Raw genomic sequence first — 63335 nt, 5'->3', positions numbered from 1 at the left:
GTCATGATCTCATGGTTGTGAGACAGAGTCCTGCATCGGGCTCCATGCACAGCATGGAGCCTGTTTGGGATTCTCTCTTTCCCTCTCTCTGCTCCTCCCCTGTTCTGTCTCTCTTGCTCTCTCTCTCTCAAAATAAATAAGTAAACTTTTGAAAAAAGAAAACAACTATCAGAACATATAAGATCATTTCCTATTCTAGCCTGAAAACAAAGTGAACTGTTTACTTTTACCAAGCCTTAAGTCATTTGAAAAGTACAACATATTTTTTTTAATGTTTATTTATTTTGATAGAGAGACAGGGGTTGGGGGAAGGGCAGAAAGAAAGGGAGAATCTCAAGCAGGCTCTGCGCTGTCAACATAGCCCAATGTGGGGCTTGATCTCACAAACCATGAGATCATGACCTGAGCTGAAATCAAAGAGTTGGTTGCTCAACCGACTGAGCCACCCAAGCATCCTGCTACATATTTTCTTCTATATAAACATAACATAATCTTCTATATTTCATATTCATTGTAATAGATGATGATAATGAAATAAAGAGAAGATTAAATGGTCAGAAAGCTGCTTTGCCCTGGACTGTTGCATTCCAAGATGATACCATTGGGATCATTGGTGTAGGGAAAGCAATAGAGCTATTATTATAAAACCTATTTAGAAAAAAATCTTTAAGAGATTTAAAATCTTCTATTTAGAAACTTCCAGGATAGTACCATAATTGATCACCCGTATACTGATCAATAGGAATGGTAAGAGAAATAATAGGTCCAATGGGTTTTTTTTTTTGTTTTTGTTTTTGTTCAAGTTTATTTATTTATTTTGAGAGAGACAGAGCACGAGTGGGGTAGGGGCAGAGAGAGAGAGGGAAAATTCCAAGCAGGCTCTGTGTGATGCAGAGCCCGATGCAGGGCCTGAATTTACAAAATTGTGAGATCGTGATCTGAGCCAAAATCAAGAGTCAGATGCTTAACTGACTGAGCCACTCAGACACCCCACAGGCCCAACATCATTTTTGAGGACTCACCTCCTTAGTACCAGAATGACTCCTCGAGTAGTTGATTTGACTGATTCAGCAGAAAAGTGCCCATTGGTAACATTCTCTACATTTGGGTTCCTTCAGAATTATCTCTGAGATTGTGGGGTGATTGTGGAGGTGATCGTGGGGGTGGGAGGGTAGACCCAAGGTTGGAGAAGTGTGTTAAGAATACAAAAACTTGGGGGACCCCTGGGGGGCTCAGTCAATTAAGCATCTGATTCTTGACTTCAGCTCAGGTCATGATCTCAATGGTTTGTGGGTTTGAGGCCACATCAGGCTCTGTGCTAACAGTGCAGAGTCTGCTTGAGATTCTCGCTCTCCTTCTGCCCTTCCCCCACTGGCACGCATGCTCTCTCTCTCAAAATAAATAAACTTAAAAAAATAATAAAAGAATACAAATACTTGATAACTTATGATGAGATTGTCAGAAGTTCTCTGTCCTGTTGGATTGAGTAACCATGGTTATATTAGGCTTTTTGTTCTTTCCATTTTTTCTAGTGATATAAATTCCATGCCACCCATATTAGTTGCCTGAAGGCTCCATTTGCTAATAGTCACTGCCACAAATTTCACTGTGAATTCCTAGATCTTAACAGCCTATGTAATTTCTATTTCTCAGTGGCCACCCTGGGTGACTCTTAACAGCTCAGGTCATGATCTCACGGTCTGTGAGTTCAAGCCCCGCATCAGGCTCTGTGCTGACAGCTCAGAGCCTGGAGCCTGTTTCAGATTCTGTGTCTCCCTCTTTCTCTCTCCTCCCCTTCTCATGCTCTGTCTCTCTCTTCTTAAGAGTGAATAAATGTTAAAAAAAAATTTTTTTTAATATTAGCTATATTATAAAGTAGTAAGATAATTAATTGGGTCAAATACAGCACAGTTTTAAGCACAGGACTTGCTTAGTAGGGCTCTGTTGCTAGCGTTTTAAATAACTATTTAGTTTATTTTTTAATTTCTAATGTTTATTTATTTTTGAGAGAGAGAGAGGGAGAGAGAGCAGGAGAGTGGCAGAGAGAGAGGGACACACAGAACTCAAAGCAGGTTCCAGGCTCTGCATTGTCAGCACAGAGCCTGATGTGGGCTCGAACTCATGAATTGAGATTATCACCTGAGCCGAAGTTGGATGCTTAACCACCTGAGCCACCCAGGTACCCCAATAACTATTTACTTTTTAAATAACTATCTTAAATTTCCTCATCTTTAAAATTGGGATTCTGATAATTAAAAAAAAAAATTTTTTTTTAATGTTTATTTTTGAGACAGGGAGCACAAGCAGGGGAGGGGCAGAGAAAGAGGGAAACACAGAAACCGAAGCAGGCTTCCCAATGTGGGGCTGGAACTCAAAAACCACGAGATCATGGCCTGAGCCGTATTCAGGGGCCCCTGGGTGGCTCAGTCGGTTAAGTGCGCAACTCTTGATTTCAGCTCAGGTCATGATCTCATGGTTTGTGGTTTCAAGCCCTGCATCAGGCTCCGTGCTGACGGTGTGGAGTCTGCTTGGGATTCCGTCTCCCACTCTCTTTCAAAATAAATAAATAAAAACAAACATTAAAAAAAAAATTTTTAAGTACATTATTCAGTGATCTTTTAATAAATGTATCCCATTAAATAGAGGTGAAATTCAACAAATGAGTAAAAAGGGTACTGCCTCATGGGCATCTTGGGTATCAAACTGTCCCACAAGCCTGAACCATGTTCCTTGACCCACCGCCTGTTGCAGGAATGTCCACTGTGCTGCTGGAGCCCTTAGCACCCAGCCAGTGCCTTGGAAATGCAGATTACTATGGTGCCTATTTGCTGTCCCCAACTCTCCCAGACCCAGAGTCCCACTGATGCTATAGTTCCTCCAAGTGGACATGTAAGGGTGACTTTAGGGGATGTGCTAATCAACAGTGAGTAGCTGCAGCCAAATGCCAGTACCATTGCTAGGGAAACCACTTCTCATGCCACATTTAGGCCCTCTGGCTGAGCAGCAAGCAGCAGGGGAGGCTTATAGGCTCAAAACAGCACAGGTTCCCAGGGATGCCTATTCAGGAATCTCAGGGTCACGGGAGGCCCATGAGAGGCCTAGGTCAGTCCTCTTGGGTTCACAGCAACTAATGACAGTGGCAGTGTATAGAAGGCAGGAATTTGTGTGGTGAGAGAAGGGTATGTGGCGAGGGGGGTGGACACTTAACAATTAGAATGGATGTAAGACCAGGGTCTGAAGGTTTCCTGCTATGCCGAATATTAATAGTTTGTTAGATCATGGGGCAGTACTGGGTCAAAAATGGGTACACTTTGGGGCACCTGGGTGGCTCAGTCGATTAAGAATCCGACTTCAGCTCAGGTCATGATCTCAAGGTCCATGGCTCAGAGCCTGGAGCCTGCTTAGGATTCTGTGTCTCCCTCTCTATCTGTCCCTCCCCTGCTCATGCTCTGTCTCTCTGTCTCTCTCAAAAATACATAAACATTAAAAACAATTTAAAAAACATGGGAGTACACTTGGAGGAGGAAGGGCCTCGGGGTATTGGCTATTTACCTACTAGTAGGGAAGTACTTTCTTTCAAGATGTTTTTAACTAAGTAAAGCTGTTTTAGCCCTTAAAAGGACCTAAACGCAGAAATCCAGAAGGCCCTCAGGAAGGACCGGAAGTTAGAACCAACAAGCCACTGATCTACATAGCTCTCTCTCCATCTATCATCTCTGCCTTTCTTAGTAAGATCACACACTATCCTTAGTATGCTAGCTTTTCTGCTTCCAAGTTTACCTACAACAGCTTCAGCCACAAAAAAAGATGGGCTTTCTTTTCCTCAGCCCAATTTCAATTCTCCATCTGGGCCAGCTTGAGTCATATTCTGTGTACAGCCATCACAGGTAACACAGCAGCCAGAAACATGACACTATCAATGTGGGTTTCTGGCTGAGGAGTCATTACAAACTGAGAAAAAGCTAGAAAAGTAGACGAATGTGAAGGACCTTGTAGGTCTTGAAGTGGGGGATAAGGATATGTTGTTTTGCAAGAGACAGACAGCCATTTCACTAAATGACATGAAGAATACAAAAAGCAAATCTGAAGACAGGGACGAATATAATATTTGGATATATGAACAAGTTTAATTACCTGCTATACCATCCAGATAGAAATATGTGACAAATAGATGGAAACAAGGTTCATAAACTTAGGACACAGACAGGCATTTTTAGACCACGTTAGGTTTAGACATTCTCCAGACTGAACTATTTTTTAACATTTAAAATAAAACTTTTTTATCCAACAAAACAATGTATTAAAATTGACTTTCAGAAATGCCCAGATTATTTTTTAAACATGATTTAATTTTTTTTTTACGTTTCTTTAAATGTCAAGTTATCTTTGGAAAATTTATCCAAAATAAATTGATTAAAATAACCAAAATAAATTGCTCTAAATGGATATTCATCAAGATACCTTTCTCTAAGCCCTTATGTTTCTACCTTCCCTTTAAATTGAATGTATGAAGTATCTTTTAAGTGGGAATTCTCAAAAATATTCTGGAGAAAAAATTATGAATTAAACACCCATAAATTCTTCTTCATTTCTGTTATAGTGTAGCAATTTATCATCTAACCCACAGTGGTCTATCAACTGAGTCAGGCTGAGTTTCTTGTTCTCCTCGCACAGAGCCGACTGCAACTCGTAAAGCAATAGCTGGCTACAGCTTCTCCATTTCCGTATTAACAACTGCAACTGAGACAGGTCGTTCTGAAATAGGAAAAAAATAAAATAAATAAAGATATGTCAATAGCTAGATACTTCAACATTTTAACGTACTTTTTTAACATACTTAATGAAAGTTGTTAAATTAGTCGACTGAGTAGGTTTAAGGGGTAATATACTTGGTCAGGATTGGGACTTCTAACTCAAGCAAAAGTAGGATGGTTTTAAGTAGAATGGTTACAATGTCAACTCAGGTTGAGTTCCATTTTGCTTGGTCCAAGCTCTAGACCATCCTTACTTACCCTCAGGGACAAATCAAATCATGAAGTAGGACAAAACTATGTAGAGAAGCAACAATATAGGTTAACAAAACAAAACCTTTATTACAGCTGTACTTTAAAAAAAAATGAAAATATTCAACTTAATATAAATATAAATTAAAACCCAAGTAGTTATATTTAGTAAAACCCTAAAAATTCAAGACCGCAAATAAGACACACTATCCTACCACTTACTCCACATTGCCGGGAAGGAGGAGGAACTACGTACGTACCTATGAGTGATCCAGGTAAGTAAAGGTTATCTTCTTCCAAGTGCCCAACTTCTATGGAATTCAACCTATCTGGGCTGAAGTCTAAAATCTAATTTATATTTGTTGTTTTTAGCAAACAAAATACCTGGAGCATTTTAACAATTTGGAAGAACACAAGATTATTACTAAAAATATTTTTTATTGTACTCTGTGGCCCAATTTTAGCTTTTATAATCATTCACTGGCAGCTGTCACTTCTGTTGCCGTTGTACTTGCATCTATCTTTTGGTACTAATACTTCCTACAGGCTGGAAACTAGAGAGAAAAGCTTCTACTATGTATTAAATGAGAGCTGGCAATTTTTAGAGTTGCACCTGGTGTTGAGAGACCTACTCTCCTCTAAATCTATGACTAACATTTGGGTTACAGTTGTGGGAAGCCAGGTTTCTGGATATTTGGCTTACTGCTCATTGTGCTAAAATAAACTTATTTTCTCTTTGAAATTACTTATCATTTATCTAAAAATTAAAACAAAAAAGAAATGGTTCTGAAATTATTCTCACCTTTGATCTATACATTTTAACCAGTTTTAGCCTCCGAAGAAGGTCTTCTTTCTCCTCAATCTGCTTCACCAATTTTGCTCTTTCTTCACTTAATCCTTGTTTGGGAAGATCCTCATTCACAAAGCCACTTTGGAGATCACTTCGTGACTCAGTGTCAAGTGATTGAGATTCACTTGCACTGATATTTTTGAAGGTATTTTTCAAATATGTACTTTCTTCAAATTCATTGTCTGTGTGTTTAAAATTTTCCTGAAATTCCAAACAGTTTTCTTCTGTTGAAGATGCTGGTTTCTTGGAAAAAGTCTGATCATTCCCTTCATTCTCTACTTTAAGACGTTTTACCACACTATCACAGGAATTAAATGAAGATCTTGTTTTCCTTAATCGTTCTCTAAGTGTTGCACTCATAGGCTGGAAAAAAGCACAAAACCTTAATCAAGAGAAACATTCTCGTATAAGTAAATCAACTAGAAATAAATACCTTACAATAGGAGACACCACTAGATGGCTTTATATCTCCATATATCTAACCATCACAAAATGTCTTTAATTCCTGCAAGCCCCATTAATTTCATTCTTTTCATTTTAGCAAAGTCAGCACCCTTCTAAAATAGTGTTGAGACACTTATCCCGTTCTTCACAAACATTTGTTCAGCAACTAGCACGTGCCTGACACTAATGAGTGCTTCTTAAGGAAAAGACCTAGATCCTGCCGCCAAAGACCTTCAGAATACTGCAGATTCAAACTTCCTCAGTTTGGAATTTTGTAATAACCTGATCTGAAACTAAATGAAAATAACTGATTCAAGATGAAAATCGGGGGGTGGGGGGGCAGGGAGTCAAACCCATTAGCTAAGAATAAAAACCTGAAATTGTTTAATAGTTACTAAAATACCTACTTCTTGATCTACACATTATGTAAATTAACAACCTCCAGTAGAATTAAACCCACTACTGGCCCAATGCCTAGAAATAATGATTAGCTCCACTCAGAGAAGTAAGATACTCGTACTTGTTTTCTTGAACTACTTGTACAGGGAGAGGGTGCATTGGCACAGTCCCGTGGAGTGCTAGGTGAAATCACAGCCGAGTAGGATGGGCTTTCCATCTTGAAAATGAAATCTTGGTTTACCTCTAAAAAAAAAAAAAACAAAAACCAGAACGTAAATAAAATTAACCCACACCTTTATATACTCAGTTTTTGTAAAAGAACTTATTGTTGTACATATAACAGCCGCAAGTAGGCCAGCAACTATTTCACTTAGTTGTGATTCTTTCTTAGGCTTTCTACAGTTTTCCATTTACCTTCCTGAATAAGACTACTAGTTTTTTTCGGGGCAAATTAACAAGCATCTCGTGTAAACACTCTCCATCTTCAAATCTGCCGTGTGGGGGCTGGGGAGAACAACCACCTTGGAATTCTTCAGGAATTCTTTAATTTCTTACACCACCTTTACCATGAAAGGAAATAGAACTGAAATCTTGACTCGGAAAACATAATCAACCAGGTCACACTACCTTAAACCCTAAAAAACTCTGTGACCAGAAACCATGCCTGAGGAACAGCAACACAAACGCAGATAAATACACGTCTGTGTCAAGTAGCAATTAAACCCTGAAAGGGAGTTGGCCTAAGTTTGTTTCCTCAAACAAAGGCATCAATTTTACTGGGGGCTGGGGACAGGGAGGAGTTTCTTCCTTCCTCCCACCACAGCAGAAAACCCACACTAACCCTGGAAAGATCTCAGGTCAGAGGATGGGTTGAGGAGGGGTTGAGAGGTCCCCTGACCGCAGAAAGGGAGTTCTACTCGACTCCACAACCGACGCCCAAGCAGACCCGCTCTGAAACATTCGCTGCTGCCGGCACGCCACCTCCCTTCGCCTTCCCCAAGAGGAGAAAATGCGCGCCGCCGCGGCCGCAGCCTGTCCCGTCCCAGGGGCGGGGCCTCACGGGAGGCGGAAGAGACGCGCGATTGGCCAGATTGACCGACGCGTTCAGTTTTGCGCGGTCTAGCGTCCAAGAAGGGTGGGACTGCAGGCGTGCGCGCGCGCGGCCACGAGCGCCCGTGAAGGGGTGGTGACTGAGCTGGGCCTCGCGGAGCCGACAGAGGCGCGTGATTGGCCGGGTCGGAGGACGCTCGCAGCTCTGCTCCGCCCAACGCCAAAGAGCTGTGGCCTTGTGCGCGCGTGGCCGTGAGCCTCCGCAGGCGTCGGGGGTGGGCCCGGCTGAGCTTGGGAAGACTGACGGCTTCCGAGCGGGGCGGGAGGGGGCCCGTGCTTCTTTCCCGGGCGTCCTGTCCCTCCTCTTTCCTGGCCTCGCCTTCTTTTCCAGCTTCCTGGTTTTTTGGTGTTGTGAAGTACGTCTGAGCGTCCCCCCGACACCGCCCGCCCATTTTCCTGCTTCTCGATGGTGTCCGCCCTCGCTCACCACAGCAATGGTCCTTCCTCAGACGGGGCGGGAGGAAAAGCCGCAGAGCCGGCTGTGGGTTAAATTCAAGGCTGTAAGCCCTCCTGAGGCAGAGACCACAAAAGAGCAGCGCTGGGTGGTTACGCGGCCGGTTGAGAACCAAACATGTTAGAAATCTCTCCAAGAGGCCCGGCGGATGCAGTCGAGCTAATTTCCAGCCTTTGCTGCCGCCAACGGCGGTTCTGTCATAGGTTTTCTACTGAAAACCTCAATTTTTAAATTCTTTAGCTTGGCTTCCAGTCTGGTCAAATCTGTGAGAATGTAGCCCCTTTGGGCTATGCGGGAAGCAAACCAATCACTAAGTAAGTTTGTGTTGGTCCAGAATTCAGATGTTTTGAGGCAGGGATGGCCCTTGCTGAACACTGGGCAGCGCATTCCTCTAAAATAACCCTCAGGGGCGCCTGGGTGGCTGGGGTTGGTTAAGCATCCGGCTTTGGCTCAGGTCATGATTTCCCAGTTCGTGAGTTCGAGCCGCGTGTCCGGCTGTCAGCGTTTCCAATCTCTCTCTCAAGATAAATAAAAAATTAAAATAACCTTCCTGCAGGTGCCTGCCTGGCTCAGTGGGAAGAGCGCGGGACTCTCGGGACTCTTGATCTCGGGCTGGTGAGTTTGAGCCCCACGTTGGGCACAAAGGTTACTATTAAAAAATAAAACATTAAAAAAATAACCCTCACTTCCTGGTGGTGGTGTTCTGTTGCTGTGCAACAGCAAAGTTAAATAAATTGGGTGGAGCACTGGGTTTGGGGAAAGACAATTAGTAATTTCTGAGTCACATGGGAGTTGGGAACTTTTAAGGAGCTAGTGTTTTCAACCCTAATGAACGGCCATTGTGAATGTTGACACTGTCTCTCTTTACAAATGTCTCATAATGGCTTACAAGTAGCCAGGACCCCAAGGAATTAACTGAGTCCTAAGCGGTTAAATATAGAACCTGAAGACAACCCAGTGCAGTGATTAAGGATATAAACCTTGGAGGCAAATTGCCTAGGTTCAACTCCTGAGATTGTTTTATATGCTTGGTAAGGTAGTTGTCTCTGTGCCTTGGCTTCCTTATCTGTAAAATAGGCACAATAGCACCGCCCTCCTAGGGACTGGAGAATTAAATGAGAATTCATGACAGGGGAAGCACTCACTAGTTGTGATTTTATATATGCAACTGTAGTCACCATTCCCTCATATAAAGGTATGTGTCATAGGGGCGCCTGGGTGGCTCATTCGGTGAAGTGTCAGACTCTTGGTTTCTCACCCGGTTCATGAGTCCAGGCCCCAGATCAGGCTCTTGGCCGACAGCAGACTGCCTGCTTTTGAGTCTCTCTCTCTCTCTCTGTCTCTCTCTCTCCCTCCCTCCCTCCCTCCCTCCGTCGCTCTGTGCCCCTCCCCCACTCATTTTCTCTCGCTCTCACTCTCTTTCAAAATAAATACACTTAAAGGTATGCATCACATAATTCTTTCACCCTTTCACTTATCGCCCCCAAAAGGCCAGATTTATTTTATTTTATTTTATTTTTTTAATTTTTTTTTAACGTTTATTTATTTTTGAGGCAGAGAGCGACAGAGCATGAACGGGGGAGGGTCAGAGAGAGAGGGAAACACAGAATCTGAAACAGGCTCCCGGCTCTGAGCTGTCAGCACAGAGCCTGACGCGGGGCTTGAACTCACGGACCGGGAGATCATGACCTGAGCCGAAGTCAGACCTTAACCAACTGAGCCACCCAGGCGCCCCAAGGCCAGATTTTTTTTGAAGATGCTGTCATCTATAAGATCCTACGTAATTTAAGCCAAAAATAGCAGAAAATGTGGTGCCTCCGTATATAATTAATAATACATATTCCACTTCTTCTAAATTTTTCAAAAACTATGTAAATTAACCTCAAGGAAGTTACAAAATGAAAGGGAGAACTCATGATTTTCTGATACAGGTGTTATTCACCTCACCAAGCCACAGGTCTGTCTGTACATTTATTTCTCTCTTTACTCATCCATTGGCATCAGTTACACTGAAAAAAGCAGAATGATTTGTCCTGACACCAGAAGCACAATGCAGACTCTGCATATTCTTTATACCTTGGGGCATAAGGTTGGGTTGTTTTTATGATTCTCTAAAATCAGCTGCTCCAAAATCCTTTTATCATGACAGCCTAAGCTCAGAGCTGCGTTTTTCCTGGCTGCATAAAGGAAAACAACACCTTGCCTTGCAAATGTTCTGACTTGCTTATTATGTGAACTGGTATATTAAATGGGATTGTTTTGGCCAGATTTTCAAAGAACTTCAGAATAAGTGCTCAGGAAAACCTGTATTTCAGAAATGCGCATTTGTTGACCTACATCTCTGACTTCCATGTACTGTTAGAACTGAACGATCTTCCCAGGGTTAAGTTTGGTATTTTACTTAACTCTCGTGACATTCCCAAATAGAAACATACCTTCCATTTTCAACTTTGTGTAGAGGGTCTGGAATATAGCCCCTCATAGTTTTCATTATACCTTTACATAAGGCCTAGCAAACACTTCCGTGTCTTTAGGAGCCCGAAATCTATTGGCTCCTAAGGGGTTTGTTGTTTGTGACACAGGACATTGTATGTTACTTGAAACTTTTCAGGCTGGGAAAAATACAGCCCTAGAGAGCCAGAAGGCAAGGACTCCTGCCTGACTCTGCCATAGAGAATAATTTGAACAATAGAATTCAATGATAATAGTAATTAATACTAACCTAAGGCAGTATGTTTCTCTGTGTTTTTAAATTTCTCCAATACCCAAGGCTACTGTTAGCTACTTTGTTATTCACCAGGGAGTGGTAAAATGCTCCTTCCAGTTCTTGTCTGTGATTATTGTCAGTGGGATGATGACATAGGCCTAAAAATCTTTATGAGGGTTTTTTATTCATTTTTTAATAGCAAGAAAAAAATAGTCTCCCTTTCTCCATATAAACACACACGCACACACACGTACACACACATACACACACACGTTTAAGCCACAATTTAAAATTTCATTTTCTGGATTTATTTTTTAAATTCTTGGCTGTAGCATTATTTTAAAAATCTTAACAGGGTGACCTAAATTCCATTCCACTGACTTTTGTGTATTAACACAATTTTTTATATCATGCAGATATAGCTAGTGTCCATAGATATTTTTTTAACAATGAAAAATATACATTTTTAAAACCAGGATTAAAATCCATTTGGGTGAGATATTGTGTAAAATCCACACGATTAAATTGATTTATATTGTGTATTAGGGCAGGTTAAACAAAATTTAATATACATTTGTAACACTCAGATAAAGTCTACTAAATTCTCTTAACTAGCTTTCAGTATTTCTTCTGACATTTGTATATAAGTAGAAAATCTTCAAAAACTCTCCTGTATGTTTCTCTTGCCATGAATTTGATTCTCATAGATTTATCCATGGTAAAGATGTGTTTTAGTGCTCTGTTATCTTACAGATTTCCCTTTGCGTAACTGACAAACTATTTCTATTTCTTTTCTCTATTACTGAAAGATCTCATATGGAATTCTATAATATGTAATTGATGGACTTTTTAAAAAAAAATTTTTAACGTTCATTTATTTTGAGAGAGAGACAGAGTGTGATCAGGGGAGGGGCAGAGAGAGAGGGAGACAGAATCTGAAGCAGGTTCCAGGCTCTGAGCTGTCAGCACAGAGCCCAACGTGGGGCTCAAACTCACGAACCATGAGATCGTGACCTGAGCCGAAGTTGCGTGCTTAACCAACTGAGCCACCCAGGTGCCCCAAACCGATTTTTTTTTTCACCCTCAAGATGAAAGAGCCCTTGACTTAGCTAGCTATTAGGCATGCCTGAGAGGTTGCCTTACTGAGTAGGATGGCTACTTAGAGCAGGAAAATATGGGGAGGGGCAGTACCATTAGTGTGATAAAAACTTGTCCACTGCAAGACTAGAAAACTCATCTGGTAACTAATATTGAGGGTAGGATACTGAACAAGAACCTTACAGAGCTCCTTTCACCTGAAGTTCCTGTCTTATTTTATTAGATCTGGCATTTTGTCAAGTTCGTTAGAGACTAAAGAAGCAAAAGTGTCTGTGATTCACTGTTGTTACTGGGGTGTGTTCTCTTGGAGAAGAATAGAGTGATTCAGGTTAGATTAATAATGGTGAGGAAGGGGGTAGATAGTGTGTGGGTGGGAGGGTCGTGGCAGAGGAGTTAAGACTGTGGAAAGGTAATGGTAATAAAAGTATAGCTAAAGGCCACATTTTTTTCTCAGATCCTTTATTAACTCAAATGTTACTGCTGCATTCATTTCGAGGAAAGAAGGCATTAGATGTCAGCAAATCCTTAAGCAACAGAACATGTCTTATAATCATCCTTAACTACCTGAAGTTTGAGAGATAACAACTCCCAAGATAATTTCACAGTATTGAAATCTGTTTGAAGTGCTGGCAAAGAAGTCAATGCATTTTGCTATCCTTGCTTCTCGTTACTGTTTCAGTCTTTTTATATTAAAAGCTTTTATATTAAAAGCTTTCTTCTTGATGATATTTTTTAGATGGAGAAGCAAGACTGTCTAATTGTACCAGGAAAATAAGGAGTTAAGAGATCATTCTACCATGTTCTAGGATGCTATTGATTTTTTTTTTCATCTGCTCTTCTAACCCCTTGGCAAACTTTGATGATAGATATAGTAGTAGAGAAAATCTGTGAGTCAGCCTACAACCAGAAATGTTCTGGTCCAATTCATGATCTGAAAGCTAGTTTGAAACTTCATCCCTTTCCCACCATTCCCAAAGGCTACATAAAATGCCTTAGATTTTCATCATGGGCCTTATGAGCAGTACCAAACTCATTGAACGCAGAGCACCTGGCACAGAGTTCTAAATCCCCAGGGAGGATCCACTGGAAAGACATTATCAAAGATGGGGGAGGTGGCTTGAGCAAAGGCAACTCTTCCTTGATTCTCTCTCTTCCACCTCCAAGACATCCTCATGCCCATGTCCCCCACGCCATACCTAACTTGTCAGTGACCTCAGCATTACCCAGATCTCCACTCTGTCACACCTCTGTGGCCACCAAAAAATAATGCGTGAAACTTGATGATGATGCTGGTGACCCTCACCTGGCAAATGGTACCACCATTTTTTAATAGTGAAAATATGTGTTTCCCATGAATAGGATCTTGGAAAAGAAGCATCAAATATAGCTACATTAATCCTGACCTGATCCTCCAAGACTCCACCCATCTATTTAAACTTCATTAACCCAAAATTAAGACAATAGTTTTCCTTCAACAATGAGCACCTTTAACTCAAACTCTTGCCAAACCTCCCACCTCCCCAAGTTTTCCCCTTATGTGCCACTCTAGTTACTACTATCACAGCTTTCAAGTACCTACATCATCTCAGTTATTTTTCCCTTTTCAATGTAAGTGACTGGCTCTGAGTCAAATTATCCTTTTCTTAGAGCCATTTACAAACTTTTCCTTTATCTTTTTTTTTTTTTAATCAAGAGAATGTTACTCAACTGTTTTCCAGTAGTCCATAGTACATGGAAATGATGGCTTAGTTTGCACTGTTTACCCTCTTCCTTACACTGTGTTATAACTTGTGAATCTATGCCTTTCTGTGAGTGCTGGATATTGAAAACTCAACCTCTATGTTACCAAAGGTCTACTGTGAGTAGAATTCATACCAAATACACAGATAACACTGACCAGCAGACACGGTCTTCTTAGACTTTTGAAAGCCTGTCATTTGGCAGATAGCATATCATGATACCAAAGAACACAGGTTTGGGTTTTGGAAAGCAGGCAACTAATCACGTCCACATTTGTTAAGCAAATTCCTATGAGACTATGAATTATAAGCTGCCCGTAGGATTTTTAAAAACAAAAAAGCATTACTATAGGTTGCCATTTTCTGAAATGCTTTCCTAGCGTAACTCTGGGCCGTTGAAATAGGGCATTTTAAACCTGCACATACAAGTTTAAGATTTTTGTAAAACTGCCAAATCTTTAATATAACAATAATTAACATAAAGCTTGTGCAATTAAGCTGCCCCAAAAGGAATGAGTTTGAATCTTTGGCAAGATGTTCCTCTTTTTTAAAAAGCAGCTTTACCAGTACATATTATCTTCACTCAGAGCTGTTTCCCTTAGTTTTGTAGGTATGTGAAGCTGACTTTGTTTCATGCCAATAAGTGTCTATAGGGATAACAGTTTATTTTCAGTCACTATTTTTCGGAATGAATCAATCCTAACCAAACCAATTTTATCCCCCAATATAATCTGCTATGAATATTTTCATTTTTATAGTTTGAAAGAATCAGACTTGCTGATCCCCTTAACCTAAAGAGAATTCTTCTGTGCTGAAAATGTGATTAAGCTCCCAAAAGAAACTCTATGAAGAGCATTCATTTCAGAAAAAGAAATCCACAGATATCAAACAGTAGATGTGGTAGGCCCGTACCTGAAGTGACTTGATTTTAAGGAGTGAAAATGGCATATTATTACAGATTTGAAAGACTACATCTTAGGATTATGGGAAGTAATGGGAGTACAAATCTTCCTCTACTTAAAATGGAGTTATATTCTGATAAACTCATTGTAAAGTGAAAATATCGTTCAGTTGAAAATACATTTAATACACCTAACCTACTGAACATGCTAGCAGCCTAGCCTATTTTAAATGTGCCAAAACACTTACATTAGCTTACAGTTGGGCAAGATCATCTATTTCATAAGTATTGGATATCTCGTCTAATGTATTGAATACTGTACTGAATGAAAGGGAAAAACAGAATGGTTGTATGGGTACAGAATGGTCTTAAGTGTGTGGGTTGTTTCCCCTCGTGATCACATGGCTGACCGGGAGCTGTGGCTGCCTGCTGCTGCTTAGCATCAGGAGAGAGTAGGGATCACAATTCAAAATTCAAAGTACAGTTTCTATTGAATGCATATTACTTTTGCACCATCATAAAGTTGAGAAATCTTAAGTTGAACCATCCTAAGTCTGTACTTACAAAGCTAAAACTGAACATTTGCATACTAATTACAGCTCTGAAGGCAAACCTTATAAACCCATCAATAACTGCTCAAGCTAAGATTATAGGAAGCTTTCCCCAGTCACTATGTTCATAACTGAACTCGTGGTCAAGAGTTCAAAATTCAGTGCCAGGAATTCTGTAGGAGAAGAAAGAATGAGAGGGGAAAGGAGGAAGGGAGACATCTTTACTATATGTTTCTTGCTTTTAAGGAGAACAAAACCTGAGTTTTAAAACACTATTTTTTATAACATTACTGATTACTAGGCTTATGTATGCCATACTACAAGTTATTTTGCAGATTTAACCTGGGTTTTGAGGTCCACATAGCTCCAACACCACGAAAACTGGGCACACTAGTGAGGCTATATTCTGAGAAAATCATGATTTCTTCCTTAATGAGAAATGCGTACCTCACGTTCTTTAAGACCTTTGATACAATTGAATAAAAAGGATTATAGAAGTTCAAGACTCCATGATTAATGAAGATGTAAACATGCGTTATAGATATACCTACACTTTCTTACGATGGGTGCAATATCATAATAACAGGTTAGACCTGAGTATATCTTATAAATTAGATAAGCTGCATTTTATAGAAGGTAAAATTTTAACTGAATAAGGCTGTAAAGCCACAGACCTAACTTCATTTGTCTTTAGCATGCCAAACCTTCTCTTTGTTGAATTTTGTTGTTGTGTGCAGTGAATTGGGGATGAGATGGGCTGTGGTCACAAATTGGGAAGGTGAGGTTTCTTCAACATGGCATAATCATGGGTTGTCAGTTCAAATTGGAGAAAATGGGAAAGTCATTTGGGATTTTTGTGTGAATACAAGTTTCGGTAAGTACAATGATATACATTGACATTTACAATGGTTTTTCTCAGATTCATTCATCCTGCTGGAAACATGACGCAGCAGGAGATTCCATACAAATGGAATCAGAGCAGCAGAGTTCTTTACGGACCCCGCTACTAACAACGTACTATGTGACTTTGGCAGATTCAGTGAAATCTTAGGGTTTCAGTTTTCTCATCTATGAATTGTAGAGAGAAGAGTGATCTTTTCTAGCTCTGAGTTTTTCTAATTACAGTTTGGGCACATTTTGGTTCGCCTGAGATTACCAGTTTCGACCATTACTTAGTTCATAGACAGTTAAAGTTACATGTAGAATTCCCTGTAGAAACAACCATTAATATGGCGCTATGGAAGATGTGCTAGGTGCTAAAGATAGAAAAGTAAATACATTTTTTTTAGGAGTTAACAAAGAAAATTGGACATATCAGTATTTATCACATAGATTCAATCAGTATGAGCCCTGGGAAAATTTGTTACATGGAGGATTCTTTTTCTTCAATGACCTTTCCTTCCTCTCAGCAGCCTTCCCATGTCATTAAAATTCCAGTCTCCCAAGCCCTGCACTTCAGGCTAGCTCCCCCTACCTGCCACTTGCCACCACAGGACACACTCCTGGTTACTCTGCTTTTACTGTCATCTTCTGGAATTCATGCCCTTACTTTTATTAATGTTTGATGCTTACCAGAGGTGCTCAATAAATATGTTTTGAGTGGATAAATTTAATGATAAATGATTAATCAGTAGCTCAAAAGGTGAAAATCCCAAACAAAATAAAAAAAGAGAGTTATAGTGTGGCAATCTAATAGAGTAAGGGATGGGGATGGGAGAATATTAACAGCAGGCAGAACTGTCACTGTGCCCTTTAAATTACTGATGGGGGCTGGTTACCAGAAAGACCAAGCCATGATTAGAAGCTTGGAATTCTCAGGCACCTCCCTCTCCCCCAACGACTTCTCTTGAGGGGAGAGGGGCTAAAAGCTGAATTAATAATTGATCATGTCTATGTGAGGAAGCCTCCATAAAATCCCAACAGTATTGGGTTCGAAGAGCTTCCAGGTTGGTGAACACATCCACGTACCAGGAGGGTGATATACCCCAGTTCTACAGGGACAGAAGCTCCTGTGCTCAGGACCCTCCCAGACCTCACCCAATGCATCTCTTAGTCTGGCTGTTCATCTGCATCCCTTATCATGTCCTTTAATAAACTGGTAAACACAAGTAAGTGTTTCCCTGAGTTCTGAGAGCTGCTATAGCAAATAATTGAATCCAAGGGGTAGGAGGTCACAGGAACCTCTACTTTGTAGCCAAGTTGGACAGAGGTTTGGGTAACCTGGGAACCTACAACTTATGACTGGCATCTGTAGTAGGAAACAGTCTCATGAAATTGAGCCTTTCACTTGTGAGATCTGATGCTATTTCCAGGCAGATGGTGTCAGAATTGAGTTAAATTGTAGGACCCAGCTGGTGACACAGAGAATTGCTTAGTGTGGGAAACAAAACCTTGCATTTGGTGACCAGAGGTGTCAGAAGTGTTGCAAGCACAGTAAAGGAGACGCACAGGAGGCAAGATTGCATTTTTTTAACATCCATATTATCCAGCAATTCCACTTCTTGGTATATACCCCAAAGAATTGAAAGCAGAGACTCAAACAGATATTTATATACCAGCATATTTATATACCAACATTACTCATTACAACCAAAAGGTGGAAACAACCCAAACATCTATCAGCAGATGAATGGATAAGCAAAATGTGGTTTCCGCATACAAATGCAATACTATCCAACCTTAAAATACAATGCTAAAGAAATAAGCCAGGCAAAATCGGTCACAACTTCCCAGCTTCATCCTCAACCACTTTGCAGCACACACCCTGCACACAGGCCTTCTCTAATCATGTACTTGCAGTTGCCAAAACAGACCAGACTCCTCATCATCTTGCTTGGTCTTTCTGCCTGGAAGACACAGGCACAACATGTGCATGTGCATGTGCATCCGTACAAATACACTTTGAGCAGCCTAATTCCTCCTCCCACCTCAAGACTAGAATCAAGGGTCAAAATCCCCAGCCTCTCTCACTTCCTTCCCAGTGGCCCATGTTCTTTTATTCCCCTCCCCATCCTCACCTTCTAGCTGGTTAATTGCCCTTCCTTTTTCACGGCACCCTGTAGCTGTGAAATAATACATATTTTTACCATTAGTTATTTGATCTCTGTATCCCCGGCACCTGCATAAGACTGAGCAGATTTTTGGGGTTCAATTGGGAGATAAAGTGCTAAGGGCACAGGGAAAGTGCTAAGGGAATTCTGAGAAGGTTGAGTCAAGGAAGGCTTCATAGGGGGAAAAATGGTATTCGAGCTATATTTCATCTTCTTTACAAAAATCCTTAAAGAATCTTCCTTCTTGCTTTTCAGTCAACATTTTTTTTTACAACTAATTCTATAAAATACATTCTATAAGTATATAAACCTGATTACAGTGTACAGATAACACCTTGAGTAATAGAGTGATAGATTTATGATTGAGAAATTTTTTTGTTCTGTTTTGTTGTTTTTTGACAGGGGGGAGGAGGAGAGGGAGAGAGAAAGAATCTTAAGCAGGCTCCACGCCCAGTACAGAGCCTGATTCCGGGCTCTATCTCAGGACCATAAGATCATGACTGGAGCCAAAATCAAGAGTTGGATGCTTAACCAACTAAGGCATCCTAGCACCCCCAACTGAGTAGTTTTTAAACACCTTATTGACAGACTTAAAAAATGGGTTATTATTTTCTACTCGTTGCTGTATATTGGGTTATAAAAAACTAATCACAGTGTAGCGGTTAAAAGAATAGACAGTGGGGGCGCTGAGTGGCTTATTCAGTTAAGCATCCAATTTTGGTTCAAGTCACATCTCCCAGTTTGTGAGTTACAGCCCTGCTTTGGGTGCGCTCGAGCCCCATTTCCGGTGAGTGCGAGCCCCCTGTGAGGTAAGCCCCACTTCTCTCTCTCTTTCTCTCTCTGCCCCTCACTCACTTGTGCCCTCTCTTTCTCACACACACACACACACCAAAAAAAAAAAAAAAAAAAGAGGAAGAGGAGGAAGAGGAAGAAGAGGAAGGAGAGGGAGAGGAAGGAGAGGAAGGAGGAGGAAGGAGGAGGAAGAGGAGGAGAAGAGGAGACATTGGAGTCAGATATACCTGGATTTAAATCTCAACTCTGCCCTTATAAACTGATAGCAATGATAATCTCACCAAAAGTGTTTCTTTATATATCGAATGGGGTAATAATATCTACTCTATTAAATATGATGATACAGGTAAAGTTTAATATGGAACTTGCCAGATAGTAACTCTCTACATAATGGTGATGAAGGTGGTGGCACTGGTGGTAAATACCTTAAAGCTGAGGATGGAGAAAAGTGGCAGGGAGGTACAAGATTGCTGCTTGATCATAGAACTTTTCTCATCTCTCATTTAGACAAGTTTTTTCAGATTGTTCTCCAGTAAAACAGTGGTGTCCTATGAGCTGGTTCAAGGTGTTTTACAGGTAAGATCAAAATTAGGGTGATCTTTTCTAAATTTGCAGAAAAAAAAATAAAATAAGAAATAAGATGTTTCCAATTATAATTTTTTTCTGTATACACTTCTTAAAACTTTTGTGTCTGCTAATGGATAACAGATAACAAATGAATAGGTAGCAAATGAATATTAAGAAGAAACATCAGTAAACTGATTTAAGTTTATTCAACATTCACCAAATACTTGTTTTATAAAAGGTTTTTTTGTTTTTTTTGCGGGGGGGAGGGGGGAAGACTTTGGTCGTTTGTTAGTATTATAGCTCTTAGTTCGTATGACAAAATGAAATATGGCTTTATTTCATTCTGTTCCACAAAGAGCACCATGTCATCCGCATGCTTGACCACTTACAGAAGCACGTGGTCTGCTATTACCAGCATCCCATTGTCTGCAGCGTTAGTGTCCTGGGTTTTAAGGCACCCTTAAGACTTTACTGAAATATCCTTGGAGAACCTCACTGTTCATCTCCTAACCCCCTCTTATATTAGAGGAACACTGCCTTACAAATACAGAATTTTTAAAAAGCTGAAATCTTGGTTGCTGCATATTTCTGTTACTTGTGGCACATGCTATGAATGGATCAGTACTTCTGTATCTCCTAGAGTCACTCTATACGAAGATGCCCTAAAGAGTGAGTGAGAAGAAATGGGAAACAGAGGAAACATGTCCTGCTTTATCCCATGCTGTATGCTAGTCATCCCCAAGAAGAGAGAACCATGCTGTTCAGAGCTAATGATTGAACAAGGTGGCTGCTCAAACTTTGGGAAACACGAATGACTACATCTTGACTCATCTTTCCTGTCAGAAATCCTGAGGCTCAGAGTAACTTATCGATTGTTTGTTTTTGATAAGTAGGTAAGTCTAGCACATTTCTGCGTGTTGACTGGCATGACCAGTTTCTAAGGACTTGAGGAACCCAATCTGCTATATAGCTTTGGGCAGTCCTCATCATATGGTGTGGCTCAGTGTTACTTTATGTTTACTCTGTTAAGTCTCCCATGTTAATTCAGAGGCATGGAAGAAAAGAGTTTGGAAATTTCATTATCTAGACCTAAGTAGAATGGTGTAAAGAACATGGCAAGAACTCTGAGACCCAAGTCTGTGCTTCTCCGGATACTTCAAACTGCTGAAGGCCTGGATGAACACTTATGTTTGAGTCAATTTCACTTTTGCAAGTAATGCTTCACATTTAAGGACCATCACCATAAAAAATTTCATTATTTATATTTTTATTAATTGCTTATCTCAAGTGCCGACTTTATTGCTGTGAAGTGAATCTAAAAACCCTAATAAAAATTGGGAATAGTGATCTCTCTTCCTAAGGCTTCTGTATCCAGACCACAGTTGGATATATAGGAAAAGTTTAATGGTTGGCCTTTAGCCAACTAAATTTCTCAGTAATTTTAGAACCCTCTTGGAAGAATTTCCTGGAAAACTCTTATTGTAGGTATCTGAGCCATGATATTGCTAAATAGGCCACAAACATAGCCTTTAGTCCACAAAATCACAATATACTCTATCAACTTTGAGCTTAAGGAATTAGAATCTTACTATTTTTTTATTCCTATACAAAGAAATCAAATGAGGAAGGGTATAAGAAGAACAACCAAAATGGGTTTACTACAGGAGTACAGTGCTGTTTTAGCACTTGATAATCAACACAGTTCACCATATTGGCCCTCCCAAAAAATTATATGCCCATCTAAATAGAGGGTTGGAGTGCCTGGGTGGCTCAGTTGGTTAAGCTTCCAACTCTTGATTTTGGCTCAGGCCATGATCTCACAGTTGTGGGATCAAACCCTGTGCACTGGGTGTGGAGCCTGTGTAAGACCCTGTCTCTACCTTTCTTTCTGCCCCTCCCCTGCTCATGCACGCTATCTCTCTCTCTCTCTCTCTCTCTCTCTCTCTCTCTCTCTCACACACACACACACACACACACACACACACAAAGTACATGGTTAATAAAAAGCATTTGATAAAGTTCAACATTAATTCAGGCTAAATAAAAGCAAATATTTAACAACTTATTTAATAAAGTATTTAATTTAAAAACTATGATAAATATAATGGTGAAATGTTGAAAACTTTTCCTTTAAAATTGAGAATAGCAAGGATGCTCACTCTTATCACTTATATTCATTGTACTGAATGATAATGTAATTCTTATTACAAAGTATAAGGCAAAAAAAATATAGGACTGGAAAGGAAAAAACCAAACTCACTATTTGCAGATGATATGATTAACTATACAGAAAACCCAAAAGAATCTACAAATAAATTATTCTAAATAATATGAGAATATAGTGAGATGAAATACTACACTTAAAGTAGTAAAACAATCTATTAAACTTTTAATAGAAAATGAAATTTTAAAAAAACTTTTTCTAATAGCATCAAAAACATTAATACGTATGAAAGACATAAAACCTCTACACAAAGGGGCTCCTGGGTGGCTCAGTCAGTTAACTGTCTGACTTCGGCTCAGGTCATGATCCCACAGTTCATGGGGTTAAGCCCCGCGTCAGGCTCTGTGCTGACAGCTCAGAGCCTGGACTCTGCTTTGGATTCTGTGTCTCCCTCTTGCTCTGCTCCTCCCCCACTCATGCTCTGTCTCTGTCTCTCTCTCAAAAGTAAATAAACATTAAAAAAAAAAAAAACCTCTACACAAAAAACTATAAAATGTATAGAGTATAAAATTAAGGGACATATAAACTCTGTTTATAAAACATATAAGCATATAAACTGTAAACGTTAAAACATATCAACTGTATGTTTATAAAGAACATAACCTATAAAATACATACAACTATACCACATTATTGTAAGAAATCATAGACCTAAATAAATGGAGGCATAGACAAGGCTCCTGAATTGGAAGACTACATTTTAAAGATGTTGATTTCCCTCAAATTGGTATATGGATTTTGTGCAATTTCAGTTTTTAAAAATTCTAGTTTGTATGAACATTTAAAAATGTATATATGTGTGTGTTTGGCAGGCTGATTCTGAAATTTAAATGAAAATGTAAAGGCCCAAGAACAGCCAAGAAGCATTGAAAAAAGAAAAAGAAGAATGACTTGTTCTCCTAGTTATCTTGATTTATAGGCAGTGTCGAATTGGAGCAAGGAGAGATGAATAACAGGGAAATAGAGTCCAAAAAAATATGGATGTAGAAGAGACTTGATCTATGATAAAGACAGCACTAAAGAGAAATGGTAGGAAGAATGATCTTTTTAAGTAAAGAGTACTAGGTCAACTGGATAGCCATGTGGGAAAAAACTAAATTTGACCCCTAACTCATACCATTCACAAAAATCAGTTCCAAATGTGAAAGGTTCAAAAATAACAATTTAGGAGACTTACAAGAGAGGATATCTTTATGACCTTGGGAAATAGAAAGGTTTCTTATATAAGAGATAAAACACACTGATCATTAAGGAAAAAATTAAGTGTTCAGTTTATAAAAAAAAAATTTAAGACTGAAACAGATGCCACAGATTGGGAGAAGTTATTTCCAAAATATATAACTGATAATATCAAGGAAATTAATACGAAAAAGACAAACAATCCCCATTTAGAAACACCCACCTGGGTGGCTCAGTCAGTTAAGCATCTGACTTGATTTCAGCTCAAAGCTGTGGGATCAAACCCCCATGTCTGACTCTGTCCTGAGTGTGCAACCTGCTTAAGATTCTCTCCCTCTCTCTCTTCCTCTGTCTCTCCCCCAACTTGTGCACACATGTGCATACGTGCACGCATGATGTGCACACGTGCGCTCCCTCTCTCTCCCAAAAAATAAATAAAATAATTAAATAAAAACGGCCATGAAACTTGAACAGGCTCTTCACCAAAGGGTATATCCAAATGGCCAATAAATACACAAAAAGGTAGGAAACCTCATTAGTAATCAGGGAAATTAAAAATAAAGCCACAATAAGATACTACAGTAGACCCACCAAAATAGCAAAACTGAAAAAGCCTGACAATAGCAAGTGTTTGTGTGGATCTAGAACAGCTGAAGCTCTTACACACTGCTAGTGGGAGTGTAAACTCCTGGGGAATATCTGGAATTAGGTACTAAAGTTAAAAGTGAACATACCCTATCACCCAGTAAACACGTTCCTAGGTGTAGATCCAGCAGGAATTTTGTGCACATGTTCACCAAAAGCATGTATAAGAATATCTGTAGCAGCATTTTTCAGGATAGTCAAAGTCTGAAGCATTTTAAATGTCAGTATATAAATAACATGTAATATATTCATACAACAGAAAGCTGCACAGCAATAAAAATGAATTACACATGACAATGTGGATGGATCTCATAAACATAGTGTTGAGCAAAAGAAGTTATACACAAAAGATACATATCAAATAATTCCATTTTAATTTCAAAAATAGACAAAATTAATTTGTGGTACTACAAGTTCCTGAAAAGTAGACTTGCTGAGGGCTGGCAATGAATGTTCTATTTGTTGCCCTAGATGGTGTATATTTACTTTGTGATTGTTCATTAAGCTTCTATATTTATAATTTGTGTACCTTTCTGTATGCGTGTTATTTTTTTAAAGCCATGAAAACAAAAGACAAGCAGCCCATGAATCAATTGCTTTCCCTTCATGTTCCAAGATTTACTTCTTTCTTGAATTCAGAAGTTTTAAGGTAGCAACAGGCATTTCTACATAGAAGCTACATTATACATACTTATTGAATTAAAAAATTATTTACTAATACTTTATTTTTTAGAACACTTTTCGGTTTACAGAAAGTACGGAGTTCCCATACATGTCCTCACCTTCTCTCCTGACCAACCACAGTTTTTCTATTATTAGCATCTTACATCATTAGTGTGATATCTTTGTTATAATTGTGAGCCAATATTGATACATTATCATTAACTAAAATCCATACTTTACATTAGGGCTCATTCTTTGTGATGTGCATTATATGGGTTTGGACGAATATGTAAAGACATGTATCCACCAATACAGTAGAATTTAGTTTACATTGGTATTTAGTTTAATTAGCTTGATACAGTTTCTATAATGATTATTCTTTCCCATTGCTGATTGATTTTTGTCTTCTTTATAACTATAGCTATTTCCCACGGAGGATGTAAGTTTCTTTTTATGTCATTAGCCATGGGTTTAAGTTAAGTAACATCAAGTTAAGGATTTATGGCCAAGTACTGGGCAAAAGAAGTTGCTTCCTAGGCCTGAAATTTCAGAGATAGCCTACCTTGCATTTGTCTTTGGCAGTTAGAAGATATGTCAATATTCCAGTGAAATATTCTATTATAATGTTTCAGGGAGGACTTTCTTGGGCCAACCACCTTCAGCCCCCACACTGAAGATCTCTGAGTCATGCTGTGAATCATCACAAGACTCAAGACAGGATGTGCAAGTTCTTACTCCTGGCACAGTCATCTCAAAAGGCTTGGTATACCTTAATATGTGAATATTGACCATATTCAGCCTGAAGACGGTCTGGACAGCAGATTTTTCCTCCACTCCTCCCCCCATTCCTCAGGGAAGCACCTCAGAAATGACTAACATCATGACAGGAAAGGTAGATAACTGTTATCACCTGCCTTAGCTTACAAAGAAGCACGTAGTAGTGGTTTCTTATAAGTACTCAGGACTAACGGAGAAAATCTAATGACTGTACTTTGGTCATAGAGTGAACTTTGTTGGATGTGTAATCATGAGCACTGGATTAGAGATAAACCCACTTTTTAGTCGTTGAAAAGAACAACATACTGGGAGCGTTGGTTATATATTAGAATAAGAGAAAGCAGATATATTTGGATATGTTCAAAAAGACCAACATGTCATATTAACACAATTCATAAATAGAACTAATGAAATCCAAAGTCAAGAGTAACATCAGAGGCAGCTCAAAGTTGTCATGAGGCAAGATGAGCTTACCAACATTTAAACCAGGTTATATAAAAAATAAAACCATTGTTTTTTTCCTCCCTTTTTTATTGTTTCAAGTTTTTATTTAAATTACAGCATACAACATAATATGTTGGTTAACATACAGCATAATATTAGTTTCAGGAGTAGGATGTAGTGATTCATCACTACATACAATATCCAGTGCTCATCACAAGTGCCCTCCTTAATACCCATCACCCATTTGACCCAACTGCCCCCCACCTTCCCTCCAGCAACCCTCAGTTTGTTCGCTATAGTTAAGAGTCTCTTTTATGGTTTGCTTCTCCCCACCAACCATGTTCATCTGTTTTGTTTCTTAAATTCCACATATGAGCGAAATCATATAGTTTTTGTCTTTCTCCTACTGACTTCACTTAGCATAATACCCTCTAGGTTCATCCACATTGTTGCAAATGGCAAGATTTCATTCTTTTTCATGGCTAAGTAATATTCCAGTGTGCGTGTGTGTGTGTGTGTGTGTGTGTGTGTGTACACAAATACCCATTGTTAAACATTTTAACATCTATTTGTATGCTACAAACATGATGATGATTGCTTATTCAATAAAACAGTGCCTTTAACAGCTATATACAACAAAGCAGTGTTACCTGAGTTTGAGTTACTGTGAAGCAAGAAGTGAACTCTTCATTCATTAGTTCAGATTTTCTCCTATATCACACTCTTGTGCATGGAGGTCACAGGAGTTCTCAAGTATCCTCAATTATTTTTTCTTCCTCTATCCCCCATCTTTGTTGTTGTTTAGAGATTACCATCCACCAGATCTAAATATTATTTTAAAATAGCAAATATATGGACTTGTCCTTTTCTGAAAACATTCCTACCCGGTGATACGTCATGATCTTTGAGTTCAGGTGTGGCTGAGAAGGTCTCTGAGATGCAAACAGGCTTCCCCATTCTGAAGTCTAGTCTGTCCTCTGACGAATGCTGTTAGCTGCCTTCTGAAATGCAGGGTTCTCAAGTGTGTTCAGGTAAATGGAGCTGCACAAATATAAACACTGTTAGTGGAATACAGCGTTCATCCATGGAGTTACTGTTTTGTGGAATATCCAACTCATCTAAATATGAACCGTGTGCTCATTTCTTTTGCTGTATGGGGGATGTCATTTGTTTTATTAAGAATGAATGTGTTGTTCTTCTTACATGAAAATGATTCTTGCCCCTGAACTCCAATTTTTTTGGGGGGACAATTGAAGTTTAGGACAACAAGTGTGTTGTTTGGGGTTGTTCTGAGCCTGAATCTGTACTGTTGCCTAATTTCCTTGTGAACACCGTGCCTGAAGGCAACAAGCTGAATTGTGTTTTTAATATTCATTTAAATTAGAGATCTACAGAAGTCTCTTAATAGAGTCCATATCATGTAAATAATTTATTTTTATGAGCACTTGTACTATTTTGTTTAAAATATTACAAAAAAGAATATCTTTCAAGTCTCTAGGCCAGGGTTTTCAGGAGGAAGGGACCTCCTATCATTGGTTTTCACAGCCTGCCCCATGTGCTAACTGAGGGAGTTCACAAATTCTTGCCCATTTATATTTCAGTAAAATTCTCTATTCCAGTAGAAAAACCTATCCCAGGGATGCCAGGAATCTGGGGTATATTGGCTGATACTCAGCATGTAAGAACAGCTGCTGTAGGAATAGCAGGGGCTTTCACAGTTTAAAAAAATCAATCACAGGAGTCCTTTAAGCCTCCTTTTGGAACAAGTGTTGAAAAAATGATAATTTCTCTGGAAAATGCTCTTTTCATCGATCTAAACACCCTTCACAACTACCACATGTCAGCATGATTTTACCAAGCCCCTTACAATGACAGAATATTTCTTACACATTTCCCTGTGGGCTAGAATGTACCTCCCACAAATAAAATCAAGGAGTGCCTGCATCTTGCCTTTACCTGAAAATGTCTCGGGGTAAGAGTTATGACATGTCATCAAAGAGATTAGAGCATCAGACTTGGAATAAGCTGGCAACAGAACTCAGAAAGAAAACATACAATAAGTTACAAGACTGTAAAAACTCCAGGACCAGAAGAGCAAGCAAGATCTTGTCCCTTTACCTACCTAAGGCAAAATAGGGAGTCATTCCCCATGGGAAAAGCAAATGAAACCTAACCCCAGACCTTCATTTCAGAGCCTCATCTCGAGAACTACAAGGTTAGGAACAAGGAGTCTAATCACACTTTTCATTTTCACCAACTGTTGCCATGCTTCATAGTGGGAAAGAGCCCAGATGTTGATATGATCTGTGTATGCAGGAATGGTGGAGAAGGTGGAAACGTGCCCGTAAGTCCCTTCTCTCATCACATTCACAAAACATTGAGAGTCTAACCCAAATTGGAAGCAGTGAAGAAAATGCTGGAAGAGAAGTAGAATAAATTGAAGAGTGTTCTAGCTCTTCTGTTGAGGGATCTAGACGCATCCTATCCCTCCTGATTTGGGGGAAACCAATCTCAATTATCCTTCTCAGTTCCCTATGCTTTGTTACCTTCATGATTCCCTTCTTCATTTTACTTTTTTTCCCCCTCATACTTCTTTTCTGTTCTCTTTTTCCTTATTTTCTCATTCCACGTTCATTCCATGAACGTTTTCTAAATACTACAGCAAGCCTGATACAGACCAGGCCCTGTAGACACTAAGATGAATACAGCACCAGGGACGTGGCTGAGGGGAGGATAGAGGGGGAGCGTGACAGGTCTGGTTTGTGACATATGGAAGTTGAAGCCCCAACAGGATATCCCTGGAGGTAGACAGCACTGGTTGGGAGCGCTAGTCAGGAGCTCAGAAAGGAGGAAGATTTATTGAATGCCTGTTGTACTATAGACACTGTGTTCACTGGTGGGAATACAGTGAAAAGATAAAACCCAGCCCATTTATCCAAGGACTTTTAAGAAAACAAACAGCTGCATTCAAGTGTTAGAGGTGCAGAAAAAGTGTGGGCGGGTGCAGAAGCGGTACAAAGGACAAGTGGTCAGATGTCCTATGTGGGGAATGAGGAAAGTCAGCCCCTCGGTTTCATTAAGCAGGCCAGCCAGGATGGTGTCCATAGGCATTCAATTTGCCGCTGGCCTTTGAAGTTCTATTGATACCAAATTGTTCTAGCCAGTCTTGCCCATGGGAAAAGATTTGCTTTTCTTTCTTTCTTAAATGTTTATTTATTTTGAGAGAGAGAGTGTGTATATGTATGAGAGCGGGAGGGGCAAAGAGAGAGGGAGAGACAGAATCTCAAGCTGGGCTCCATCTCACAAACTGTGAGATCATGACCTGAGCTGAAATCAAGAGTCAGACGCTTAACCGACTAAGTCATCCAGGCGCCCCAGATTTGCTTTTCTGATTTGTGTTCTTCTTTCTCTAACTGGGCACTGATCTCCCGGTAGCGGAAGAGTCTCCATGTCTATATGGGGAAAAGAAATCTGTGACTACATGTAAGACCTTCTTCCCAAATTGTTACAAGAAACCTAAAGTCGTTAGCTTTATTGTCAGGCTTAACACTATGCTGATTTTTCAAAATAGCCAATGATCTTTTGCTTTTCTTCCTATGCATTTCCTGGGCCCTAGAACAAGCCTGATGGTGTTCTGGGTTGAGTGCACAGACTTTAGTAAAGCTGGCAGTCTGATGGACTGCAAGAACTTTCTGAGAGTACAAGTAGATAATTGCTGTGAGGGTTTTTTTGGTCATGTGAGATCCGATCAAATCAACTTTCTATTTCAAAATCCCTTCTCAGCTTTTGTGATAAAATCCCCCTTGACGATCAACTTATCAGATCTTGAACTAATGGAAATTCCCTCCCATTCTACCCTACTCCCAACCCCATTTGTCTGAGCATCAGAGTAAATTCTCCCATCTTTCATCAAACACCCATTTTTGTCTGTCTCCTAACCTAAAAAAATCCTCATAGTCTGATTAAATGAGTTAAGGTTTACATAAACAACTTAACTCTCCCAGCCCTTTCTCAGATGTCTGAGTTAACTCAGACAAACCAAAAATGGAAACCCAAAGGTCACATACCTGCTGCATTTTTATCCCTTTAATGGAAAAGTCCCCTTTTGTGCTTTTCCTGTGCCAAGAACACTGTTCTCTATCCACAAGTTATTGCTAAGAAAACAGGCAGCCTTGAACATTGGTGGGAGGTTCTATATACAGTTAAGTCAGTCTGACTGCAATTAACCCAGATATTTCTTCTCAGTCTAGGTTTGTTTTTCCAGGTTTTGGATTTAGAAGGTCTACTTCCTTCCAAAATTACCTATTAAAATGTTATTTCAATTATGGCAATATATTATTATTGATGACCTGAACCTTATTTATGATACTCTTGCAAGTTACACAGGATTATTATGAAATCATTATAGTGAAGTGAAAGTTCCTTCTTGTTAGTTGTGGGGAAAGAGAAGCATTAATGGATCTTTCTCTCTCTCTCTCTCTCTCTCTCTATTAAGTTTTTATTTAAATTCCAATTAGTTAACATACAGTGTAATATTCGTTTCAGATATGCAATATAAGATTCCATACTTCCATACAACACCCAGTGTTCATCACAACAAATGCCCTCCTTAATCTCCTCACTTATTTAACCCAACCCCCACCTCCCCTCTGGTGACCATCAGTTTGTTCTCTATAGTTAGGTCTCTATAGAAGGTCTCTCTTTCTCTCTCTCTCTCTCTCTCTCTCTTCCCTTTGCTCATTTGTTTTGTTTCTTAAATTCTTAAATTATGATGTGAAATCATATAGTATTTGTCTTTCTCTGACTGACTTATTTCACTTAGCATAATACTGTCTAGCTCCATCCATGTTGTTGCAAATGGCAAGATTTCATTCTTTTTTTATGGCTGAGTAATATTCTATTGTGTGGGTGTGGAGATATATATATATATATATATATATATATATATGTATATATATATATATATATATATATATATATTCTTCTTCTTCTTCTTCTTTTTTTTCATTTAAGAGAGAGAGAGACAAAGCTTAAGCAGGCTCCACAGTCAGCAGTGGAGTCTGACATAGGGCTCGATCCTGCGACCCTGGGATCATGAGCCAAAATCATGACCCTGGGACCTGAGCCAAAATCAAGAGTCAGCCACTCAACCAACTGAGCCAGCCAGGTACCCCATATACCACATCTTCTTTATCCATTCATCAGTCAATGGACACTTGGGCTCTTTCCATAATTTGGCAGTTATAGATGCTGCTGCTATGTACATCAGAGTATATGTATCCCTTTGAATTAGTATTTTTATATTCTCTGGATAAATACCTAGTGCAATTGCTGGGTTGGAGGATAGTTCTAATTTTAACTTTTTGAGGAACTTCCATACTGTTTTCCAGAGTGGCTGCACCAGTTTGCATTCCCACCAACAGTGTGAGAAGGTTCCCCTTTATGCATATTTTCACCAAAACCTTTTGTTTCCTGTGTTGTTGGTTTTAGCCACTCTGACAAGTGTGAGGTGATAGCTCATTGTAGTTTTGATTTGTATTTCCCTGATGCTCATTAATGTTTTTAGCATCAGATTATTGGATCTTTATCATTTTTGTGGCTATTTAAAATTTTAATTAAGTCCTCTAGTAACAGGCCAAAGAGTTGGGGGATTTGAGATAATCAGAAATGAAAGTATTTTCTTTAAAATTTTAGTACCCCATTTCAGGTACTATTCCTCCTGTGGCCGCTTTATTCAATATAGATGAAACAAGCATAATCTGATAAACACAGAGTACATGGCAAAAAAATTACCTTATAAAATACATTTGATTTTATGCCACACTAACTATCCTGACTGTTCAAGTATCTTGTTAGTATGTACAATGGCTAAGCTTACTTCTTATTCCCAAGAGAAATGAGTGGATGGTAAAAATCATCAGGATCAGGGTTATTCTACTTAAGTTCATCATTGAGAATTGTTAAAACTTGCACCGGATTTTAGAAGAACATGCCTGGTCTACAATGTTTGATAATCCTTCAAGTTCCTCAGTATTTAGGATAGTTAAGAGCCTCAAAATGCATTTTGAACAGTTCCCCAAATGCCATAGCAAAGCAAGCAAACAAAAACCTACATCTCAGTCCTGTCTCTACCATAGATGACCTTCAATAACATATTTAGTTTATTTGGATCTCAATTTTCTCATTTGCATTATCATTAGGTGATCTCTAAGACCTCTTTGAGCTCCAAGATTTTATGATACTAACATTAGGAAAAAATTTTTTTTAAAATAACAAGAAAAAGGGGTGCCTGGGTGGCTCAGTTGATTAAGCAGCCGACTTTCAGCTCAGGTCATGATCTCGAAGTTCATGGGTTCGAGCCCTGCAGCAGTCTCAGTGCTGACAGCTCAGAGCCTGGAGCCTGCTTCAGATTCTGTGTCTTCCTCTCTCTCTTCCCTTCCCCCACACCTGCTGTGTCTCTCTCTTACTCAAAATTAAATAAACATTAAAAAAAGTTAAAACATTAGAATGATGCCCATTTTTACTAAAATTAGTCTCAAAGGTTCTTGCATCTTCTGAGAATTGGTACTTGTAAGTCTTGGGTGTTTGTGGTCTTGACAATGAGGGAGCTACATTTGAGTCTACATTGGAGTGAATCATTCTCAACGTTTGAATGTGAATATCTCTTCTTAAGGTCAAAATATTTTACAGAGTTCCACATGATGATATGTGTACTTCTGGAATCAAGTGATTAAAAAATTAGGCAATGCCAGAGGGATATTTTGACTTCATTAACATTTAAAATGACTTTTTATTTTATTATTCACAACACCATCAATGTAGATTTAGAGAATTCATTACTTATTATGTATGTAAGTTTGGACAATATTATTATATATTATTATGTATCAGTGAGGATGCCTTCAACTCCAATAACTGAAAATACCAATTCAAATTGGCTTAAATGATAAGGAAGTTTATGGGGTATCTGGGTGGCTCAGTCAGTTGGGCGTCTGACTTTGGCTCAAGTCATGATCTTGTGGTTTATGAGTTGGAGCCCCTGTCTGGCTCCGTGCTGACCGCTCATAATCTGGAGCCTGCCTCAGATTCTGCGTCTCCCTCTCTCTCTGCCCCTCCCCCACTCATACTCTGTCTCTCTCTCTCTCAAAAATAAGTAAAATATTTTTTAAAAAGATAAGGAAATTTATAATCTTATATCCAAGGAATCCAGAGATAGGGTGGCTCCATGACTATTTATTCTGGCTCTCAGTGTTGTCATTGAGGAACAAGGATGTTTTCAATTCTCATCTCCTCACTGTGGTGATTTTGCTCTTGTGGCTGTAGTGTTTTAACAATTCTACATCACATCCAGACATAACAATATCCTGAAAAAGAAAAGGCTTATCTCTTCTTTGTCTCTTTAGAAGCAATAAGCCTCTCCCAAAAAGTCCCTAGATAGGCTTTCTTCATGTACAATTGGCAAGAAATGGGTCACAGTTCCTTCCTAAATCCATCATTAACAAGGGCAGTAGGTTAAAAGGAAAAGTGTCGGGGTAGAATTGAGAAGCTGCCACCATGACCACTATAACAGATAATACATTCCCAGTCTATACAGAAGACTATGCACAGAGCCATGGTAATAAGTTGACATGTACTGCCCGATTCTCCTTCCAAATACTCTGGAAATGCTTGGTCAAATCCTATCCATTACACCAAAGTCCATAACACTCACCACACTGTTAATGATTTGTATTCTTTTGTGGATTAAAGAAATCAAATAAAGGCAAATCACCTTGTGTGTGCTTTTCTTGAGGATAAATGTCAAATACTGCAACAAATAGCACATGTCATGCTTTCTTAATATTTAATGTTGCTACTGAAAAAACAGATATCTGCCCGCTGAACCAGTCTCAAATGAAATCACAGAGATTATGATTGGATACCATTACTGCCAACGATGTCTGCTACAAGAATAGTAATAAAAGAGGTCAGTCAGAAATAAAGACTTACTCAGACAAAAAAAATTGAGGGAGTGAGTTGTCAATAGACAGGTCTTTTAAGAAATGTTAAAAGAAGTTTGTTTTTTTTTTTCTTGTTTTTTTTTTTTTTTAATTTTTTTTTTTCAACGTTTTTTATTTTTGGGACAGAGAGAGACAGAGCATGAACGGGGGAGGAGCAGAGAGAGAGGGAGACACAGAATCGGAAACAGGCTCCAGGCTCCGAGCCATCAGCCCAGAGCCTGACACGGGGCTCGAACTCACGGACCGCGAGATCGTGACCTGGCTGAAGTCGGACGCTTAATCGACTGCGCCACCCAGGCGCCCCAAAAGAAGTTTTTTAGAAAAAAGGATAATTATATAGGTCAGAAACTCAGGTCTACATAAAGTAAGGAAGAGAACTGAAAAAGGAATAAATGAAGGTACAATAAAAACTTCTATTTTTCTTATTACTAATTTACCTAACAGACAACAGTTTGTTCAAAATATATTTTGTGTGTATGTGTACAACATGTGTGTGTATGTATAATACATATATGTATTATGTACATATATTATGTATATAATATATGCTTATATGTAAGTAAAATGAAAGACAGCAATGATACAAAGGACAGGAAGGAGGAGTTGGAATTATTTTGCTATTGTAAGATACTCATACTAACATGAAGTGGTATAGTATTATGTGTAAGTGGACTTTACTTGTAAATGTAAACTCTAGGGCAACCAGTAAAAAAAAAAAAAAAAAAAAAAAAAAAAACCTTTAAAAAGAGGTATAACCAAGAAAGGAGAGAAACTGGAATCATATAAAACACTCAACTAATATCACAAAGGCAAGAAAAAGAATGGAAGACAAAAATAGAAACAAAGAAAAAGGGTAACAAAGAAAACAGTAACAGACATGATAGGTATTAACCCAGCTGTTATTAATCATCACTTTGAATGTCTATGGTCTAAATATCTAAAAGACACAGTTGTCAGAGTGGATCAAAACACAAGACCCAATTATATGTTGTTTACAAGAAAACTACTTTAAATATAAAAACACATATAGATCAAAAGTATGGATGAAAAATAAAAAGATGGAGAAAAATATACCATGCTATTATTAATGTAAAGAAAGTAGGAATAGCTTTTTAATTTCAGACAAATCAGACTTCAAAGCAAGGAAAATTATCACAGATAAAGAAGAGGATTGCATAAAGAATAGGTCAATTGTAGAACAAGACAGGACAATCCTTAATGTATATGCACCTAAAACCAGAGCATCTAACTATTATGAAGCAAACAGTAATAGAATTTCAAAGAGAAATAGACGAATCCACTATCATAGTTGGAGACTTCAACATGCCTCTATCAGAAATGGACAGATTCAGGAGCACCTATGTGGCTCAGTTGGTTAAATGTCCAATTTAGGCTTGGGTCATGATCTTACAGTCTGTGAGTTCAAGCCCTGCATCTGGCTCACTGCTGTCTGCACAGAGCCTGCTTTGCATCCTCTGTCTCTTCTCTCTCTACGCCTCCCCTACTCTCTCTTTTTCTTTCAAATATAAATAAATGTTAAAAAAAAAAAAAAGATAGGAATGCAAGCTGGTGCAGCCACTCTGGAAAACAGTATGGAAGTTCCTCAAAAAACTAAAAATAGAACTACCCTATGACCCAGCAATTGCACTACTAGGCATTTATCCAAGGGATACAGGTGTGCTGTTTCCAAGGGACACATGCACCCCCATGTTTATAGCAGTAATATCAACAATAGCCAAAGTATGGAAAGAGACCAAATGTCCATTGATGGATGAATGGATAAAGAAGATGTGGTATATACATACAATGGAGTATTACTCAGCAATCAAAAAGAATGGAATCTTGCCATTTGCAACTATGTAGATGGAACTGGAGTGTATTATGCTAAGTGAAATTAGTCAGAGAAAGACAAAAAACATATGACTTCACTCATATGAGGACTTTAAGAAACAAAACAGATGAACATAAAGGAAGGGAAACAAAAATAATACAAAAACAGGGAGGGGGACAAAACAGAAGAGACTCATAAATATGGAGAACAAACTGAGGGTTACTAGAGGGGTTGTGGGAGGGGGGATGGTCTCAATGACATGTCTGATTTCAATGACATGGAATTAAACTAGAAAACAACAGATAACTGGAAAATCCCAAATACTTAGACATTAAACAACATTCTTCTAAATAACACAGGAATCAGAGGAAATACCAAGATAAATTTTAAAGTATTTTGAACTAAATGAAAACACTATATGTGTTATCAAAATTTGTGATATGCAGTTAAAGCAGTGTTTAGAGGGAAACTGATAGCATCATATGCTAATATTAAAAAAGAAGAAAGATTTAAAATCAATCATCTAAGTTTCCACTTTAGGAAATGAGAAAAAGAGCAAATTAAATCCAAAGGAAGCAGATGAAAAGAAATAACAAGAATTATAGCAAAAATCTATGAAATTGAAAACAAGAAACCAATGGAGAAAATCAACAAAACCAGAAGTTGGTTCTTTGAAAAGATCGATAAAATTGATTAGCCTGTAGTAGGCTGACTAAGAAAGAGACTCCATAATTTACTACTGTCAGAAATGAAAGAGAGGACATTACTACAGATCCTACTGACATTGAAAGGATAATAAAAGAAAACTATAGGGCGCCTGGCTGGCTCATTTGGTAGAGCATGTGACTCTTGAGCTCAGGGTTGTAAGTTTGAGCCCCACATTGGGTATAGAGTTTACTTTAAAAAAAACTCTTTAAAAAAATTTTTTTTTAAGGAATCACTATAACTCTACACCCACAAATTTGATAACTTAGATGAAATAGACCAGTTCCTTGAAAGATATGATTTGCCAAAACTCACAAAGAGAAATAGACTATTAGGATAGGCTTATATCTCTTAAAGAAATGGAATCAATAATAACCTATTTTAAAAAAACATCAGTCCCAGATATATTCACTGGTGACTTTTACCAAACATTTAAAGAAGAAATTATACCAATCCTCTACAATCTCTTTCAGACATTAGAAGCAGAGGAAATACTTCTAGTTTATTCTATAAGGCCAGAATTACCCTAATACCAAAACCAGACAAAAATGCTATAAGAAAACTAGAGACCAATATCTTTCATGAATATAGACATAAAAATTCTCAAAAAAATTAGCAAATCAGGGGCATCTGGGTGGCTCAGTTGGCTAAGCATCCAAGTTCCACTCAGGTTGTGATCTCACCCCTTGTGAGTTCAAGCCCCACATCAGGCTCTGTGCTGACAGCTCAGAGCCTGAAGCCCACTTCAGATTCTGTCTCAGTCTCTCTCTGCTCCTCCCCCACTCATGAACTGTCTTCTATCTTTCTCAAATACAAGTAAACATTAAAATTTTTTTTAAAAACTTAGCAAATCAACCATATCAATGTGTAAAAAGAATTGTACACAATGACCAAGTGGAATTTATCCCAGGTATGCAAGACTGGTGCAACATTTGAAATCAATTATTGCAATCCATCACGTCAATAGGCTAAAAGAGAAAAATCACATATTTGTGTCAATAGATGCAGACACATAGATCAATGGCACATAATAGCTCAGAAAGAGACCAATACTTATATAAGTAATTGATTTTTTGACAAATTTGCAAAGGTAATTCAATGGAGAAAGGATCATCTTTTCAACAAATGGTGTTGGAACAATTGGACACCCTATATAAAAAAAATAAACAAACCTTAATAGATACCTCTCACATAAAAATTAACTCAAAATGATTCACAGTTATAAATTTAAAGCTGAAAATAATAAAACTTCTAGAAAAAATATATGAGAAAATCCTCATGAACTTGGGTTGGGCATGTTTCTTAAACATGGCTTTAATATACAATTCATAATAGGAAAAAAATGATAAATTGGACTTCCTCTCCAAAGTGTTCTATTAAGAAAATGACAAGTCTAGCTACAGGCTAGGATAAAATATTTGCAAAAGCACCTCAAAGAGGATTTATACCCAGAATATATATAGGATTATCAAAATTCGATAATAAGAAAACAATGCAATTGGAAAATGGGCAAAGATCTGAACAGATAATTCACCAAAGAAAATAAATGAATGAGAAATAAGCACATGAAATGATGATCCACATCATTAGTCAACAGAGAAATGCAAATTAAAGCCATAACATAATACCACTCCACACTTACTAGAATGATGAAAATCAAACAAATGTACAATACCAACAGCTGACAAAGACATAGAACAATATGAGCTCTCATACATGCTGGTGAAGATGCAAAATGTTACAAACATTTTAAAAAAACAATTGCTAGTTTCTTAACAAATTAAATCTATATTTACCTAGGTCAGCATTCCACACCTAGGTATTTGTCCAAGAGAAATAAAAAACTTATGTTCACACAAAATCTGTACATAATGTTTAAAGCAAACTTCATTCATAATTGACAAAAACTGAACACAATTCAAATGGCCATCAACATATGGATGTATAAAAATTGTATATCCAAAAAATTGAATATTACTTAGTGATAAAAAGAGGCAAACTAATGTTCACAACACGGATGAATCTCAAGTTCTAGTCCAAGAAGCCAGCCTCAAAAGGCTATGTATTGTAGGATTCCATTACATGACAACCTGGAAAAAGGAAACCATAGCAATAGGAAACAGATTAGTAGTTGACAGGGGCTCTAGATGGGGATGGATTACAGTGGTACACAATGGAACTTGGGGATGGGATGGAACTGTTCTAGATCTTGAATGTGGTGGCTATACAACTATATGCATTTGTCAAAACTCATGGGGCACAAAAAAGGGTAAACTTTACTGGACTTAAATGATCTGATTTACGTCTGATTCTGGCAAATGGCTAAAACACCAAGGGCCCCAAAACACAAGCTGGGAACCACTGATGTAAGAATAGTTTGGAAATTTTTAGATGAGTGTTATAATCACTGGAATGTTGAGTCAATGAGCATGTCAGGGAACAAGACCTGATTTCAGTGTGAGTCTATATATTAGAGATATACCCATGAGGAAAACAGTGGTAACCACAAACTAGATAACAGGGTGTGGTCTTCATCTGAATGAAGATGGTCCTTGTGTGGACATGTTTTATGAGAGCCAAGCCCATCTTCTGAATCTTGGAATATAGTACAAGAAAATGCTCATCACCTGATGCAGACATTTCAGATCTTTGGGCTAAAGGCCATTAAAATCCAGTAGTAAATCCATCTGTCATGTGGCTTCCTGCTATTTTGTTGAATTGTTTTTCCTTGCTCCCCAGTAGGGATCAGGCCTAACATATTGGTCTATTTAAACAACTAGTCTATTTACATTCGGTTACTCATTCTTGAGAGCTCATCTTTTTTCTATGAGCAATATTGAACTTATAATCTCCTTGATGCTTCTGACATCCCTTCTATGTAATTTCTGAGCAAATAAAGTATGAATAACTTGGCTTACCCCAGCTCTTAGAGAGGTTTAACACTGCCAGTGTGGGCAGGTAAACAGTTCCAAACAGAGGAATTACTTCCAGCCCAGATAGGAGGATTTTCATTTCTTCCATAAATGGGGGAATCTTTTGGAATCTAAGGTATATATTTTCTCTGATTATGAAAGGGAAGCAACTGCTAAGAGTAACACTTCACATATTTTTCTTTGGCGTATTGCTGTCTTTTGATAAAAAGTAATCTATAAATATTTATTATTAGAAACAAGTTACAGGGGCGCCTGACTAGCTAGGTCAGAGGAGCGTGCAATTCTTGATCTCAGGGTTGTAAGCTGAAGCCCCACATTAGATATAGAGATTACTTAAATAAATAATTATTGTGAAAAAAATGAAAAGAATTATAGATAATTTAGTAGGGCATGTGTTAGCAATAACACATGATGGTTTTAAACTAATTAAGTATATTATCTACAGGTAATATATTCCAGTATTATCCCATTGTCTTAATATCTAAATTCTTCAAGACAGAAAATAAAGCCATTTTTTATACCTCCCATGTGTTAGGTAATGAACATAGGACAAAAAAATGGAAGCAGGGAAAAGTCCAAACCAAGGGAATGATCTTTTTTTCTCCCATATCCTCCTGCAAGCTCTAACAGATGGCATCTTGAGGAAGGTAGAAGGTGGCCTTTTGAATGAGAGAAAAGGAGGAAAGTTGCTGTGGTCAGTGGTTGGCTTGGAAAAATCTCAGTGTCATCCTAAGCCCTACTCTCTTTGTCATCCTAGCAGCAATCACTAAATGCAATGTGTCTGCCCAACCTCCCTGATATTGGCCCCTTTGGTTCTTTTCCTTTTTCATCTTTGCCCTGCTAAACTTCAGCCTTTATCTTTCACCTAAACTATTGCCCTAGTGTCCTTACTGGTCTCACTATCTCATCTCTTCTGGTCCACTCTACATTGTCACCATATTAATTTTTGTTCCACCAAGTTCTCATCATTCCATTTTTTGACTTCCCATAAATCCCTCTCACCCATGGAACGATGTAGACATTCCTCAGGCTGGCATTTCAGATTCCCCATGATCCAGCTGGCACACCCTATACCTCCAACCTCTCCCTATCTCCTCCTTTTTCATGGTATGTTTTACCATCCTCCACCCAAGCCTTACTCTTTCCTGTGTCTGTGCCTCTCATGCTGGATCCTGTGCTTGAAATTTCAGCTCCACCTTCAGCTTCTTAATACCACCCATCTTTTTCAGTCCAACTCAAATGACATCTCTTTCATGAAACATTAGGTGACGCCCACAGCTGGATATCCATATATCTTTTTTTTTTTTGTATTGTAAATTCCTTAAAGGTATGTTTTACATCTCATCCTCAATTGTGTCTATACACCCAATCCCATGTTCACAGTAGACAATAGGTAATTGTTTATTCATTCAACAAATGTTTATGGGTTCTGAGTGGGTAAATGAGTAAATAGATCTGAAATTAGAAATGGAAGGAAAGAAACCAGGTGCTCTGTTATAATAAAGGCAGCAAGGAACACAGTTTGGGAACAATTCAAGAACTATTAGAGAGAGGAAAAGCAGATGGAGACCTTAAGCCCACATGCGGAAGGGCAGGAGTTGGTACTATTTCTCAGCTGCATTCTCCCAAAAGCCAACTTGCTCCATAATTCTGACATATGCTATTGTCATCATTGTTTACAGGGAGTTCTTATCCAGGAGTACATGCAACCAAAGAGAAAGTTAGGCAGAAATATGTCCTTCTAGTCTTAGAAAGATGGTAGCAAACTGCAACAAGTAATTATTGTATCGTTTTTATTTTAATATGTAGGAATTCTTTTTTTTTTTTAATTAGTGGGTTTACTATCTGACAAAAGAGCTGAATCAATGACTGTAGATACTGGAATTATCTCATTAAATATAAAATGATTTTCTCTCACCTCCTTCTCAGTGAATTTCTTATTGTCTCTTAGGAATGCAAGGCGAGCATATCCCAAAGCCTCAGGATTCCTGGATGAAAGTTTCATGAGAACAACATATCACTACCATGTGATGTTTTATAAGAGGGTCACGAAATTGGTAGAAATCCACTGATAGGGTACATTCCTTTAAGCCAAGTAAGTAAAGAAAACTCTGTGTTCACAAAGATTAATGAAGCAGTGAATAGTCATTTGACAAAAAACACTCACCCTGTTACTAAAAAGTGGATTTACACATCACTTTTCAGAAACTTGGCAACCATGTAAAACAGGGTCCACCCACACTCACGTTGCTCAGCAAGTGATGAGAATCTGGGCACCAGGTGCCAATCTGGGCTACACGTGAACAGACACCCTTTCTCCCCAACCTATTTAAAAGTCAGTAGATAATTTGGAGTGGATGAATATTTTTCCGGTTGCCTCTTAAGGAAATTTTCTTTCTAGTCCATCACAAATTGATGAAATGTGACTCATTAACAAAGCTCTGAATGGAGGAGGGAACAAGAAACACCTTTCCGGTGTCTTAGTCACTGCTACTTCCTAACCTTGACTCTTTGTTCCTTCATTTTAGCAAGGATTTTGTTGTTTTCTGGTTAATTTAAAACATGTAAAAGACAACTCCCTTAGTACCAGGAGTATGGTAGGAACTTAATTCATGAATGTTGAATGAATATAAGATTTCTTTCACTCCATGTACCAAGGTAATGTCTTCTTATAAATGATTTTGCTAAGGGGCTCAGTTGGTTCAGCGTCTGACCTTGGCTCAGGTCATGATCTTATGGTTTGTGGGTTTGAGACGACAGGGCTTTGTGCTGACAGTGTGGAGTCTGCTTCCAACTCTGTCTCCCTCTCTTTGCCTCTCCCCTGCTCATGTTCTCTCTCCATCAAACATTAAAAAAATTTTTTTAATAAATAAATGATTTTTGCAAGCACGATAAATGGTGAACGTTGAGTAGAATATAAACACTTGAATTCTTTTAATTTCCTTCTTTCCCAAAGTGCCTAGTACAGGACTGTGTAAATAGCGCGCACACACACACACACACACACACACACGCACACAGGCTTATTAGCTATTGAGTTAGCTTAGAGGATCTTGGATGAATTACTTTAGGGTTTATCTATTTTGGGTCTGACTTTTCCATTGTCCCTGGAGAGTACCAATGTTATTATAGGACCCCAAGGGGAGAGGGAAAAAAAAAGCCATGCTGATTCCAATGGTTGGGTAGCATGTTTGGTTTTATATTTATATATTTGGTTATAGTTAAATAACTGTTTGGTCCATGATTGCCAAGTCCTAATAGACAGATTTTTATCTAAAAGCATCAATAAACTATACCAACACCATAATGCTCTTGACTGCAAATATCCCCACTATTCAGGTGGTTTTTGTTCTGATTTAAGTTGTCATTTGCTCTCAGGCCTGATCTATTTTGATATTGCTTACTTTCTTTCATCCCAAAGCCATGGGCATATTTAAATTTTAATGATACACAAGGCAATGGGTAATGAGGGTTGGAGGAATATAGGCTCTGCCACTGTGTAAAAAAAAAAAAACAAAAAACAAAAAACAAACCCACTCCTCCTCCTGTGTCTTCCTTTACTCTCACATCACTACCAAGCCTGCAACACTTTGGATGCTTAGGTCACCAAAAGTCAGTGGGGGGAGGGGGGTTCCCTCATCAGACAACTCTGCAACACCAGTTGTGTGTCCTAAAATTTAACTCAATTCAGACACTGTCTGCTTGGAAATAGAGTCAGATCCCACAGGGTAAGGGCTTGGTGCTACAAGACTGCCCCCCACTTCAGATGCCAGTTGTAAGTCATAGGTCCCCAGGTTACCCACAACTTCTGTCCAACTTGGCTACAAATCAGAGGTTCCTGTGACCTCCTCCCCCTTGGATTCACTTATTTGCCAGAGCAGCTCACGGAACTTAAGGAAACACTTATTTATGTTTATCAGTTTATTAAAGGACATGATAAAGGATATAGATGAACAACCAGACTAAGAGATGCATTGGGTGAGGTCTCGGACATTCCTGAGCACCTGAGCTTCTCTGTCCGTGTGGACCTGGGATGTGTCACCCTCCTGGTACGCGGATATGTTCACCAACCTGGAAGCTCTGTGAACCCCATACTGTTGGTTTTGTATGGAGGCTTTATCAGGTAGTTATGATCAATCATCAACTCCATTTAGGGCCACTTATTAAGTGTAAAATCTTTGGCCTCATTATTCGACCTCCCTGAGTTTCACTTTTCTCGGCTATAAAATGAGAGCAACTCTTAGAGTTTCTATAGGGATTAAATAAAATACCATATGTAAAATATCTGGCACACAATAGACCTTAGAAAACACTAATTCCAGTCTCTCTTCTTTCTTAATAATCCAAATACTGATACAGTACCAGTGTAGAGTTGCTTCCTGATGTCCATTTAAGAACATTTTCCACCTCCCTCCCCTGACTAATGAGGCCCTGTTCTCCCTGTAGCTTCACTCCCACTGCCACCCTACCTTCATTTGGTACAGTTAAATAGATTGGCATCACTTTTCCTCAAATTCATCATGCTTCTTCTACTTCATAGCCTTCTCAAATATTTTCTTCCCTGTCTAGATTCTAGAACATTCTCAATCCCTCCTTTCACCTGTATGACCTCTGTTTAACCTTCCTCTGTCAGTCTGAATGTTACCTTCTGAGCAGGACTTGTCCTTCCACCTCTCCTCTGAATGATCTCTCCTCTTCTCTTCTCTGGTAGTATCCAGAATTCTTTCTTTATTTGCGCTGAATTGTTTGGGGTATGCACACCATCTGTTATAAATTGTGTCTCCCGTGCTCGCTTCGGCAGCACATATACTAAAATTGGAACGATACAGAGAAGATTAGCATGGCCCCTGCGCAAGGATGACACGCAAATTCGTGAAGCGTTCCATATTTTTTTTTTTATGGTATACTCTATCATTAAAAAAAATCCACAAAATTTTCCATCTGTTTTAAATAACGTATGAATGGATATGATGCTAATTGGCAGTACTTGATTTTTTTTAAGCAATAAAATTTTATATATAAAATTAAAAAAAAATTGTGTCTCCCACCCCCAAATTTAGATGGTGAAATTTAACCCCCCTTACTTTATAATGTGACCACAATCTGTAGATATGGCTTTTTTTTTAATGTTTATTTATTTTTGAGAGAGGGAGAAAATAGCGAGCAAGTAAGCCTGAGTAGGGGAAGGGCAGAGAGACAGAGACAGAGAATCCCAAGCAGGCTTTGCGCTGTCAATGTAGAGCCTGATGCAGGGCTCGATCCCACAAACCTTCAGATCATGACCTGAGCTGAAATCAAGAGTCAGAAGCTTAATCGAATGAGCCACCCAGGCACCCCTGGAGATATGGTTTTTAATGAAGTAGTTAATATGAGGCTGTTAGGATGGGCTTTAATCCAATCTGACTGGTGTCCCTGTAAGAGGAGATTAGGATATGTAGCAAGAGAGACAGCTAGGATGCTGAGCGCGCGCGCGCGCGCGCGCGCACACACACACACACACACACACACACACACACACACACACACAGAAAGGCCAAGTGAGAACACAGCAGGAAGACAGCCCTCTGCAAGCCAAGGGAGAGGCCTCAGGAGAAACCCAAGCTGCCCACATCTGGTCTTGGACTTCCAGCCTCCAGAACTGTGAGAGAATGAATCTCTGTTGTGTAAGCCACCAGAATTTTGTTCCGGCAGACTTAGTAGAGTAATATGTTGTTTAAGACCTATCTTGTTCCACCAGACTGTGAACTCCACAAGGACAGAGAATATGTCTACATTTCACCACTGAACTCTCAACAAATAATGTCTGGCTCTAAGCAGGAGCCAACATGTTTTCGTTTAACTCATGAATTAATGAATAAATGAATGAATGATGCAGGCTTATGTCAATTTTATGCTGAAAGCTCTCCATCTTCCAGATTCTCCAGTGCTCTTTTCCCATGAGATCCAGGGCAGACACGTTGAGTAAGTATTTATTTGGGGTAAGTAGGAACATCCCAGATACAAGAACCCAGTAGTGTCACATTCTAGGTCATTGAAAGGATTCTGAAATGGGTTATTCCAGCACAGAATATTGGGAGCTTAGGAATGAGATGGCTGCAGGTGGTACTCGGTGGCCTGCTACCCTTCTAGTGGTGTGAGTGCCCACAGTGGCAGGGCACAGACATGCATTAGTGCTATACTCCAGGAATCCTACGGCTCTCCTCAGGACTGGGAATACCACCTAAGCGAGTCCCAGGTTCAGACCTCCCATATTACCAATACCAAGAATCTCAAGTTAGTCTTTAGGGGTCCTGAAAAGCCAGATGCTCAGCAGGCTTTCAAGAGAAGTATATAGATTGGTATAAATTGACCCTTTAGGGAAGTCTAATGGTTCCATGGAACGTAGCTGAGGCCACAGAGTTTCTAGGCATCCACCCTTGTCTTTGGGTATCTGGAGACTGTTTGCCTGATTTGAGTGGCAAGAAGGTCCTTCACCATCCTCAACAGTATCTATCCATTATTTAGTAGCTAAATGCCTAAAGTCCTGTCACTAATATGTCACTCTTTGGAGTAAACACCACTCTACCTGGCTGCCCCTTTAAAAAAAAAAAAATGAATCCCTATGCCACCAACTGTGCCATATTTGCATTCACTAACATCTTATTCTGAATGAGTTGGCCCATTTCCTCCAGGTGGGCTTGACCCTGCTTGGGTCAGAATGCAGGGAAGAGGGCAGAGGCATCTACAGGAGAAACAGGTCTTGAATATAAACCATGCCAACTTCATAGGTTTTCCGGGCTCGGGCCCGTTGACCACAGGCCCCCCAGAAGCTTGGCCACACCATGAGTCATGCATTTGGGGATTTTTACTATTCTGTGGCAGAGAGGAAAGGGAAAACCAAATTGTGGCAGTTCTCTGGCTATGGAAGATAAGGAGAAGTAATAAAGGGCATTTCCTTTACCTTTGTTCCCTTTTCCCCATGGACCCATAAATGGTTAATGGGCCTACCCCTGTAGGAGAAACTTTCTGCCTCCTGTGAAGTTTGGTTCCTGGAGGCAGATCTTTTTTAAATGCAGCAAGTGTCAGATAATTGGAAGGGTGGAGTCACTGTAAACCCCGACACACCTTTGTCAGGACTTGTTAGGGAGCAAAGAATTGAAAGGAACAAGGGGTAGAGCAGGAGAAGTGAACATTTTTGAAAGATCACTCAGCTCTAACACACCTGAGCTGGGTCTGGATAAAAAAAGTGGGGCCTGCAAACATCTTGGAGAAAACACCAGGAGGAGAAAGAGAGAGAGGGGTTGATTCAAAGTTGTTTCCAGTTCCTTCCAAATCTCAAAGGAGGTAAGTAACAGGAGGTATCTGCCCTTTCTCCCTTCTTCTGGGACTTTGGTTTGACATTGGCTGTTTAGAACTCAAGTATTTGTTGGGAGAAAATAAGAGTGAGTTGTTAAGGTTCAAGTGTTGTGCTTGAAGTGATTAATTGATCACAAATGGTTACTTTGGTTTCTGCGTTCTGCTCTGCTCGGGGCAGGTCTTTCAAAGGAAGGAGAAGAAAGATTCATCAGCGGGAAGGAGAGAAAGGCCAATTTAGATAACTTGGACTCTAGTGGCCAGTTTGTTTTTCTTTTTTTGGTATTTTCAGTATTGCAAATGGCTTGTGTTGAGTTGTTTCATTTAGATTATGACAGAGTTGGTAATTCCTTCAATCTCAGCCTCTCACTCTCCTGCTACCTCTGTTTCCTTCTCTTCCCTCAACAGCAGACAACAGCTCAGAGGGGGAAGTTAAAGAGTCGGTAAGTGGGAGCTTCTCAAAGCAGCCCCTCAGCTCTGAGAGGTGAGGGGCTGCCAGGGGACCTCTGTGCTGGCAGGTTCCGATTAAACTCGAAAGTATGGATGGACATTGTTGTTTACCACACTTTCAAAATACTACTGCCGCTAATCTAAAGTAAAGTGTAATATCTGAAATGATATGATTAATCCAGGAATTTCCTGGTGTCAAACTTAGAACAAGAAAAAAAAGAGAGAGAGAAAATTTTGTCTGTGCACACACTTTTACTGGTTAATTTGTCCCCACCCCTAAATCATTTTGGTGTGAGAATTTACCAACTTCAGTATCTCACTGGACTGCACTAACTTCTCAAAGACAAATTGCCACTTTGCTTTCTGAAGGATAGGCAAAGCCTCTGGCACATCACTTTGTTTGAGTAGCAAATAGTTGAATTTGCTAATATCCATAAAATATAGTGCGATTTTTAAAAGATAGCCATTTGAAAAGCAAAATTGTTTATTCTCACCCCTATCTGCTCTCTCTTGGAGTTAAGTCACAGATCTAAGTCAGAACTAGACTAGAGAGGACATCCGGCCCCTGATGTATGCCCCTCAGAGAATCAGAGTGTCCAGCTGTACTCTGAGCCCCTTCAAACACCCACACAAATCCGATCAGAGTTTACATGGGGGGCAGTTAAAGAGTCTTGCTTCAATCTTGGATGGAAACTCCGATTCATGAAACTGATCCCACCTAAGAACTAACCCCATTCTTAGATTAGGTCTGGCCCAAAGGAGTCTATGTCTACGTGGTTTGGGGCTTTTCTGCTATTGTTAACGGCCTCCGGACTTAACGAAATGTGGCTGTAACCAAGAGGCATGATCACAAAGCTGGTGCCCCAAATCCCCCAACCTCAAGTGATAAAAATCAAGGATGCCAAATGTAGCAAAGGTGGCACACCCATTGCCGAGATGTTGCAGAGATAAAAACCGCTGAGACCATCAACCCTAGGACATTGGTTTTCCTGGCCGTCACGCTGCTCGCTCCTTCTGTGCTAACAGATCATAGCTAGTGGATGGTTTTCTCACATTTGGACCATTTTGTTGCTTTGTTTTAAAATTTGAAGTGTACAGAGAATGGAGTAATAGAAGCTGTAAAAATTGCGATTCCTTAGCAGACTATAGAAAGATTAATTCCTAAAATAAGAACACTTAGCTTCTCCATTCCCTTCCTTACTAAAGACCAAGGGTCTCATGGGTCATTAGAATAAGGTCAGTGTGATAGTTTACTACCCCTGATAGCAGTTTGTCCTTGTGTGTGCGGGTCTTTCTCCACGTCATCCTGGGAATAGTTTTAGGTGAATTTGACATTTAAATGAAGTGGAAAGAAAAGAAAATTCAAAAAAGTAGAAAAAAGAAACATCTTCAAAAGATCATTAACTATGAAATAATCACAAAGCAGCCCCTTAGAACTATGGATGGAAATTAGCATAGTTTTGGAATTGAGAACCTAGTGATCTGCCCTTCCTTGATTCTAGTGAAATGGCCCAAACATCAAAGAAGTTAAAATTAAGGAGTTAAAAATTATGTGACTTGACAGTGCTTCCATTAAGTAGTGTTTTGGAGAAAAGCACAGTGGGTGAGCACGCCCAGAAGAGGCAGCCTCCGCACATGCCCAGGCCTGCCAGTCTCCTTTCCCCAGTGTTGCACCTCTTAAAACTATCTGCACTGAAAATGTTTGAAAAGGAAGTCCTTTGGGAATGCTGTAGATCCCATGGGACCATCCCAGTCAAGGTTTGTGCCTCGACCCATTGCTTTCCATTTGATAAATCACTTAAAAAAATTTCATCTTAAGTTTTTGGTCTAAAGGAATCTGTCTCCTAGCACATCCCTACCACTTCAGACTATCAGTCTGGGAGCCAGCTCAAAGTCTGTCTCAGATTTTGAGACAGTCATCAGAACTCCATCCTCTGTATTCCAGGCCTAAGAAATCATTCTGTATGGCCATGGGACACAGCCATCTGAGGGGCCTCAGGCCAAGAAGCAGGGGTCCATCCACCTGCACCTACCTTGGGCACATTCTTTCCCAGAGTACCTTCTAGTAAGGATCCCCCAGGCCCTGGAGGAGGGTATCTGATTTCTTAGCAGGTGATGTCCTTGTGCCTTTCGGGAGCTGAGGAACCCTTTACATTTTGCAGCACATCTCAAGGCTCCGTCTTTGGAACTTAAGAACAAGATGAGTGTGCCTAGTCAAGTGGGTTATTTTCCTGGTTACAGAAAGAACAACAAAACATTCCTTGGGTTTGCTGCCTGGACACCGAGACCCTGATCACTTGGAGCTATCATCAGTCTGCCTTGATGGCTGCAAGTAAAATAAACCTAGCCAAACCCATATGTATAGCTGCTGACAGCAGCTTGCTTTAACAGATTAAAATAAGCAATAACTTGCAGGAAGTAAAAGCTTCCCTGGATTGTTATAAACACTTCCTTTCAGGATAACATTTCATACCAATTCAGGTGTCCCCCTCAGTGGCTCTCTACTGGCAGCCAGGTCCATTTGAATGTTTAATCTCCAAAATGTCTCCTGGTCCACAGGTAATGACCAATCAAAAAAAGAAAAAAAAGGTGGAGCAGGCTTCAGAGGTACCAAAGGCAATTACTGCTTAAACAAAAGATTTCAAAGACAATGTATGGTTACATGTATGTTTGCATGACAATAGTCATATAAGTTATAGCCAGAAGGCAGACACAGACATAGGCCAGGTTTGGCCTTCTAATGACGCTGGTCTCCCTTGTGAAATTATTTATGGAGCCCCTCCTTTTTGGCTCTAGGAAACATACCTGCAAAGACTTTCTGTGGCTTCTCAGATCCAGCCGGGAATTTTTCCATGATGCCTCATTCTTTGCCTAGAGCTCTGTTTAAGAAACTCCAGTGAGCAAGAAGTTGGCACATTCACCCAGGCCCTGAGGCTACCTGTGCTGATCTTGGTTCATTCCACAGGATAGCTGAGCAGCTAGCTTGTCTCCTTCCTGTGGTCTTGGTTTTCAGTGGGGAAGTCACCCAGGCCTGCATTCTGACGTTCATGGGCCCTAGATGCTTGTTATTTTGTGGACCCCTTCATCCATTAAAAACAAAACAAAACAAAACAAAACAAAACAAAACAAAACAAAACATCTTAAAAGTTATATTTTATAACTGCATTGAAAGAATATGAACCAGGTTGGATTGTGTTCATTTCTCTTCTGATTTTTAAAAAGAAATTGAAACACTTTTGTAGGTGCCTAAAAGTATGACAGGATTGGGCACTGTGCCTTCTATGCCTAATGGATAAGTTGACCCTACAATCACTGGGCAGGTAAAAAAGACTGAAAGGAGAAATCTTCAAGCAAGGGGAATCCTGGGCAGAGTGGCTTGCCCAGAATTCTAGAATCCAATTTGAACTGCATCCAAAAGAGGAAGGGAAGGTTAGAGGGAGGAGAGAGAACCACAGGAAAAGCCAGACTTCACGTCCTCCCAGAACATGGGACTGAGAAGCACAGCAACGAGAATCCAGGTGGGTGGGGAACCCTGTTGTGTCTCCTGTGTGTTTAAACCTGAACCCCCACCCAGCTTCTTGCTGTCAAGTGGCCTCAGCCCATCTATGTTTCAGGACACAGTGGACAAGATCTCAATGATTTTCCCTTCCAGAAGCAGTGAGTGAAGGGGCAACATAGATAACACACAGATATGTCTTTTCCTATGTACTTCTGTAGATTTTACACATTTTCTTCATATATTTTTCCTACTCATGTCTGCAAATAAGCATCATGGGCTAGCTTGTTACAAAGGGAAAATTTCATACTGTGAAAAGTACTAAGTTCCATACAAGTACCAACGACACAATGATTTTCCCCCTAATTTAAATCCTTCCAACATCATTCTCCCATCTAAACTGTGAATAATGAAGCATGAATGTCTTATAGTCATAGAATTCCAATAGAACACTGAAAATTATGGGATACATCAAAATGAGTTTGTTAAAAGCAGCAAGTGCCCTGACAGATATCCTTCAGCTGTTTGTTACTTTGGCAAAAAATGGAGGTTTTATAGTCAAAGGTCAGGACACCACATCTTCCATGTAATCCCTTTAATGCTCATCAGGGGGCAGCCTGGTCAATGAGATCCTGAAAAATAAGCTTTCCACACAAAAGAATAGAATCCAAAGTGGAACTATTAAATTATTCCTTCTTAGAACTGAATCAAGAAGTGGAAATGACTTGTAAACAATATGTACATGAAAGAATTATGCCTTGAATTCTAGTGATCAAGTGTTTTTGGTTCTCAGCTTGCATAGTAGGGACCTATCCTTCCTAAGTGATGGTCAGAGTCATGGCTGATCGTGGTTTCTGGCTTTTCTGCAGGTGGCTATGGTATGGATGTAACCAAGAAAAACAAGCGCGATGGCACCGAAGTCACTGAAAGAAGTAAGAGAACAATATATTATCCTTATGAAAGTAATAAAAAAATTGGAAAGAGTAAATAATTCATTCCTAATTCCATCACAACTTCTATATCACTTCTAAATTATTTATTTTTAGTTTTCTTTGGGTTTTTTTTTTTGCTTTTTTTTTCAATGTATCATTTAAAATGTTTCCTAAGTAGACTTTATTCCTTCCCATAAGATGGCTTTTGTTGATTTTTATTTTAACCTACTTATAATCAAACCGTGTTCTGCTTTTTCTTCAAAAATGAAAATTACCATTTTGATGTACAGTTTTCATAATTAGCATTTTCCGTAGCTGTATAATATTCTGTTGAATGAATTTGTCATAAGTTGTTTAACCATTTCTTTATTTAGAATACAGGGCAGCAGGAATCCAAAAGAATAACATCCCAGTTACTGCAGGGACAGAGTTAGAGTAACACCAGTGTCACAGTTGCAGTCGACAGTGAAATTGAAAACAGACACATTTCTTTTGTGAAACTGCCCAAATGATAAATTCAGAGACATTTAAACTGTCCCCTAAACAGTTCTGACTCTTTCATTTATCCTGTGACTTTCATATATCTCTAATGAAAATATTCTGGCTTCACAGACTTGGAACTTTAGGTTAAGAAATAATTTATTTTTATGTGTCCAATAATCCCAAAGGTCCACACAGTGAGAGGTCTAGTGAAAGCTCAAGGACTATTATTCAAATCAAGCTGCCATTTTAGTCTAAAAAACCATTTCCTGTTATGCATGGAATGTGGTTCCTGCTAGGACAAGAAATCAGTTAGGAAAATACAGTGTGAAGAAGGAAGGGGGTTGGGGCAGCAAAACTGGTGTGGGATGGAGCAGTAGCCAGCAGGAGAGCCTAAAGTAGCACAAAGGAAATTCCACCTTTTCCCCTTTCACCACCTCTTCCAACATGCACACACACATGTACACCATGCACACACACATATACCCGGGCATGTGCGCACACGTCACACACACACACGCACCCCAGAAGTGTGCTGTTAAAGACCCGTGATCTCAGCTATATCGGTACTCCTTTATATGCCACACAGAGGGAGGAGGCAGTGATGGTCACTGTCAGAGAACAACATTGGCCCCACTTTGGTTCTAGGAATCCACCCACCTCCCCATGTTGCTGCAGGGGAGAGAGAGATTCAGAAAGGCAACAGGTCTTCTAACCGGTGTTTAAGACATACTGGAAGGTGGGGCGCCTGGGTGGCTTGAGCATCTGACTCCTGGTTTCTGATGGGGTCATGGTCTCCTGAGTTCGGTGCTAGCTCTGTGCTGACACCATGGAGCCTGCTTGGGACTTTCTGTCTGCCTCTCTCCCTGCTCACTCTCTATCTCTTTTCTCAAAAAACAAAAAACAAACAAAAAGCATACTGGAAGCTTTTGTTACCTCCATAGACTCACCATGACTTGGAGTCTAGAGAAACTCAATTTGGGGAGGCAAAGGGACTGGTTCTTCAAGTCTGACTTTGATGTTCATCTATCCCCAATTTCACCCAGCTCCAAGTGTGACTTACTGACCCCCGCCTTCCTACATACACCTCCTTACTCTCAGGAATGGCCCTGATGATTTGGGAATGAATTATGTCCTTGGGACACCCCCAGTTGATAAAGAAGTATAAAATAATTATCCGCTTCACAGTGAAATCAGCCAGGATAATGTGTTGGCCCCAGCCGGATGGGGTGACCATAGGGAAAAGGTAGTGCAGACAGAGTGTGACTTGGCACACTTCAGAGTGATTTGAGGCCCTGGTCCTCCTTCAAAGGTGAATCCAGGCCTGGACTGGATCTAATTGTTAAATGAGAGCCATAGACGTCAAGGTAAGTACGTCATCCCTCAAACCAGCAGGTAACTACTTTTGGTTCCAAAAGGATTTAACTCATTTTCCAGGTAAATTAAACCCCATTGTTATTGCACATATTTTCACGGACAGTGGGTCAGATCACATACCTTAAAGCACAAGTATACAAAAATCTATATTGAACCTAATTTAAGATGCTGAGCCTATGAGAGATGTTAGACCTCATACAGGGAATTCAGTGTGTTATATAAGATCTTATCTTTTTATTGTCTTTTTCTAGTTATTACGGAAACAGTAACTACAAGACTTACATCCTTACCGCCAAGTAAGTGACTACCAAGAGCTTCCTTCTCAGGCATGTATGAAGGACTCCACATGTAACCTTTTCTCTATGTACTCTTCAGCTGAGCAAATCCAAAAGATCTGAAATCTCTTTTTTAACAGCTATATTGACATTAATTTACGAATCACCAAACACACCAGTTTGAAGTATATAATTCAATGGTTGTTAGTACTGTTAATGTTAAAAATAAAACTGCCAGTCATTTTACCAGCAAAGCAGGTTTATTTGGGAAATTGCAAACTGGAACAAACTAAGGCAGAACCACAAGCAAGTCCAACAAACAAAGGAAAGGAAGACTATTTTATGGAGAAGGAAGAAGCTGGGAGGTGTTGTTTTAAAGTAGTTGGAGAAAAGCAAGAGTTCAGGGTGATGGATGGCTTCTTATTGGCTGAGTTGCAGGCGTAGATTTCCTGCAGGCATGCAACCTATATCTTTTCCTGTTGGGGCCTGTAATTGAGGATACTTTCCCTCTGAGGATTCTTCAGCTGGGTCTGCAATTGACAGGTGCTTCCTGAAATTGACATTAAGTGGCAAGGCTTCCCCTTCAGCCTCCCCTTAGCATCAATTCACTTTAGTGACCTTTCCTTTTATTAATGTTCTCAGTATGTTTACAGAGTTGTGCAGGCATTGCAACAATCTAATTTTAAAAGATTCCATCACCCCAAAAGGAAACTTCATGACCATAAGCAGTCACTCTCCTTTCTCCCGCCCCTCTCCCCTCTCCCCTGAGAACTACAAGTCTACTCTCTATATAGATTGACCTGATCTGGACACTCCTGGCAGAAACCTTATCCAGCCTGAGCACAGGGTGGGAGGAGGGAACCACCAGTCAGGCCTCTGAATCCACTTTTTTTCCTGAGGAGGTCTTCAGGTTTAGTGGATTCTATAATGGAGACGCAGCCCTAAAGCTACCCCTGTTCCCCAGGGAGCCTTGCTCACAGAGGGTGGGAACAAGAGGTCAGAGCACCATGGGCTGCCACATGGAACACCAGCAACACAGAGCTGTCACTCACCCTTTCAGCGAGTCTAGTGGCTGGCATGTCTGTGGCACTGACCAGGCAATTTCAAAAACGCCAGCCCAACCCATGCCCTGGCCTCGCAGAACTTTTCCTCACTCAACTGCCTTTTCTAATATTTAAATTTTCCTAATGAGCAACTTGCTATGCTCTGCCCAGAAGACTTTGCTTTTAAATTGGGTGGAATATTTGTTCTCAATGTTTCTATCAAAAATGAGAGTATGGCAACTTGCACTTGCAAAGGGACCAGAGGGTCATGGGCGATAAGCCAGGGGTGATCTCTGCAAGCAGAGGAGGAGGGGATCCCCTGGCCTGACTCCACCCATAAATCATCACCTGCTTCTTGTTTCTGCAGAAGGGGGAACCAGCAACGGCTATGCTAAAACAGGCTCTCTTAGTGGAGGGAGCCGTCTGGAGAAACACAGCCTGACACATGGCAGCAGTGGCTACATAAACTCAAGTAAGTGCCTGGGGGTCAATGGGGTTGGGGGAGAACAGATGGACAGGGAGAGAGGGAGTCCTACAAGGAGAGGGAGGGTCACAACTGCTTGTCATCCATTCCAAATGCCCAAAATTACTATGTAACTGACACATGTCCCAGCCACTGTGACACTTTCAAATTGGCCACATTCGAAGCCTACTTACAGTGGGATCCATTTTCATTAAGTTCCCAGTATAAATAACAGTAATCGAGAATGCTTCATAGGGAGGTAGCTCTTTCCCCACTGAATCACTCTCTTTTTTTTTTTTTTTATTTTTTTATTTTTTTTTTATTTTTGGGACAGAGAGAGACAGAGCATGAACGGGGGAGGGGCAGAGAGAGAGGGAGACACAGAATCGGAAACAGGCTCCAGGCTCCGAGCCATCAGCCCAGAGCCTGACGCGGGGCTCGAACTCACGGACCGCGAGATCGTGACCTGGCTGAAGTCGGACGCTTAACCGACTGCGCCACCCAGGCGCCCCTGAATCACTCTCTTTAAGCCATTTCTTTTAGGGAAGGGTGTGCACGCATGAGGGTTTATAATTTCAATTAACAACAACAAAAGAAATTTAGGACTGGATTACTCTGTTAGGGAATCTAGTGACATACAATCCCACACGGAGTTTCCACTGGGCAAGCATCCAACACAGGCCTATTGTTCCCAGTGAAAGACTCTTTCAGGGTAGCTTTCAAACTGAAACAAAACAAAGCAAGGCAAAACAAAACAAAGCAAGGCAAAACCAAACCAAATAAAACACAAGCACACATTAACCCCTGAAGCCATTTAAAAAGTCTTGGACTGACACTGAAAAAGAAGACCCAAAACACACAAAACACGGGGTTGACCAAGAGGAGTCGTCGCTGTTTGCTTTCAAGGAACACTCCCATGTCCAGTTATACTCTGGTCCATCCAGTAGTGAGCTACAATGAAGTGCCACGTCTCAAGAAAAATCCTGCCAAAGCCTCTCAGCTGCCATGTGTAACCACATCCACAGAGGGGCCCCCTGCCTTCCTGCCATGGTCAGCTGGGGAAGGGCAGCAGCCATGATTCCATCTCCCATTTCTGAGTGGCCATTGGAATGCCAAGGTGAACCCTTCCAGCAATGTTCTCCAGAAGTCCTCTTGGCCTTCCACGGGGCCCTTTTTTATTTTGAGCAGCTTGAGTGTACTTAGTGTGACCACATGCAGGTCTACTGGAGCCCTGGGAGACTTTATGCTTTTCCCTGCTTGCAGGTGGAAGTACACGGGGCAATGCCTCCACCTCCAGTTACAGGAGGGCTCACTCCCCCGCCTCCACTCTGCCCAACTCACCAGGCTCCACGTTTGAGAGGAAGACTCACATCACCCGCCACGGAACATACGAAGGTATTGGTCCCACAGATTTTACAAGAGCGCTGCTCTCTTCCCCAGATAACTTTGCTCATCTTTTTTTTTTTTTAATTTTTTTTTTTAACGTTTATTTATTTTTGGGACAGAGAGAGACAGAGCATGAACGGGGGAGGGGCAGAGAGAGAGGGAGACACAGAACTGGAAGCAGGCTCCAGGCTCTGAGCCATCAGCCCAGAGCCCGACGCGGGGCTCGAACTCACGGACCGCGAGATCCTGACCTGAGCTGAAGTCGGACGCTTAACCGACTGAGCCACCCAGGCGCCCCATACTTCGCTCATCTTTTGAGGATGAAATTATTGGCCACCCTTATTTACCTGTTTCTGCCGTGTCTTCACTCTTCTTTCGTTTCTTTCACAGACTCATGCTACTTAGAGATTTCATTGATTTACCCACCCCCTTAATTCATTCCTTCATTTAGCATTTTATCATGCATCTACCATGTATTTAACACCTTTTGGAATGTTTTAGTGGACGCTCTAGGGGCCAAGGGCAGGCTGCCCCCAAATGGGTCACTTTGGCATGAAAGGTATTTTGAGTTAAGAGCAATCAAAACCCAGCAGGTTCAGGAAAAGCTCTTTACCTCCCCCTCAGTTGCTTGCTTGTACCAAGAAGAGAGCTATTAATAGAAACTCCTCTACTTAGGAAATTTACTTACATAATAAGGCAACCTTTGTTTTCCAACCATCTCCTCTCACCTTCCTGCTAAGGGTCTTTCTCTCCTTTGTATTCTCAAGCCCCTACCCCTCTCCTCAGCTCAAATGAGCATCATGTTGCCAGTCTCTGGAATTTCCATGTCTGTGTGGATTCAGAAGCTAAATTTGATTTTTCTCCTGTTAATCTGTCTCATGTCAATTTGCTTCTTGGTCCAGCTAGAAGGATCTTGAAGGGTAGAGGAAATGCTTCCTCCCTAATGATACTAAAATGACTTAGATGTGGATCTTGCTTCAAGTTGCCTGTAGTCTACTGGATAAGCTAAGATGATAAGTTAAAAACTATGATATAAAGTAGAAGGGGATTATGGTTTCCAGCTGAGTCTTCAGGGAAGACTCTTTGTGGAGGTAGCATTTGAGATGGGCCTTCATGTGTGATGTGTGACGCCCGGTGGAGAGGTGGGTCGCTCCAGCCTGCAGGGGCCACACACAGGCAGCAGTCAGGGCTCACTAGCAAGCAGGTGCTGACGTGAAGAGAGCTGGAGGGGCTCAGATTCAGGGCTGGCCTACGATGTTTGGATTCTGTTCTGTCACAGTGAGAAGCCCCCGGGATTTTTGAATAAAAAGTCAATCATCTTTGAGGTCTAGGACTAGAACTCTGGAAGCCATGTGCAGGAAGAATGGGGAGGAAAGAGGCAGAACGTGGTGACAAGTTAGAAGGTGCTCTATGGTCAAGGAAGGGAAAACTTGGCTGGGACTAGGGTGGCAGCATTTGGAGTGGAAAAGAGGAGCAGAGGTGAGATGCATTGCAGACAGAATTGATGTTTGACAATTGATTAAGTACTAAGGAAGGGGGGGAGAAAGAGTCTGAGATTGAAGCGCAGGTGGTTGGGGCCATGGTGGTGCCCGTGATTGAAAGAGGGCAGCCAGGTGGAGGCCCCCATGCTGACGAGCTCGGGGATGTGCCCTGAAGCGGAGCTGCCGCACAGCTCCCGGTGGGGCTACTGAGCAGGGAGAGGGGTGCGCAGGACTTGAGCTCAGGGAGAAGTCGGGCAGGATACCCAGCTTGGCGGCATTTATGAAGAGATGTTAGTTAGTAGAAGATGGAAACCTCAGGAACTGGCCAAGGAAGGGAGCATGAGAGCAGAAAGGGGCAAAGAAAGAGAACATTGGGGATGAAAGGGAACGAAGAGTTAGAAGACAGAGGAGGAGGAAGAGTGTGAGCGGCTGGGGAGAGCAGGACCAGGCAGAGACATGGAAGTGAGGCAGGGAGGTGCTCAGGGTCAAGAAGCAGGAGGCGGGAGGAAGACGTTTGGGTCCTGCCCCTCAGGTCACTGCAGTGCCTGGTCATCTGCAGAAGCAGGTTTGGTGGGAAACAGACCAGCCAGGCAGCAAGTGGCTCTGATACTGAATGGAGACGGGTAGTGGTGGTGGAGAAGCAGGATTGAGGGTTTGAGTTCCCCAGTGAGTTAAGACCCAGAGCTGGCATATGGCAGGGGTGGGGGTGGGGAGCCAAAATCCAGGCCAGGCAGGGTGTCACCACAGCGCTTTCTGATGTTAGGCCTTCCTGGGGGCTGGCGCCTTCATTGTAACAGGGTCCACATTTGGGACTGGCTTCACAAGGTCAGTGACACTGCCAGTATTTGTATGACCAGGGACAGGTCACCTGCACCAACACTGGCATAGGGCACACTCAGTCAAGGACGTAAAAACAAAAAAAAAATGAAAACGTCCTGCTTTCCTTTGTTCTAACCCTTCGCCACGTGAAATAGATCAGTGGTCACAGCGAAATGCCCCGGCTGCGTCCTGGAGGTGTGTCCTATTTCCACAGCAAGCCTGCTGTAGAGCACTTGCCGTCCAGGGCGCTGGGCCGGGAGGTTCAGTAGGGGGTGCCCAGTGTACCTTCTCCCCTGGGCAGCTCTGGGAGGGCCGGGCATGTGTGTGCTGAGTGTTTTCTCTGGGAGGACTGGCTCTGTGTGCTGAGTGTTTTCTCCCTCTGCAGGGAGCTCCAGCGGCAACTCTTCTCCCGAGTACCCTCGGAAGGAATTTGGTATGTCCTTTCCTTACTTTCTGAAGAAATGGTCAAATGAGGCACTGGGGAAATGCCTGGAGTCAAATGGATTCTTCTAAAGGAGTTTGACCCCTCGCTTCCTTATCCTGAAGCATCTTAAGGCGACTGACCTCCACATTAACTTGCTGGCATTCGCCATTGCTCCTGGTACTACTGAAGTGGCAAGTTATTCACACAGGGCTCAGGCTTGGACAGAGAAGCCCCTAAGGCCAAGCAACAATTACAGGATTTTTCCTTCCACAGGACACACAAAGACCTCCCAGCAAAGAGGAGCAGGGGGTTGAACGCACAAATGCCACACATCTCATCACCTCCACCATGATTGGCTGCAAAGGGGCATACTTTATGCCAAGTGAAACCCAAGGATCTGTCTTCATTTGGCCTTAACCTTTTGGTCCATGTTCTTGGATTCTCACTGTGCGTCTGAATTGATATGATGATTGTACAGTGATTATAATTTTATTTATTTGCTTATGGCTGGAAGTCCAAGGCAGTCTCTAACAAAAAGCTAAAGAGATCTGGCTGTTTGTTTGTTTTAAATATATTTCATCTGTGTAGACAGCCAGCCCTAATGACCTTGCTTCCAAATGATTACCTTAGTTAACACTCTAAGTGTGAGCTAATCTAACATTCATTTAGCTAACACCCTAAATGCATTGGAGCCGTGCAAAACTTTCTCTGCCCTTTGGCTATGTGGCCATCATTTATTAAGCACCCACTGCCAACCCCAGGTGGTTGGGTTCACTGTGGGGCCAGTGATTGAAATAGGGGAGCCAGGTGGAGGCCTCCACATGGACTGATGTGTTCAGTCATTTCATCCTGAAGCAGAGCTGGTGGTTCAGCTTCCCGGTGGGGGCACCAAGTAGGAACTGGGATGCACAGGACTTGAGCTCAGGGAAGAAGGGCAGGACACTCAGTTTGCAAAGACTTTACAAAGACACATTAGTAGAAACAAAGAGAAAGGTGCCCATCTGGATATAAATGCACACTGAAAACCGTCTCTTCCCCACCCCCCACTCAAACAGACCTACTTCCAGGTGAAAATTATTTAGCATGCCGCCTCTTACATATGCCTAAGATTACTTGTCTTTGTTCCTCAGCATCTTCTTCAACCAGAGGAAGGAGCCAAACACGAGGTGAGCTCTGTTGCTGGGTTCATTTCAGTTCATTCACCAAGTTTTTTCTGAGCATCTAACACGGGTGCCCAGCCTTGAGCCAGAAAATATGAGAAGCAGAGAAGAATAAATAAGGCGTGGTTTCTGCGTCCGAGGAGCTTACAGCTTCCTGGGAACCTTTTGCCGGCCCCATCAGGATGGGAGGGGTAGGTTCTGCATTCGGTCAATGCTGATAGTGATGGAGCCTCCCGGCTCAGCCTGTGATTTCATCAGGGCATCCCCAGGCACTGGGATGTGTACAGTGGGCAGGTTGGGATGTGGGGAGAGGACCTCTCCTTTAAATTAAAATTTTTTTTTTAACGTCTATTTATTTTTTTGAGACAGAGAGAGACAGAGCATGAACGGGGGAGGGGCAGAGAGAGAGAGGGAGACACAGAATCGGAAGCAGGCTCCAGGCTCCGAGCTGTCAGCCCAGAGCCCGATGCGGGGCTCGAACTCACGGACCACGAGATCGTGACCTGAGCTGAAGTCGGACGCTCAACTGACTGAGCCACCCGGGCGCCCCAAGGACCTCTCCTTTAAATAGCACTTGTTCTGGGCACACTTAGGCCTCCTGTTCTTAGGACACAGCCCAAAATCTTTTCTGCTGCTCAGAGCTCAGTGTCAGGCACTGTGATCCAAGCTCCTTCATTCACACTTTCTCCATCTCTTCCCTGACAGAGAGCGAAATCCGAGTTCGACTACAGAGTGCATCCCCATCTACCCGATGTAAGTGGTCACTGTCTGTCTGAAAATAAAGGATCCAGGAGTCCAGGGTCACCAGTGTGTGTATGTGTGTGTGTGTATGTGTCTGTGTGTGTGGTCACTCAATCATAAAACGTCTTGAAGGGCCTTCTGTGAGAGGGACCCTTGGCGAGGTGCTGGGGATGAGGAGCTGAGTAAGTCACGTTCCTTGCTGCTAACAGGGAGATCGTAAACCAACCAACCATGACATCTCAGGGAGCTGAAGGAGCAGGGAGTCAAAGAAGCCTTCTCGGGTCCATGTCCCTTGAAGGGGGACCGAAGGATGGGTCATTTAGGCTCTGTGGGATACGCTGGCATGACACATTTGAGGAACATATGCCCACACGTTGGAGGAATGTTCAGTGTGGCCAAAGGAAAAGGAGAAAGAGGGGACACGATAGAATACTTAAGATTGGAGAAGAGTCAGAAGCAAGTCGAGTGTGAGAATTTGAACTTTATTTCAAATGTCAGGGATTCCCTAGTCTGTTGACTTTGTTTCACTCCTATTGTTCTTGTTAGAAGTTATTTGACATTTTGAAAAGGGCCCAACCAATAGGGTGAGAGCCAAGTATAAAGAGCAGGAGGAGAAAGAGGCCACTTGGCCCAGGAATCAGAGATTGGGGCTGGCGCAAAGAGCTCAGGGCCCTGCGCCATGGGGTCTGAGGCTATCTCACCAGAGTCCTTCCAGGCTTGGTAGGGCTGAGCCAAAGGATGGAGCTTTCAGGGAAGGGGGTGCCTGGGCAGTCTTCTAGGACACGTTGTCTGCAGACCTCTTATGTGCTACCCTCCTATGATGTCTCCTTCCTCTCCTCCTTGCCACGTTGGGAGGCACAGGGAGCTAACACCTCTAGGTGACCTAGCTACAAATAACAGTGGCCAAATGGACCCCAAACCCACACGAAAGCAGCATAGGAGTTATGAGCCACAAATTCCTTTTGACACTCCAGAGCATACAAGGTCAGGCACTTGACATTCAATGTGTCCTGGTGGGGGATGAGACCACTGTTGAATCATTTGTTTCAAGAGATCTGGTTCTTTCACTGCCCTGTGTGTAAATCTCCCAGCCCCCTGATCTAGGACAACCAGGTCTTCCAGCCATAGAATTATCCCTGTGCTGTCTGATGAGGTCGAATTAGGAAATACATACTGAGGACCTCCCTGTGGAGGCCCTGTATTTATGAGGCCATTAATATTACAAAGGGCCAGGTTGATAGATGCTATAAATTGACAAAATACAAAAATTACAAGGCTGACCAAAAATGTCCCAGCGTGTGAAGCAAATGTCATTCCCCCCACCCCCGCCTCATTCAGAATGCCATATATGTTTTTCCACTGCAGCTGGACTCAGGAAAGAATCCAGGGCCTATTGGAAAATTGGGGGTTTATTTTACAGGGACGGAATTGGATGATGTTAAACGTTTGCTCAAGGGGAGTCGATCTGCAAGCGTGAGCCCCACCCGAAATTGCTCCAATACACTCCCCATCCCCAAGAAAGGCACGGTGGAGACCAAAATGGTCACGGCAAGCTCCCAGTCAGGTAAGCCCCAGGGCTCCAGCTTCCATGGAGGGAAGGGAACGAGGTGGCAGAGTTGTCCTGGCCCCAGAATTCAGCAGTGCCCCGACAGGCCTCCAAGGTTGTGGCAGAGACTTCACAGAGTACTTACCAAGAGTCTGCTCTTCATGCTGTGTGAGCATGTGGGCTGCACCCTGTCTGGTCCACCATCCCACGAGCGTGTAGTTGGGCTCTCAATCCCAGAGACTCTCTCCCAGGACATTCTTGACATCTTTTGGGAATGTGTTGACCAGGTTCCCTGAATGAAGAATAGTGGGGACAACTGTATTTTCATTCATTCATTCAGTGAATATTTATTATGTGCTTCCTCTGTGCCAAGTAGCAGGCACTGAGGAGAAGCAAGGAACAGGAGATACATGGCCACTCGTGGAGGTGAGGGCCTCTGGGGGAAGTCAAACAGATAACCAGGGGGTCATAGTCAAGTAGGATGGACATTGTTGAGCACTCCGGGATCACATGCCTACCAAGTGCAAGGTGGGTTCTGTGGGAGGCAGAAAGATGAATAAGCAGATCCTTGGACAGAGAGGAGGAGAGAAGCCAGTTCTGCTATGTTGTGAAGGTTTCTGTCCCTTACTCCTGAAGAAAAAAAAAACAATAACAAAACACAACAACAACCCTTGAGATTGTGATATTTCTCTTATTTTTAAATATAAAACCAAACCTCAGGGCAGGTTTTATGACTTGTATGGCTAGTTCCCCCTTGTATAGTGAAGAGGCAGAATTGGCTTCAGATTTGAAGAAGCACCAAAGTCCCCTCTCTTGGAGGCAGAGTGCCCCTTGGGTCTGGTTGGCACATAGGAAGGTTTAAGG

The 63335-nt window shown here is 40.8% G+C and overlaps 2 protein-coding genes, 1 long non-coding RNA gene and 1 other non-coding gene across 4 annotated transcripts in view; 3 read left to right on the top strand and 1 right to left on the bottom strand.

Moving 5' to 3' along the window:
* Positions 1 to 4105: 4105 nt before the first annotated feature.
* On the bottom strand, positions 4106 to 7726 carry SFR1 (SWI5 dependent homologous recombination repair protein 1). Its single transcript, XM_049645714.1, has 4 exons — positions 7538 to 7726; positions 6818 to 6939; positions 5806 to 6216; positions 4106 to 4755 (listed from the first exon to the last, which is right to left on the bottom strand). The coding sequence occupies exons 2-4, from the start codon at positions 6911 to 6913 to the stop codon at positions 4564 to 4566; spliced, it is 699 nt and encodes a 232-aa protein (XP_049501671.1). The 5' UTR covers positions 6914 to 6939; positions 7538 to 7726; the 3' UTR covers positions 4106 to 4563.
* Positions 7727 to 7984: 258 nt separating this feature from the next.
* LOC125932946 (uncharacterized) lies at positions 7985 to 25978 on the top strand. The gene is made up of 5 exons (XR_007460800.1): positions 7985 to 8162; positions 8817 to 8875; positions 19606 to 19674; positions 20306 to 20558; positions 25009 to 25978. It is a non-coding gene; the product is annotated as an uncharacterized LOC125932946 (long non-coding RNA).
* Positions 25979 to 43851: 17873 nt separating this feature from the next.
* LOC125933602 (U6 spliceosomal RNA) lies at positions 43852 to 43958 on the top strand. Its single transcript, XR_007461016.1, has one exon. It is a non-coding gene; the product is annotated as a U6 spliceosomal RNA (small nuclear RNA).
* A 7266-nt stretch (positions 43959 to 51224) lies between these two features.
* Positions 51225 to 63335, top strand: part of COL17A1 (collagen type XVII alpha 1 chain) — a 46062-nt gene continuing 33951 nt past the window's right edge. Inside the window, exons 1-8 of the mRNA XM_049645716.1 lie at positions 51225 to 51276; positions 53385 to 53429; positions 54819 to 54923; positions 56178 to 56309; positions 58986 to 59033; positions 60155 to 60190; positions 60890 to 60937; positions 62346 to 62489. Of these exons, the coding sequence (XP_049501673.1) occupies positions 51225 to 51276; positions 53385 to 53429; positions 54819 to 54923; positions 56178 to 56309; positions 58986 to 59033; positions 60155 to 60190; positions 60890 to 60937; positions 62346 to 62489 (610 nt within the window). The remainder of the gene's footprint in view (positions 51277 to 53384; positions 53430 to 54818; positions 54924 to 56177; positions 56310 to 58985; positions 59034 to 60154; positions 60191 to 60889; positions 60938 to 62345; positions 62490 to 63335) is intronic.

The sequence above is a fragment of the Panthera uncia genome, chromosome D2, assembly GCF_023721935.1.
Source record: "Panthera uncia isolate 11264 chromosome D2, Puncia_PCG_1.0, whole genome shotgun sequence".
NCBI classification, from domain to species: Eukaryota; Metazoa; Chordata; class Mammalia; order Carnivora; family Felidae; genus Panthera; species Panthera uncia.
Note: the sequence above shows the minus strand (reverse complement) of the source record. Positions and strands in the feature narration are given on the sequence as shown.

Bases quoted from the DNA above. Each gene is read 5' to 3' on its own strand.
- SFR1 (XM_049645714.1), bottom strand. From the start codon at position 6,913: ATGGAAAGCCCATCCTACTCGGCTGTGATTTCACCTAGCACTCCACGG. The intron at 6,217-6,817 runs GTACGAGTATCT...GCTTTTTTCCAG, and splicing joins CAAGTAGTTCAAGAAAACAA to CCTATGAGTGCAACACTTAG. The intron at 4,756-5,805 runs GTGAGAATAATT...TTCCTATTTCAG, and splicing joins TTAAAATGTATAGATCAAAG to AACGACCTGTCTCAGTTGCA.